The sequence below is a fragment of the Muntiacus reevesi genome, chromosome 10 (genome assembly GCF_963930625.1).
Source record: "Muntiacus reevesi chromosome 10, mMunRee1.1, whole genome shotgun sequence".
NCBI lineage: Eukaryota > Metazoa > Chordata > Mammalia > Artiodactyla > Cervidae > Muntiacus > Muntiacus reevesi.
In genome coordinates, this window is record NC_089258.1 from 43,981,809 (window position 1) to 44,053,897 (window position 72,089).

The following is a 72,089-nucleotide window of genomic DNA, read 5'->3' on the forward strand; positions in this document are numbered from 1 at the left end:
CTCATCCTCTGTCGCCCCCTTCTCCTCCTGCCTTCAATGTTTCCCAGCATCAGGATCTTTTCCAATAAGTCAGGTCTTCCTATGAGGTGGCTGAAGTATTGGAGCTTCAGCTTCAGCATCAGTCATTCCAGTGCATAGTCAGGGTTGATCTCTTTTAAGATGGATGGTTTGATCTGCTTGCTGCCCAAGGGACTCTTAAGAGTCTTCTCCAACACCATAGTTCAAAAGCATCAGTTGTTTGGCGCTCAGCCTTCTTTATGGTCCAACTGTCACATCCATACATGACTACTGGAAAAACCATAGCTTTGAATATACAGACCTTTGTCGGCAAAATGATGTCTCTGCTTTTTAATATGCTGTCTAGATTTGTCATAGTTTTCCATCCAAGGAGCAAGCACCTTTTAATTTCATGGCTGCAGTCACCATCTGCAGTGATTTTGGAGTCCAAGAAAATAAAATCTGTCACTACTTCCACTTTTTCCCCTTCAATTTGCCATGGAGTGATGGGACCAGATGCCATGATCTTAGTTTTTTGAATGTTGAGTTCCAAGCCAGGTTTTTTCACTCTCCTCTTTGACCTTCATCCAGAGGCTCTTTAGATCCTCTTCCTTTGTGCCATTATAGTGATATCATCTGCATATTTGAGGTTGTTGATATTTTCTACCAGCAATCTTGGTTCCAGCTTGTGGTTAATCCAGCCTGGCATTTCACATGGTGTTCTCTGTATATAAGTTAAATAAGAAGGGTGACAGAATACAGCCTAGTCACAGTCCTTACCCAAATTTGAACCATGCGGTTGTTTCATATCTGGTTCCAACTGTTGCTTTTTGACTCACATACAGGTTTCTCAGGAGACAGGTAAGGTGGTCTGGTAATCCCATCTCTTTTAAGAATTTTCCACTACTCAGCGTCATTTCTGATTTGGCCCAGATGCTGCATTTCTTCTGGAGCTGTTTGTAATTGCCTTCCACTCTTCCCCAGTAGTGTATTGTACACCTTCTGATTTGAGGGGCTCACCCTCTGGTGTCATATCCTTTTGCCATTTCATATGGTTTATGGCCCCTTCAAGGTGAAGGGGCTTGTGTAACTCAGTGAAGCTATGAGCCACGTTGTGCAGGGCTATAGATGGATAAGTCATAGCAGAGAGTTCTGACAAAACATGATCCACTGGAGAAGGGAATGGCAAACCACCCCAGTATAATTGCTGTGAGAACCTCACAAACTGTATAAAAGGCCAGAAAGATATGATACCAAAAGATGAGTCCCCCAGGTCTGAAGGTGTCCAATATGCTGCTGGGGAAGAGTGGAGGAGAATTACTAATAGTCCCAGAATGAATGAAGTAACTGGGCCAAAGTGTACACAATGCACAGTTGTGAATGTGTCTGGTGATGAAAGTAAAATCCAGTGCTGCAAAGAACAGTATTGTATAGGAACCTGGAATGTTAGGTTCGTGAATCAAGGAAAATTAGACGTGGTCAAGCAGGAGATGGTAAGAATAGACATTGACATTCTAGGAATCAGTGAACTAAAATGTACAGGAATGGGCAGATTTAACTCAGATGACCATCATATCTACTACTGTGCACAAGAATCCCATAGAAGAAACAGAGTAGCTCTCGGAATCAGCAAAAGAGTCTGAAATGCAGTACTTGGGTGCAGCCTCAAAAATGACAGAATGATCTCAGTTTGTTTCCAAGGCAAACCATTCAACATCACAGTAATCCAAGCCTGTGCCCCCATCACCGATGCCAAGGAAGCTGAAGTTGATCAGTTCTATGAAGACCTAGAAGACCTCCTAGAACTAACACCTAAAAAAGATGTTCTGTTCATCATTGGGGATAGGAATGCAAAAGTAGGAAGTCAGGGTATACCTAGAGTAACAGGCAAGTTTGGCCTTGGAGAACAAAATGAAGTAGGGTAAAGACTAACTGAATTCTGCCAGGAGAATGCACTAGTCATAACAAAGACCCTTTTCAACAACACAAGAGACAACGTGGACAAGAGACATGGACATCACCAGATGTCCATACTGAAATCAAATTGATTGCATTCTTTGTAGCCAAAGATGGAGAAGCTGTATACAGTCAACAAAAACAAGACCTGGAGTTGACTGTGGCTCAGGTCATCTGCTCCTCATGGCAAAATTCAGGCTTAAACTAAAGAAAACCAGGAAAAACACTAGGCCAGCCAGGTATGACTTAAATCAAATCCTGTATGAATTCATAGTGAAGTCACTCAGTCGTGTCTGACTCTTTGTGACCCCATGGACTGTAGCCTATCAGGCTCCTCCGTCCCTGGGATTTTCCAGGCAAGAATACTGGAGTGGGTTGCCATTTCCTTCTTCAGGGATCTTCCCAACCCAGGGATCAAACCGAGGTCTTCCGCATTGTAGGCAGATGCTTTTACCATCTGAGCCACCAGGGAAGTCTGGTAGAGATAATGAATAGATTCAAGGGACTAGATCTACTTAGCAGTATGCCTGAAGAACTATGGACAAAGGTCTGTAATGTACAGGAGGCAACAAACAAAACCATCCCCCAAAAAGAGCGGGAAGGATACCTCCAATTAAACTCAGAGTTTCAAAGAATAGCTAGAAGAGATAAGAAAGCCTTCATCAATGAACAGTGCTTAATAATAGAAGAAAACAACAAAGGGGGAAAAACTAGAGATCTCTACAGGAAAATTGGAAACATCAACGGAGCATTCTGCCCAAAGGTGGGCACAGTAAAGGATAAAAATAGTAGAGACCTAGTAGATGCTGAAGAGATCAAAATGAGATGGAAAGAATACATTGAAGAGCTGTACAAAACAGATCTTAATGAACCGGATTACTATGATGGTGTGCCTAGTCACCCAGAGCCAGACATTCTGGAGTGCGAAGTCAAGTGGGCCTTAAGAAGCACTGCTATTAATAAAGCTACTGGATGTGATGAAATTCCAGCAGAACTATTCACATCCCTAAAGAAGGATGCCATCAGAGTTTTGCATTCATTATATCAGCAACTCTGGAAGACCCATCAGTGGCCACAAGACTGGAACAGGTCAATCCTCATCCCAATTCCCAAGAAGGGTAGTACCAAAGAATGTGCTAACCATCGGACCATCACACTCATCTCCCATGCTAGTGAGGTCATGCTTAAAGTCTTGTATGCCAGGCTTCAGCATTATGTGAACCAAGAACTTCCAGATGCCCAAGCTGGGTTTAGAAAAGGAAGAGGAACTAGACATCAAATTACAGACATTCAACAGATTATAGAAAAAGCAAGGGAATTTTAGAAAAACAGCTATTTCTGTTTCATTAACCATGCTTAAAGCCTTTGACTGTGTGGGTCATAACAAACTGTGTAAAGCTCTTAGAGAGATGGAAATATCAGACCATCTTACTTGTCTCCTGAGAAACCTGTGTGCAGGTCAAGAAGCAACAGTTAGAACCTTGTATGACACAGCTGATTGGTTTAAGATTGAGAAAGGTGTATGGCAGGGCTGTCTGCTGTAACCCTGTTTGTTTAACCTATACACTGAGCACATCATGAGAAAGGCCAGGCTGAATGAGTTACAAGCTGGAATCAAGACAGGCGGGAGAAACATCAACAACCTCAGATATGTGGATGATACCACTCTAATGGCAGAAAGCAAAGAGGAACTAAAGAGTCTCTTTCTTGATGAGGGTGAAGGAGGAGAGTGAAAGAGCTGGCTTAAGACTAAATGTTACAAAGACTAAGATCATGGCATCTTCCCCCATTACTGCATTTCAGATAGAAGGAGAAGAGGTGGAAATAGTGACAGATTTCCTCTTCTTGGGCTCCAAAACCACTCTGGATGGTGACTGCAACCATACAGTCAGAAGACGACTGCTTCTTGGCAGGAAAGCGATGATAAACCTAGACAATATGCTGAAAAGCAGAGACATTACTCTGCCAACAAAGGTGTATATAGTCAGGGCTATGGTCGTCTTCCCAGTGGTCATGTATGGTTGTGAGAGCTGGACCGTAAAGAAGGCAAAGTGCCAAAGAATTGATGCCTTTGAACTGTGGTGCTGGAGAAGACTCCTGAAAGTCCCTTGGACAGCAGAGAGATCATACCAGTCCATCTTAAGGGAGATCAGCCCTGACTATTCACTGGAAGGACTGATACTGAAGTTGAAGCTCCAGTATTTTGGTCATCTAATGCAAACAGACGTCTCATTGGAAAAGTCCCTGATGCTGGGAAAGACTGAGGGCAGAAGGAGAAGAGGGCATCAGGGGATGAGATGGCTGGATGGCATCACCGATGCAACAAACATGAACTTGGGAAAACTCTGGGAGATGGTGAGGGACAGTTCATGGGGTCACAGAGTCATACACAACTGGGCAACTGAATGAAGGAACGAGCAAATGAACTGTTTATGGGGTTCTTGTGGCAAGAATACTGGAAAGTGAAAGTGTGAAAGTGAAAGTCATTCAGTTGTGTCCAACTCTTTGTGAACCCATGGATTACACAGTCCATGGAATTCTCCAGGCCAGAATACTGGAGTGTGTAGCCTTTCCTTTCTTCAGGATATCTTCCCTACGCTGGGATTGAACCTGTGTCTCCCACTCTGCAGGCAGATTCTATACTAGCTGAGCTGCAAAGGAAGCCCAGGATACTGGAGTGGGTAGCCTATCCCTTCTCCAGGGAATCTTCCTGACCCAGGAATTGAACTGGGGTCTCTTGCATTGCAGGTGGATTCTTTACCAACTGAGCTATCAGGGAAGCCAATACTTGAGTGGTTTGCTGTTCCTTCCTCCAGTGGATCACATTTTGTCAGAACTGTTCCCTGTGACCCATCTGTCTTGAGTGGCCCTGCCCAGCATGGCTCATGACTTCACTGAGTTACGTGAACCCCTTCACCATGACAAGGCTGTGATCCATGAAGGGGAGGAGTCACTTATGTGAAATAAAATGGGCGGATTTAAGTACTCAGTTAAGTGACTTCTGACAGTTGTACGTGACCAACGTGACAGTTGTACGTAAACACCCTCCACACAAGATAGAGAGCAGGGCCCTAGAACCTCCTTTATGCCCGTTTCTGGGAAGTTTCCCTCCTTAGGTCCCCAGAGGCGGTTACTTTCTGACTCTGTCACCTTAGAGTGGTTCTACCTCTTCTTTTAAACAGAGTGGATCCACATGGAATGCACATGACAGATTTCTTTCACTCAAAATAATGTCTTTAAAGACTTACTCATGTTGTTGACAGGTCAGTCTGTAGCTATCTCCTGTTATTACTGGTCAGGACGCCACCGTATGACTGTGAACAGACCATGGCCATGTTTATACCTTCTCCATGGGCTATTACCAGCGTTTGGCTGTCATGAACGAGATAAACCATCTGTGGATGGAGGTTTTCATTTCTCTTGGGTAAATTCTGGGAGTGGAGCTGCTGGTCCATGCTTGTGTGTTTAACTTTGAAAGGATATGCACAGTCATCCTTGCGTTATGCTTCTTTATATCCATCCAACGACACCGCGAGGTCCGGGCATGTCCCACCCTCTCTGACACTTGGTGTCTCGGGGGCCCTGCCACGTTTTCCTGTTATGGTTTCTGTGTCAGGTTCTCGTCTATCACCTCCACAGCCTTCCTGTCAGGAACTGGGTCCCTGACTCTGGCCCTGATCTGTTCAGGGCCTGGCAAGAGGTGTACCTGTGAAAAACAGATACTTTTCCCATTGACACCAGAAGTAAATGTTTACTAATGGGCTTCCCACTGGATATTTTTCTGAGTCTCTTGAGGTTGGTTGTGTGTTTTGACCTGGAATTTCAAGAGACTGGAGGCAGCTTGATGTGTGTTGGGTTGAGGGGTCCCTGGAGGACCCCACCATGGTCCTTGTCTGGAGTAAGCTGCTTCCTCCCTGGAGATTGACACAGAACCTTCTCTGGATGTCTCACCTCATCCTGGGCTCCTTCCCCTGGGAGCTGGTTGCTGTTTCCAACCTGAGATGAGTGAATGGGACCGCGGGGGTGCCCGACTCTGGAGGGCGTGAGTTTGGTGGGGCAGGTAGGGTGGGGGGAGCAGTGATGTGACAAAGGGGCTTAGTTAGTGAGCAGCAGGAGGGAAGGATGAGGCCTGTCTGACGTTGGCTGAGCTGGGAGTTGGAAGATAGGTCAGAAACTGGCACATTCAGCTTGTGTGACACCTATTGCTGCTTGGCTCCATGTTTCTAACAAAGTCATCAGGAGGATGAGGAGTCTTCTGCAAAAATGCATTTTGTTAATGATGCATATCAAACAGTTGCTATTAACTGTGAACTCACTCTGGATTATTAAAAGGGCTTAAATACTGTGAATTAATGTTATAATTACTGTAATTGGATAAGCATTGCTACTTGCTTTAATTGAAGCTTCTGCAGTGCTTACACAGAAGAAGCACATTGATAAGACCATGCCGTGGGATGACATTTAAAAAAACTTTTAAAATGGGGCCACTTTTTAAAGGAAGCCACCTTACCCTATTCCTGGTGCCTACTTGTTAATCTCCTGTGCCTCACACACTGACTGCCGTCTGAAGATCTCTGTGGTGTTAGATGCTCTGAGGCCCCCTCCCGTGTGAGGACTTTTGTGGGCCAGTGTCCTGAAAGGTTTCTGAGTTGTTGAAGTTGTTCAGGATTGTTGTGCAGGGGGAGCGTTTCTTTAGAGACAAGAAGGCGATTTGTTGGAGGGGTAACATTGTGTAATGTCTGTTTATTCCTGATCCCCTGAGTCTGGTGACTCTCTATGACCACATAGCTGCTGCCTGGGGACCTGCCGACCCGCCCCGACCTTCTGATGCTCCCAGGGATGGAGCTGGTCCCCTCCCCACCCCCCGTTTGGCAGGGCATCGTCCTGCTGCCCGTGGGAGGAGAGACAGAGATTCACTCGACAGGACTCTTGCTCTGGTGCCCACCACAGGAAGGCCTGTGTGTGCCTCTGTGTGCCTGCATGTGTGTGCGTGGATTGGGTGCCTGTCTGTGTGTGAGCACGTGTGTTTCTCAGTCTAGGTTTGCTGCAGCGTTGGTAATGTTTGTTGAGAGTCAAGTGCGTGGTCCTTCCCCTTGTGGGTGGGATTCTTTTCCTCCCTGGTGGCTGGGAACTGTTCCTGTCTTCTCATGGGCTTGCCCACCTTCTCTTGCTGGGTGACCCTCCCGCCTCTTGTCACCCACTGACGTGAAGCCTCCCTAAAGTCACGGTTTGTGGGCTCCCTGTGCCCTTTCCTGTTAGCCCCTCTCCCCGTGTGCCTCAGCTTTCCCACAGATCACGGCTCTCAAACAGACGACCGACAGCCTGGCCTCGTGCACAGTCTCCTCTGGGCATTTTCCTCTCACTTCACAGAATTCTGGGCACAGGTTTGGTGGTGAACATGTATAGTTCTGATCCGTAGTAAGCAGCCATTAAGTTACATTATTACTAATATATCTTTATTAAATTGGAAATACTGATCATTTGAATAATTTGACAAGGAATCTTATTATCTAGATAACTTCTGGATGCACATTATCTCCTTTTTAAAGAGAAACTGAGGACTGTAGTGTTTTCAGGAGACACCATGGGTCTTGGTAGCGGTGGTTTAGTCACTAAGTTGTGTCCGACTCTTGTGACCCCATGGACTGTAACCTGCCAGGCTCCTCTGTCCATGGGGTTCTGCCATTTCCTTCTCCAGGGGATCTTCCTGACCTAGGAATTGAACCCAGGTTTTTCGACATTGCAGGCAGATTCTTTACTGACTGAGCTACAAGGGAAGCCCTGCCATGAGTCTCAGTTCCCTGCAGAGCTCTGCAGGCAGCCTTCTTGCCTTAGGTAGAGCGGAACACAGATGCCTTTGGAGGGCTGTGTTTGCTGTTGGGTGCCCTTTCCTGGAGCCTCAGTGGGAAACCAGGGTTTGAGCACTCTTCTGCATGTCAGGGCCCACATGGTGGCTGGCTGTTGGGGGCCCTCATGGGAGCCCTGCGGTGCAGGGGTTTGTCCATCAGACACAGTTGTCCTGCGCTGACAGACGGAGGCTGGTGTCTGCCACAGTGGTGTCTGCGTCTCTCTGGCTCTGGGGCCACACATGTCCCTCTGCTTCTCCACCTCGACCGTGTGGTCGTGAGGTCACATGTTTGTGTGGTCCTGTGGTCACGTGGTCTCCTGGTGGTGCCAGGGCAGGAAAGAGAACCGTCTGTTTGTTGTCAGCCCATACCCTGGGTCCAGCTTGGGGCTAAACACTGAGGTCGCCTGTGAGAGTGAGATTCACTGTGGGGGGAGCTCACGGCTGATGGAAGATCGTTTCTCCATCTTTTTTTCTATGCACCCCCCACCCCTCGCCCCAGTCTAAGGAAATTTTCCCCTGGTCCGCCGCACCTGCTCAGACAGTCTGGATGTTGGCTTCTGTGCTTCGGCCTCTGGGGGGCGGTCACGAGCCATTGTAGCACCTAAGGTTGACTCAACCCTCTAGAGCCCATGGTCACCCTGGGGCTGACCCTTCCCCTTGGAGAGATGTGAACAGAGAACAAGGTTGTCCACAGCTGCAAGCAGGGGCGAGTGGTCGTGTGTCTAGGGCTTGTTAAAGTTGTAAACTCGGACCTTCGAAACGTGTGGCGTTGAAAGAGACAGAGAACAGGCTCGAGTGGCCGTCAGGTGAGGGGTGAGCAGACGAGGGGCATGGAGCAGAGTGGCTGTTGGATCGGTGCTGGGAGCGGGGGTCCTGGAGGGTAGGGACCGACCGGATGGGGGTGACGGCCTTGTGGCCTGGCGCACCCTGCTGTCTGGTCTGTGCGGGGCTCAGCCTGGACCCTGAAATAGTCCCTCTGGAACTGTGGCCTGAGGGCTGGAGGGCCCTGCCCTGCCCCAGCCTTAGCGAGCACAGCCCAGCGGATGTCCTGCTCCGCCCTGGTCCCCAGGAGGGAACGCCCATGCGAGAGGTGCCTCCTGTGGCTCACTGTCGCACGGCAGCCGCGGGCGGCGGTATTTTGCCTCTGAGACCCCTCGGGAGCTGACCCCCCCTTCCCGTTTGGTGTCCGTTGTCCCCTGATCCAGCTTGCCTGGCTACTTCCCTGTCATGCCCTGACCCCAGCACGTTCAGAAGCCCTGGAGACCCTTCCCAGAGGGGTTCGGTCCAGCCTTTCCCTGCATGTAAAGGCTTCCGGCTTTGGGGCCTGCAACCTCGATGCTGCACCACCAAGGCCGATCCAGTCACTCTTGTTTTTCTGTTCACTTTCTCACACCAGGTGCTGCTGTGAAGGTGAGCACTAACTGTCCCTCTGACACGCTTGTCCTCTGCAGCCAGGGACCCCACCCCCAACTGCGCCTTCCAGTCCCTGCAGGTCCAGCCTGGATGCCCTCACCTTCTCGTCAAGAGTCACTCTGTTGTCCTAAAGCCGCCCCACATCTCACCCCATCTCACCTCTTAGAATGAGTGTTTTCCTTATATTGTAGTTGATTTGTACTCACAGTCTGTCTGCCTGCTATTTGTGTAAACAGTATGAAAAATAATGTCCTTATGTGATTTGTTTTTTTTTTAAACTTTTTATTTTGTATTGGGGTATAGCAGATTAACAATGTTGTGATGGTTTCAGATGAACAAGGGGACTCAGCCAGTACATATACATGTATCCATTCTCCCCCACACTCTGCTCCCATCCAGCTGGTGACATCACATTGAGCAGAGTTCCCTGAACTTTACAAAACTTATGCACTGATGCGTAATCTTTCATCCAGTATTTCTTGACTGAAAGTGAGAGCAGCTCTGAGACCCCTCAGTCAACTCTTGCAGGTGAGGAAGCCGGGCTGGAGGCTGAGTGACCGGGCGGCGGGGGTGGGGCTTGCCTGAGGGGAGGATTCTGTAAGACACTCAGAACTTGTTAGTTGTCCATTCTGTCTTTGATGAAACTCAAGCGCCAGATGTAATTAGTATGGAGAGGCTGTGCCCTCAGCTCCCTGGGAAGTGGGAGCTCATGAAGCATTGCACAGCTCTCAGCTTCAGGAGAGGAGGGTGTCTCCCCGGGGGCCTCGTGTTCCCACTTTGCAGCCCTTATGCTGAGAAGGTGCGTGTAATGCATGAGTGAATTACACTTTCGTTGACTGTAGATTGCAGATTAGCATTTTGCTGGTACTGGGAAGAAGTGCAAGTCAAGGGCTTTCAGGGGAAGTTTGATTTCAGTTATGGATGGAAAGATGGGTCTACCGTAGACACACAGCCTGCGGCTCTGGTGCGAGTGCTCACTGCACGTCTCCCTGGGCTGGGAGGGTGCCGGCGGTGAGTCTGGCGGGCAGCAAAGCCTGTGTTACAGGAGAGGACGTGCCAGAGCGGCTCACGCGGCTCCGCAGCGTCTCCAGCGGCAGGAGAGGACTGTGTGTGTGTTAATCCAGGGCGTTGAGTTCAGTTTGGGGAGGCCTCGTGGAACTCTCTTCCTTGTGATTCTGGGACTTCCAGGGAGGCCTGTGCTCCTCAGCTTCTTAGTGCTGTGTGTCCAGTTCTCAGAGCCTCACGTGTGTGGGCAAGAAGGTGAGCCGTCATGGGCCCTGCGTGTTTGGAAGGGGATCTCGGGTCCCCGCGGGCCTTGCAAGTTCATAGGAGCTCCTGTTCTCAGCTTTGCCTGTCAGTCGTGCTCAGAGTGACGGTCCTCAGATAGCACTGCCCTGCCTGTGTCTCATCAAGGATGTAGCGACAAAGGACAGGTGGATGTATTAGAACCCGCTTCATGTTCTGCAATTTCCAGTTTGTTTATTTTTGCCTCGAAAACTCTAATTTGAAAATGTTTGAAGGTGCAAAAGTTAATTATTTCCTCGCTCATCCCTTGAGACGTTGGAAACTTTTCTTATGCTCTCTTCACTTTAGTTCAGCCTGAGTCGTCCAGAAAGGGCACTGGTTGCCATCACAGGTTCATGTCAGCTCGTCTTCCCTCTGGAAGCCCCAGATCCTCACTGGAGCAGTTTTAGTGGGAGTGACCTGCCCTAAGGAAACGGCAGTTGCCCGCAGTTATTTTTCCACCTCTTATGCCCTAGAGTGGGGTTTCTGTGAAGTTGTATCAGTGGTGTGGGTCTGAGAAGGGAAGGTTAGCTTTTCCTCCCTGCCCCTCCCCCCACCCTGCTATCTTCCTCCCAAATTCTCACTCCTTCTGAGCAGTTGCTGAGCTCCAGGGAGGCTGTTTCTGTGACCAGCGACAGAACCATTTTGGCCTGCTGAGGAGGTGTCTGGATTAGAGCTGCTGTCACCAGCTGCCTTCATCTTATTTCTTACATCTTCTTCAACTTGCTCCTTCTCTACTGATCTTCTCTGAAACATAATCCAGACCCAGAGTCAGGGGTCTGGCTTATAGGAGGGTGGTCTTGTGTCCATGGTCTTGAACTCCCAAAACACCTGGAATTTCTACGATTGTGGAGGTGTCTGTACTGTGAGTTTACGCTGAAGTTTCCAGGGTCCTGCGTACCGCTGTGGGCTAGTTTTTCTTGTTTGTTTGGATGGGAGCCAGTCTGGGAATCTTACCAACACTTATATTCATGTGTCTGTGGGAAACTGTGCAGATTCCATCCCGCTCTGTTAGTTCCTGCTGGGTTTTCCCAGCTAGGTCTTCCATTTTGAAGAAGAAGAAGAAGAATGCTGTCTGTTGCTGATTTCCTTTGCATATGATCATTGCTGAGAGTGTTTGTAAACCCCTTGGAAAACCAGGGATAAGGTATTGTCTTAGAAGATGCTAGACAACATTTTGCTGGGACAGAGTGGTAGCTCAGTCCATAGTTACAAGTGCCAGGTGCTCAGCTCACAGTGGGTCACGGATTCTCTAGGACCTTTGGGATCCAGTCATTGAAGCAGGATTGAAGGGCTCCTGTGAGGGCCTTGGGGCTGGCTCTCTCTCCAGCTCCGACTCTGTTCCGGATTGCCGTGGTCTTGCCAGTAGCCTTCTCCATGGGCAGCCCGTGGCCTGCAGCCTTCCCTCATCACATGCAGCTGCTCCAGGAAAACTGTGACTGTCGTTTGGTCAGTGAGTAGCAGGCACACCCTGACCTGACCGGGGGTGGACTGGCTGACTGAGCAGGTCTGGATTGTGCCCACCCTGAGCGTGGCAGAGTCCTTTGTGATGGGGGGGGGTCCCAAAGGAGGATGAAGGCAAGACCCCGAGGCAGAGGACTTCCTGCTCTATAGACAGAGATACACTTATAACTTCTGCCCTAGAAGTTGTTTTTAACGCCTTAGTTGTTTACCCTGTGCGATATATGCTGCAATGTTAGAGGCACTTTTTTGCAGAGAGGTCATGATTGATCAAACAGCTCTGCTTTCTGTACCTGCCATTAAGTGAGACAGCAAAGCATTCCTGTTCAGTAACGGTTTTATGCTCATCATTCTTCTTGTTAAAGAGGGTCTGTAAATTAGATAGCAATATATAAATGAAAATTATCCTCTCTATGAGATGACCCGGACACACAGAGCAAGACCAGGAGGAATGACAGGCCCCAATACTGACTAGCTTTGACTGTGACTTGGGGTCGTGTGAACTCTGGTGTCCCAAGGATGGAGGGTCTCACTGTGGTCATAACAGACACAGGCTTGAGTCCTGCATCTCCTGCTTGGGCAGAGAACCTTAGTCATTCTTGACTCAGAGAATTTCAGCAGGTTCTGCAAATGCTGGATTCTTCATATGCTTTTGGGGTTTTTATTTTCTTTTTGAGAAGCTTTGCTTACTGCAGGTTTGCCCGGCAGGCTAGTAGCATGAAGCATTCGTGTTTGGTCCCTGAACCCAAACTCTCCTCTGGTCTGGTGTCAGGGGACAGATTCTCAGCCATATGCTTGCACTTGTGCTCTGTCTTCCGTCTCTGCCTTTCACTGTTGTTTTATGCTCCTCCAAGCCCGAGGAGTGGGATAGCATCCGTAACTGGTTTATCTGTTTCCTGCACGACCTCTGGTTGTTTTTACCCTGTAACCAAAAAGCAGTTTTCTTTCTTTCCCTTTTTACTGTTGCCTGATTTCCTTTTGATCTTGATGCTGCTTTTGAAACAAGAGGACAGTGGCTAAAAGGACTTTAAGGAGGGACTGGGGGATGAGTGAAGAGCAGAGGGGGAGACCTGTGGGATGGGGTGCACCGGGTCTGGTTGTCACCCAGGTGCAGAGTGGATTGGGGGCTTCCCGGGGCCCAGGGCACCAGAAGGTCCCTGTTCCTGACATCAAGGGCCCGAGTCAGGGTCCTGGCTATGGCTCCTGTGAGCGTAGTGTTTCCTACCCGCTTCTCAACTTATCCTGTTTGGTCGTGGGTGTGGTTCCCGCCCTTGGTTGTTGTGAAGGTCAGAGAAGGTTACAGGCTTTCAGTGTTGCTGTGCTGTCTCCACCTCTGGCCAAAGTCTGTTAATTCCTCCAGTATCACTTATTCTTGCAATGCTTGGTAAGTTAATATGGTTGAAAGAGCATTTTGTTCTGAAATGCTGTCTATGTTTTTTCTAGTATTAATTAACATATGAAGCAAATGTATAGGAAAGTGTCTGGTGCACACGTTACAGATCTTGTGCTAACAGCAGCATAGTGATTGTAAAGCAGTTGCAAATACAAAGCCACAAGTGCCGGGTGTGCAAATAATTGGATCTCACACTTAGCACTTTACCACCTATCGTTTTTGAAGCACATTCTGTAAGTGAATCTTCATTACACTGTAAGTTGTTTTTCTGTAATCCTCATTTATGACATAATGCTACATCATGATTTCCTATATTTTTTGTTTATAAAGCATATTTATTACTATTTTCAACATGATAATCAACTCTAAAAAGTTTAAATTGAGTTTTATTGTCCAGTTGTTTTATTCCTGATTTTTAGAAACTGGGGACAGAGGCTGAAGAACATTTCCCTTGATTTGTGGATCAGCCTCCAGTGTTACTGTGTGGCTGGTCGTCTCCCTGAGGCTGGTTCTCTCATTTCTAGTGTTTCTGTTACTGAGGGATGTGAGTTTAGATGCAGCAGTGGAACTCGCTAAGATGAACTTGTTAGTAGTGGATCTGGAGGTTGCTGCGCTGCTGGGGCTCCTGCTGCAGAGCCCGTAGGAAAGGAAGGGCTGCTCAGGGCAGGTGAACGTGAAGCTATCAGCTTCAGGATGGCAGGACACACGACCTGGGGTCCCCACCCGCTTTGTCTTCTCTGCTTTCTGTCACAGCCTGGCTGGAGTGTCCACAGCATCACCACCACCTGGTCCCACGGCCGTGCAGCCCGGGCCCCGGGGAGGAAACCGCTTGCTCGTCTCTGGCCTGGCTCTGAGAGCGTGTGCAGGAAGCTGCCTAGCCTTTGGGGCTGGAGGATGGGTTTCTGAGAGAGAGGCTTCCTCTCTCCTGTGAAGCAGCTTTCAGAAGGTCCACTCTTTCCCTGGAAGCGAGCACGATGTCTCTGGAGGACCGGGCGGCTCTGCTGCCTCCCTGGAATGCGACTGATCAGCTGGCAGATGAGACTCTGACCGTGGGACACCAGGCGGAGAGGTGGACAGGAGCCAGTGCTGGGCGCATAGAGCTGCGGGATTGTCCTGGCCCTGAGGCTGGGCCTGTGTACCCGTGCCAATGGGGACCGTCACCGTTACACAAGCGCACGGTGATAGACACGAAGTGAGCTTCACAGAGGAAATGCAGCGTGGGGTCCCAGACTTCTGCCAGAGCGTGTAATATCTGGAACTGCAGGCTGTGCATCCACTGCATGTGAGCTGTGGCGGAGGTTGGGGATAGCGAGTGTCGAGGGGCTGTAGGTCTGAAGGCCAAGCCTCAGCTCCTGAGCATGACTCAGTGCAGAGGGCAGTGATGCTGGTCCCAGGTGTGTCATTCAGTAACGGAGGTGGGGACCGCCTGCCCTGAGGGATGCACAGTGGTCTGTCGGCTTTCTTCCCAGGGAGGAAGGAGACAGCAGAGGGTAACCAAGTTGGTGGGAGGAAGAATCAGGTGCAGGAGAGATGAGGAAAACCAGTTTGTGACAAAGAAAATGTAGTGTCATTGGAGAAGGCAGTTTAGAACCCAATTTGCTGGTAATGAGATGCCTATGACATTTCAATTAAATCTATAATTATAGGGTAATATGTTATAAATGAATGAATAGAAACAGACGGAATTAAACCAACTCCGTGCCCTTGCACTTGATGCTAAAGAGATTCCATCAAAGTGGTGATAAAGATGAGCATAAGAGATTATCTGTCAGATGCCATGCAAGACCTAAACTTCTAAACTGGGCTGAGAAATCAGATTGAAGTCATACCACTCAGCTTTGGAGTACGTGAACAACTGAATCTATGACACAGTTCTGATTGCACTAACAAGTGTGTGCGAATCCACCTGCCAATGCAGGAGACCTGGGTTCAATCGCTGGGTCGGGAAGATTCCCCTGGAGCAGGGAATGGTAACCCACTCCAATATTCTTGCCTGGAGAATCCCATGGACAGAGCAGCCTAACGGGCTGTGGTCCATGAGGTTGCAAAGAGTCAAACACGACTGAGACACTGACACTAACTTATATTCTTAAACCTTTATTAGATGGTCTCATTCTCTAAACGTGGGCGCTCACTGTTAAATGAGCACCTCCGATGTGATGCCCAGAGGAAAAATGTTAAATTCTGATTGGAATTGATAATATGTATACTGAATCTTTTTCACCTCAGTGTGTGATATTTAAAAGAATACCCCTCTGGGAACAAGCTCTGCTTCCTCACCTTTTCTGTGGATATGAGGAAGGCGATTGGTTAATTGAGGTTTTTGGAAAATGGGGAAGATGCCAACTTGGCTGCAGGGATTCAGTGAGGATTGGCTGATCCCTCTGTGTTTTATCAGGGATGAGATAAAAGAAGGAGAACGTGTGTGTCATCTCTCTGTTCCGTTGTGCTTTGCCACGACCTCTTCTTAGTTATCATAGAAGATGCCCTTATTTTAGTGCTATTTTGAATCAAGATTGTCTTGGGACTTCCCAGAAGTCCAGTGGTTAGGACTCTGCACTTCCGTTGCCGGGACGAGAGTTCAGTCCCTGGGTGGAGAACTAAGATCCCACAGTCCACGCAACCTGGCCAAAAAAGAAAAAAAAAGACCTTTTAACCAACTAAATAGAGTTTGAAATTTATACAGTTTTATCATCTTATTAAAGGATCAAGAGCACAAACACATATGATCTGCTGTTCCAATTATCACATATGTATCTTGGTAGTTTATAGTCCTTTTTAGAAAGCAAAAAAGAACTGAGGTATTTTGGGATGGTCAGTTGAAACTACTTGGATACCATCAATTAGGTAAAGAATAACTAGTGTAATGTTTATACTTATGTGCATATGATGTAATTAAGCAAATGTTATTTTGTGATTTAGAAAGTAGATTCTTATAATTTCATCTGTTTCTTTCTTAGGGAAAATATATAAAGTATAAACATGAACCATGCTCTGCTTTCCAATCTTGAAGTGCGCAAGAGTTCTTAAAACATTCTTTTCAACACTAAAGAATAAAAATGGAAAATTTTTACATTAAAATTATACAGTGTCATTTTAAAGAAGGTTTAGGGCATAAAAAACCTACTGATGCTGCTGGTTGGACCCTCCTCTGGTGCCTGCTCTGCAACCTGAACCTTTTCCCTCTGGGACTCAGGACCCAGTTGGGGGGATCCTCTGCCCCCCAGCTCTGAGCACTCAGAAGAACCAGGCCTCTGAGGATCCTTCCCACACCCACCAAGGTATCCACACTTTTCTGGCCAACCCAGCCCAGGATGCCTCTTGTCCTTCTTGGGGGCTGCCTGCCTGTCCACCTTCTGGAACCCAGAGGCTAGACTTGGGGTGCTTGGAGTGTGAAGGATGAGGGGAGCAAGTGGTTAAAAAAAGGCCATTTGAAGGCAGTCATCACTTGAAAGACGAAGCACATTGAATTATGAATGGTGACCTCTTGTTAAAATCAATCTAGAGGAGAAACCAGAAGAGAACTTAGAAAAAACTCTGGTACGTCTTTGAAGGGAGATTTCACATTTCATCTGTAAGGTAAAGCATATGCCATGAAAAAGGAATTTCAGAATAGAATTTAGTTTTGTTTCCCATTAGAATCAGTAGAGGCAGTGAAAAGTCGGGTGGATGGAATTAATATGACTGAAGTAGTTACAGGCTCAGAGGCATGGCACACAGGCTGAGTACATGCTTTGGCCCCGGAGACCACGCTTGTTTTTTGTCATTTCTTGAAGTTTAAGATGTTTCTGTCAACGTTCTGAAGCCTTTACATGGATAATAAGGGCTTAGTCTTTATAACCACCTCAAGGGTAAGTCCTGCTATTATCTCCAGTTTACTGATAAGCAAACAAGTGCACAGAGGATGTGTTACTAGTAAAGAACGGATCCTGGGTTCGGACCTCTGCTTCAGATCCTGTGTTTTTAACAAATGTACCATGTGGGACACCTATAAAATAAGGATACATAGTTATGTAAAAGCACCAATTAGAAATATTACAATAGCCCTGGAGATAAAAACTTGGTAGATAGTCACAGATCAAGCATAGCTGAAAAAAATTAGTGCACTGCAAGATCAAGCTGAAGAAATTTCCTAGAGTTAAGCACAAAAACAGAGAACATGAGAAAACAGTTTCGCAGTTGCTGCTAAGTTGCTTCAGTTGTGTCTGACTCTGTGTGACCCCATAAGACAGCAGCCCACCAGACTCTGCTGTCCCTGGGATTCTCCAGGTAAGAACACTGGAGTGGGTTGATATTTCCTTCTCCAGTGCATGAAAGTGAAAAGTGAAAGTGAAGTCGCCCAGTCGTGTCCGACTCTTTGCGACCCAATGGACTGCAGCCTACCAGGCTCCTCCGTCCATGGGATTTTCCAGGCAAGAGTACTAGAGTGGGTTGCCACTGCTTTCTCCCAGTTTCGCAGTAGACAGATCCAAAAGACAAAAATGCATCTAATGGAAAAGCTGAAGAAGGGAATTAATTACAGGAAAAAAGTGGTTAATCGATATTTCTGATCAAATGGCTGATACTTCTCCAAACTGAGGAAAATTGTTTTCAGAGAGAAAAATTGAACCACCTGTGAGGTAGGAATAAAGGCAAACAAAATCTGTCATTGTGAAACACCACAGACTCTGGGATCAAGACAGAATCTCAAGAGACATGGTCAAGGAAACAAATTGCTTAAAGATTGACAGGATATGTCTCAACAGCAATACAGGTGTCTGGAGATGTCTGTTAAACTTTGAATTCCACGATCAGTATTGACAGTGAAATAAAGATGTTTTCAGGCATACAAGGACTTGTAAAGTTGACCACGTTGAGAGGAAAACAGGGGCATGTTTTTGAGAGTGAGGAAAAAAGAACCCAGAAAGATGCAAGCAAAAACACCAAAGACACATTTATGAGTATTGATTTTAGAGTAAGGGGTGCATTTTCTCTGTTTTATAAGCAGCCTTATTTGGTATTCACGTAACACCAAACACCAGGTGGTATCAGAGAAGGTGTGGTCTGGAGGGAGAAGGCAACACTTGGAGGAAGGTGAGGGCATATGAAAGGTCTTTTTTTTGTTCAAGAGGATGTTAGAGGTACTGATTCATTGATAGTTTTGCTAGAAAAATATGTGTATAATTACATGCATTAGAACTTTAAGGGAGAAATAAAATATATAGGTACAAAAAAGTAGAATGAAAGTTCTATATCCAATAATAATGCAGAAAAAAAAAGTACAAAGGAAAACATAACATGAACTATCAGAACAAAATAAGTCCCAGTTTGTCAGTAATCACAATAAATATGAATGGAAAAAACTCAAGCATTAAAAATAAGAAGTTTCCTGGTGACCCAGTTAGTGGTTAAGATTCTGGGCTTTCACTGCCATAGCTTGAGTTCAGTCCTGGTTGGGGAACTGAGATCCTGAAAGATACATGGCATGACCAAAGAGAAAAACCAGACTCTAAGAGTAGATTAAATACAACACACAGTTCTGTGATGTGTACAAGAACATGCAAAAAGTGTACTGAGAATAAATATACTTGTGGCAAGATTATTAGAGAATATAAGGAAGTTCAAGAATACAAAGAGTTAGGGATGAAAAGAGAACCATATGATAATTTGTAGGAAGTTTTGCAGAGAAGTTAGAAAATCAAGATGAAATGTTTGGTTTTCTTGGTGAATATAAGTCTTATAAATTGACTCAATGAAAATTAGAAAGTGTGACTGGAACAGTAACCATGGGAAAATTAGTTTTTGATAAATGTATTTTTATGAAGGACTTCCCAGGTGGCACAGTGTTAAAGAATCTGCCTGCAGTGCAGGAGACAAAGGAGGCGTGGGTTTGATACCTGGGTCAGGAAGATCTCCTGGAGAAGGAAATGGCAACCCACTCCAGTATTCTTGCTTGGGAAATCCCAAGGACAGAGGAGCCTGGTGAGCTACAGTCCATGGGGTTGCAGAGTCAAACACAACTTAGTGACTGAGCATACATACATGCACTTTTATAAAAGGCACTGACTCAACTTCAAAGGTAAATTCTACAAAAACTTTTTGGAAGTGATAATTCTATGTTATCTAAACTATTTCAGAAAAATGAGTATCACCCTTTTTAATGAATAATTCCATAATTTAGTAATGAATCAGAAAAGGGCTAATTTCAATTGAGACTAAATATAAATTTCATAAACATACTATTAGCACATTGAAATAACTGTTTATTAAATATGACCAGGCTTTGTTCCATAAATGTAAGATTATTTCAATAATAGAATCTCTGCTGTAGGAATGCATGAGATGAACATGTAAAAAGAGAGAAAATACAGTTATATCAGTAGATACTGAAAGACCTTGAAATAATACAGCAGTCATTTATGACAAATTCTAGGTGAAGGAGTGATGGGAGGGACTTTTTCAATAGTAATGAGAGTATGATTAGAAACCACAGCAAACATGGTTGTCCCAAGGAAATATTAAATATAGAACAAAGTAACATTGCCACAATGATCTGTTAGTCCATAGTCCCCAACTAGAAACTGGGGTTTCTAGTTAAGTTTATATGGGAAAATAAAATTGGTAAAATATTAGAAATCAAGACTTAATTTCAGTGAAAAAGGGAAGACGTTATACAAAATCTATTTTATATTATTATACAAAGTATTATACTTTGTATAAGGGAAGATATTTGTATATTTTATATAAGGGAAGATATTATACAAAATTTGAGCATACAAAACTTGTATAAAAGTCCTTGTACTGTATGTGATAAAATGTTGTTTTTAATAGCACTTTACCCATAGAAATTCTTTCAGAATTGAAGTTAATAAACAACAAGGTCCTATAGCATCAGAAACTATATTCAATATCCTATAATAAACCAATAATGGAAAGGAATATGAAAAAGATTTTTTTAAAGCAACATTAAAGAAATTTAAAGTCAGTCCTCTTAAGCCCTGCTGTTGTTTTATCAACTAAGTTTAAGAAATAGTCTAAATCCTTTTATCGTTTCAACCACCTTCACAGCATCTTCACCAGGAGTAGATTCCATCTCAAGAAGCCGCCCTCTTTGCTCATTCCTAAGAAGCAACTCCTCATCCTTCAGGTTTCATCATGAGATGCAGCACTTCAGTCCCATCTTCAGACTCCACTTCTGATTCTAGTTCTCTTGCTTTTTCCACCGCATCTGCAGTTCCTTCCTCCCACTGAGGTCTTGAACCTCCGCAAAGTCATCTATGAGGGTTGGAACCAACTTCTTCCAAACTCTTGTTAGTGTTGATATGCTGTCCCCTTCCCATGAACCACGACTGTTCTTAATGGCACTGAGAATCGTGAATTCTTTCCAGTAGCTTTATAGTGGGCTTGATTTGATTGCCCAGGCTCATCAGAGAAATCAGGGCCTATGGCATACAGTTTTAGCCTTTAATGAAATGTGTTTCTTAAATAATAAGACTTGAAAGTAGTAATTCCTCCTTGATCCATGGACTGCAGAATGGATATTGTGTCAACAGCCATGAAAACAACATTCATCTCATTGTTCCTCTCCATCAGAGCTCCTGGGTGACCAGGGACATTGTCAGTGAGTGGAATAATTTGAAAGGAATATTTTTTTCTGAGCAATAGGTCTTAATGCATTCGTGTATGCTTAGTCGCTCAGTCATGTCCAACTCTTTCTGATCCCATGGGCCATAATCCGCCAGGCTCCTCTGGCCATAGGATTCTCCAGACAAAAATACTGGAGTGGGTTGCCATTTCCTACTCCAATAGGTTTCAATGGTGGGCTGCAAATATTCAGCTAACCATGTTGTAAACAGATGTGCTGTCATCCTGGCTTCGTTGTTCCATTTGCAGAGTACAGACAGAGTAGATTTAGCATTATCCTAAAAACCCTAGGATTTTCAGATGGTCAAGGAGCACTGGCTTCAACTGAAGAGTCATCAGCTGCATTAGCTCCCAACAAGAGGGTCTGTCTGTCTTGTGAAGCATTGAACCCAGGCATTGATTTCTCCTCTCTTGCTCTGAAGGTCCTAGATGGTATCTTCCTCCAATAGAAGGCTGTCTCATCTACGCTGAAAGTCTGTTGTTAGTGTAGCACTTTCATTTATGATCGTAGCTAGGCTTTCAGGATAACACTGAAACTTCTGCGTCAGCACTTGCTACTTCGGTTTGTGCTTTTATGTCATGGGAACGGCTTCTTTCCTTAAACCTAACCTCCCTCTGGGAGCTTCAGACTTTTCTCCTACAGCTTCCTTGTCTGTCTCAACCTTCATGGAGTTGAAGAGTCAGGGGCTTGCTCTGGATGAGGCTTTGGCTTGAGGGAATGTTGTGACTGCTTTGATCTTCTAACCAGACACTAAAACTTTCTCCACATAAGCAATAAGGCTCTTTTGCTTTCTTACCATGTGTGTGTTCACTGGAAGAGGACTTGTAATTTCCTTATAGAATTTTGCCTTCGCATCTTGGCCAAATGTTTGGTACTTTCAGCCTCTCTCAGCTTTTGACCTGCCTTCCTCTCTAAACTTGGCCATTTTTTAGCTTTTGATTTAAAATGAGAGATGTACAACTCTTCCTTTCACTTGAATGCTTAGTGGACCTTGTAGAGTTATTAAGTGGTTTTGGTTCATCTTGCTACATCTTGGGTGACAGGGAGCTGAGGATAGGGAGAGCTGGGGTGGCTGGTCAGTGAAGCTGTCAGAACACACATTTTACAGTCAAGTTCCTGTGTTATATACAGGGACAGTTCGTGCATGGCCCCCATGCCCCCAATTGCAATTGTAACATCAAAGGTCACCAGTCACAGATCACCATAACAAATACCATAATAATGAAAAAGCATGAAATATTGTTAGAATCACCAAAATGTGACACAGACACAGAGTGAGCAAATGCTATTGGGAAAATGTTACCCACAGACTCACTTGATGCAGTGTTGTCACAAGCCTTCAATTTGTAGAAAACACAGTGTCTGTGAAATTCAGTTAAGTGCATTAACAGGAGGTCTGCCTAACTCTGGACTGAGATGGAGAACTCTTAATGATACAGTGAGTGAATACAAGGACAGAATGTCAATTCTGGAAAGATAGGGCATTTTACCATTAAATAACTTGAAATTAAAATATACTATGTAGATTGACAGTCATAAGTGTGTTAACTGGTTACCACGAACCAGGGCTGGATTTGAACCAGTTTGTGTGTTGTAATTAGGGTTTGCGGAGAGTGTTTGCTAAAGTGAGCAAATGGCTCATTGTCTCACCTTTTTAGGACTGTACTTTTGAAAATCAGTATATGACATTAGTAGCATGTGCTCAGACTGACGGTTAATCAGAGGTTTTGCTGACAAGACACGATTTTCAGCAGACGGTACAGCGTTCAGTTCTCCTGGATTTGTGGAAACTAACCTGATGTGCCTTGTGGGCCAGCGTTTGTGATCCTACGAGCTCAGCATGAAAAAGACACAGCACACTTTTATGTGATGTTATAAACAAGTCTCCTCAAAGTCTCCTCAGATGTTCCTCTTTCATCTGATTCATTTTGGGGAAACAGTAAAGCCATGTATTGGTAAATGCAGTGAAGAAAGGAGCAGAGGTTTTATAATTTATCAAGGTGCATGAACTAGCACCTGTTTAAAATATGCAGTGCTCAGATTTATCTGGGGATAGCATTTTTTTTCCTGGAAATAAAATGATCAGTTATTAGTATTCCCTGGGACTGTCCTTTTGTTTCTTGGAATCTGCCTGGTTCTTTGCAGAATCAGTCTAAGTTCAAAAATGTTGCTTTTGTCCTCAGGTTATATGACGAATCATCACTCCTGATTTAAAGTATGACTTTATTATTTCTCTTTGGTTGAATATTTTGAAGTTGGGAAAGCTATTCATCATAACCTCAAACCCAGTTTGGGAATAGAAATACTTGCATAATGTCCACGTGCTGTGGGTGCCTGCAGGGTTCTCTGTTCCCTGGTTTTATTTAAAAATACCTGGTGTTATTTTTTATATACAGCATCTCTCCCTACTTAGTTCTTGCCATACTGCTGTTCTAGATGGATTTAATTACTGCTCAGTGTCATTTTTTTAATGTACTTTCCATATGTTTCTTTTTCCATGGGGAGGTTATTTACCCCCTTTTTTTATCATGTTTTCCCCATTTCTATCCATTCCTCATCATAGGCCTTCCCACCATCCGAGGCCCGGCCGTAGCAGCCCAGGTTCCCAGCAGCTGCCCTCGATCGCCCGGCCTGCGCCGGCTCTGCCGCCATGGGGACCGCTCAGGTACTGTGTGCCCGTCTGTGCTCTGGCCGTGTGGGCATCGGGGGGTGGGTGCCAGGGGTAGTGTTGCTGGAGGTGATCGAGGGATGGAGGTGATGCAGGGCATGCAGGGGTTGGAATTGAGGGGAGTAAGGACCCAGGGGGTGAGTGCAGGTCCTGCGGCAGCCTCCCAGCTCCCAGTGGAGAATTTTCTGGCTCAGATGGAGGCGGGTCTGTAAGCGACTCACAAATGCGGCACTTGTATGCTTGGTTGGGAAGCTGGGAGGGGCCGCTGGAGACCTAGGGGACGAGCATGAGATGAGGTCCGGGCTCTGGTCCTCCCAGCATCACCTGTCACGTGAGCTGTCACACGTGAGCTGGGAGAAGGGTCTGTGGACACATGCACAAGGGCTTCTCTGGGGGACTGAGTGACCTTCCCGGGCTTGTCAAGTGCTTTCACGTGCTTTTGGCGGTGGCCGTGCTTGTGGGGAGGGGGGCAGGAAGTCCCTCAGCTGATGATGAGCCAGGTGCACAGTCAGGGGCCTTCTGCCGCTGCTCACTCCTAAAACCCCTCCTAAAACCCCCAGGGCCCTGTGTGCTCAGGACACCCCAGGAGGGCCACACCCGCTCACCCGTCTCCGCTCACATTTGGAGGGTATTCGGGAGCAGAGATGTGGCCTTTCACCTTCCCTGATGCCAATAAATAAAGTACTCAGTTGAAGCCTTTATAGAGAGTGACTTCATTCGATTTTTCAAGGCAAGATGCGGCAATTTACAGTGTATGATTCTTTACTGCAGGGGAGATTTAAGCTGTGAAATACGGTCAGATTTCCGGTGGGCCCTTGTCCCTGCCCCCTGATGACCTTCTCCCACCCCTTGTCTCCCATCTGGGGTCTCACCTGGTGACACCCCACAAGTCTGCACCTTGTGCGTAACACTTTCTTTTATCATTCCAATAATCTCAGGAGACGATGCTGATGTGGAGTGTCAGGCTCCATAGCCAGGACGCGGTTGCTTTTTATTGGGGGTTTCATGTAACAGCCTTGAGGAGACCAAGCCGTTTCATTCTCTCTTTTTAAAAAACTACTTCCCCCTCTGGTTTAGCAAAGACAAGGCATGATGCTTCTTCAGTGCTCTCATCAACTCTTCAGTCAAACACCCTGCAGCCCATGAGACGCAACTGCACATTTTCCCCGTAGATTGGGTAGGGTGCTTAACTGCAAAGAAGAGAATTCACTCTGGCTCATGTGAACAAAATGACTTCATTAAAAGAGATGCTTGGCACGTCATTGGCCTCTAGACGGGCCTGGACAGAGAGGATCTGCACGAGGCCACCAGGGGACGCTGGGGGGACCCGTACAGGAGCCCCTTCTTGGGGTGTTCATCTCACTTCGGGGCAGGGCCTGGGCCCGGACATGGGGTCCTGCCTGCATCTCACTGCGGGGAAGGCTGGAAAGCCCCTTTGTTGTTGTCTGTGCTCCTCTTGCCCTTGGAGAGGGGTTGAACCCCAGAGACGACAGTATCAGTGGTGTAGGAAGTGCTTTCCGGGTGCCGGGCCCCAGTCCACTCCATGGTCCCTCTGCTTGTCCCCATGCAGCTATAGTACTTGCTGTTTTCAATGCACTGTCCTGTATGAAATGGAAACACACTTGCTTTTGTCCCCCAACGGGGTCCCCTGGTCTCACTCGTCGCACGGTCTCACTCCTGGTCAACGGTCTGGGGACAGAGTTCAGCCTGACCCACCTGCTGTGTGATGACTGCAGCCAACACAGCCTTGCAGACACTGGTACGGGTTGCTCAGATTGTTTTAGTTCTCATTATAAATATGTACGTGACAAGAAAAACTGGGGGAAGGGATGATGGGTGCTCTGGTCTCTGGGGAGCTCCTGTCCCCCTCCCTGCTCCACGCTCCCTTGGTCCCAGGGCTAGCAACTCTGCTTGCCTGAGACCGTGACCTTCCCAGCACCGGTGAGTGATACTCTCCATCCTTCAGAGGCCTGAGCTTGGGTGGTTCTGCCCATGTTGGTCTTTGTAGGCCCCAGGAGCTCTTCCAGTGGATGCATGGTGCCAGTGGGGGACTCAGAGGACCTCTGGTCTGACCCTCTTCTTTCTCTCGTGGTAGGAGCTCCACTGTGCCCTGAGACTGCAGGTCCACAGGCATCCTTGCTGCCCGTCAGTCAGCAGCTGAGTCTCTCCCAACTTCACCACCCGACCCAGTCTCCAGGGGCATCCCCGGGCCTCCACGGAGAGCTCACTCCCTGCTGGATGGTCCTCTCTGGGGACCCGGATGCCTAACACCGCAGACTGCAGCGTCCTAGGGACAGGAGCAGACCTGCAGGGAGCTGGGCTCCTCTGGCCACAGAGGGGTGTCATGCCTGGCCATGGTCCATGGCAGGTCCAAATCCTGGAGGAACAGGCTTCCTGGGACAAATTCCAGCCGGCACATGGCCTGGGAGGGGCTGCACAGCCCCTTCCCCCCAGGGTGACCCCAGAGTGACTTGTGACCACTCTCTGCTGCCTCTGCCATTAGCGTGGGGGTTCCCACCCGCACCCCTGGGAGAGCAGCGGCCATGCCTTGGATTTACGTGCAGAATCGCTGAGAAGGGCAGTTTTTGTCAGATTCTGCCTTTAAGCAAAATTCTGAATTGTAGGGCTAATGTTTAAAAGGAAAGGAAATGTAGGGCTAATGTTTAAAAGGAGCTCATCACTGTTATCGCTGTTTGGGTCAGATAATTCTCGGGGCGGGGCTGTCCTGTTTGCCGCGGGAGGCAGGCAGCGTCCTGCACCCACCACCACCCCTCACTGCTGCCAGGACCCTTCCTGCTTCGCCAGAGGCGGCATCAGACACAGCTGGACACTGCCAGATACCCAGGGAAAGAGAGCCCCAAGCCTGCTAGAACACCTTAGGCATTATTAGGTTCAGTGGCCTCGAGCTATTGTCTACAAGACCTTTATCATCCACAGAATCAGAGATGGTGTCATCTCTCTCATCTGCATGTTGTTAACTTCAGTCTTCTCTCCTTCCTCAGTCTCAGGTTTGTCAATTTTATTGATCTTACTGAACCAGATTCTGGTTTTTAATGGTTTTTGTTGTTGTTTTTTATCCTGTTTACTGATGACTTTCTCTATTTTTCTTTTTATTTCATTTATATTTATATTGGTTTTCAGTTGCTCTCTTTCAGTTTGTTTAAAGGTCAGAACTGAAGTCAATGTCTTCAGACTTTCCCCTTTCCTGATAGAGGCACTGAGATATACCCGTCCTGGGTGTGGGACGGTTTCATCTTTCTATAAATAGTCTCAACAAATGTTTAAGTTACTTAGACACATGTGTTTTTTTGCTGGGTAGGATGTCATAACCCCACTATCTGGACCTGTTTGCGGCGGTGACGCCCACCTGCTGCCTGGATGCTGCCCCGCCACTCACTCTGATTCCATCCGTCTTCCTCGTTCAATTTAGTCGCTCAGTCATGTCCAATTCTTTGTGACCGCATGAACTGCAACACGCCAGGCCTCCCTGTTCATCACCAACTCCCGGAGCTTGCTCACACTCATGTCCATTGAGTTGGTGATGCCATTCAACCATCTTAGCCTCTGTCATCCCCTTCTCCTCCTGCCTTCAATCTTTGCCAGCATCAGGGTCGTTTCCAGTCAGTCAGTTCTTCACATCAGGTGGCCAAAGTACTGGAGCTTCAGTTTCAGCATTAGTCCTTCCAATGAAAGACTGATTCCCTTTAGGATTGCCTGGTTTGATATCCTTGCAGTCCAAGGGACTCTCAAGAGTCTTCTCCAACACCACAGTTCAAAAGCATCAATTCTCTGGCACTCAGCCTTCTTTATGGTCTAACTCTTAGATTTGTACATGACCACTGGAAAAACCAGAGACTTCCCTGGTGGTCCAGTGATTAAGCTTCTGCTCTCCAAATGCAGGGGGTAGGGGTTCAATCCCTGGGTGGGAACTAAGAGTTATTTATTGGACTTCCCTGGTGGCTCAGATGGTAAAGCATCTACCTACAATGCTGGAGACCCAGGTTCAATCCCTTGGTTGGGAAGATACCCTGGAGAAGGAAATGGCAACCCACTCCAGTACTCTTGCCTGGAAAATCCCATAGACAGAGGATCCTGGTAGGCCCCAGTTCATGGGGTCGCAGAGTTGGACACAACTGAGCGACTTCACTTTCACTGGAAAAACCATAACTTTGACCACATGGACCTTTGTTGGCAAAGTAATATATCTGCTTTTTAATATGCAATCTATGTTTGTCATAGCTTTTCTTCCAAGGAGCCAGCGTATTTTAATTTCAAGGCTGCAGTCACCATCTGCAGTGATTTTGGAGCCCAAAAGAACAAAGTCTCTCACTGTTTACATTGTTTCCGCATCTATTTGCCATCAAGTGATGGGACCGGATGCCATGATCTTAGTTTTTTGAATGTTGAGTTTTAAGTCAGCTTTTTCACACTTTGTCTTTTACCTTCATCAGGAGGCTTTTTAGTTCCTCTTCGCTTTCTGCCATAAGGATAGTATCATCTGCATATCTGAGGTTATTGATATTTCTCTCAGAAATCTTGATTCCAGCTTGTGCTTCCTCCAGCCCGGCATTTCTTATGATGTACTCTGCATATAAGTTAAATAAGCAGGGTGACAATATACAGCCTTGACGTACTCCTTTCCTGATTTGGGACCAGTCTGTTGTTCCATGTCTGGTTCTAACTGTTGCTTCTTGACTGGCATACAGATTTCTCAGGAGGCAGGTCCGGTGGTCTGGTATTTCTATCTTTTGAAAAATTTTCCACAGTTTGTTGTGATCCACACAATCAAAGGCTTTGGCATAGTCAATAAAGCAGAGGTAGATGTTTTTTTGGAACTCTCTTGCTTTTTGGATGATCCAATGGATATTGGCAGTTTGATCTGTGCTTCCTCTATCTTTTCTAAATCCAGCTTGAACATTTGGAAGCTCATGGATCAGATACTATTGAAGCCTGACTTGGAGAATTTTGAGCATTATTTGCTAGCATGTGAGATGAGTGCAATTGTGTGGTAGTTTGAGTATTCTTTGGCATTGCCTTTCTTTGGGATTGGAATGAAAACTGACCTTTTTCAGTCCTGTGCGCACTGCTAGGTTTTCCAAATTTGCTGGCATATTGAGTGCGGCACTTTCACAGCATCATCTTGTAGGATTTGAAATAGCTCAACTGGAATTCCATCACATCCACTAGCTTTGTTCGTAGCGATGCTTCCTAAGGCCCACTTGATTTCACATTCCAGGATGTCTGGCTCTAGGTGAGTGATCACACCATCGTGGTTATCTGAGTCATGAAGATATTTTTTGTATAGTTCTTCTGTGTACTCTTGCCACCTCTTAATATTTTCTGCTTCTATTAGGCCCATACCATTTCTGTCGTTTATTGTGCCCATCTTTGCATGAAATGTTCCTTTGGTATCTCTAATTTTCTTGAAGAGAGCTCTCATCTTTCACATTCTATCGTTTTCCTCTATTTCTTTGCATTGATCACTGAGGAAGGCTTTCTTATCTCTCCTTGCTGTTCTTTAGAACTCTGCATTCAGATGGGTATATCTTTCATTTTCTCCTTTGCTTTTCACATCTCTTCCTTTCATAGTTATTTGTAAGGCCTCCTCAGACAACCATTTTGCCTTTTTGCATTTCTTTTTTTGGGGATGGCCTTGCTCCCTGTCTCCTGTACAATGTCATGAACCTCTGTCCATAGTTCTTCAGGCACTCTGTCTATCAGATCTAATCCCTTGAATCTATGTGTCACTTCCACTTCAGGATCCCCTTGTTTTTGTTGTCTGGTAGTATAGTTTTGTTTTCCAGTGATGTTTAGGATATGTTCCTAGTTTTCTGCTGCTGTTATCTACATGGCTTTGGGGAAGGAGAGAGACTCGTGTACCCTCACCCCCCACCCCCACCTCTGCTCCATATTTCTCATGCCTTCTTTGTTCTCTCTCATTAGAGACCTGGGGAGGCTGTTCCAACCCAGTGAGGCGGGGGCCTCAGTCTCCCCTTATGTCTGTGATTCTCAAACGGGTCACCTTTGCCCCCATGGGACGTTGGCAATGTCCAGATGGAACTTTTGTTTTTATAGCTGGGGGGAGGGTGCTAGTGGCATTGAGGGGGTTGAGGCCACGATGCTGTGAACTGTCTTGCAGTGCCCCCCAAGAAAAATGACCTGTGTGGATACCAGCAGGCAAGGCAGTCAAACCCTGCTTCACTTTCATGGCCTAGCCTGTGGTACTTAGGCATCCTCAAGGGTTTGAATCAGAAGCCTAAGGGAATCATATCCTAATGTGTAACTGTTTCTCTTCGGTGTGCGAATTTTGCATGGGGGATCTCAGAACGCTAAATGGTGGCAGATTTGCATGCAAACTCATTCAAGTGTACCATATTGAAAATACACATTTGCACTTTTCGGGATGACTGTAAACTGTCTGAAGCAATCTGCTGAAATTATTCAGATGGCTATTATTTCATGGGTATAGTGGTTCAGTGTGAGCAGTTGTACCTGTGGTCCTCACGTGGGTAATTACTATGATTGCATCCCTCACACCAAGATTCAAACAGTATTTACATGGGGCTTCCCGGGTGGCTCACATGGTAAAGAACCTGCCTGCAGTGCAGGAGACCTGGCTTTGATTCCTGGGTCAGGATGATCTGCTGGACAAGGGAATGGCAACTCATCCCAGTATTCTCGCCTGGATAGTTCCATGGACAGAACCTGGGGGTTATAGTCCACGAGGGTCTCAAAGAGTCAGACATGACTGAGTGACTAACATATAGTGTATTCAAAGAAGGAAACAAACAGGCTACATTTTGATATTCTGTGTCATTTAGAATGAGATAAATTATAGAGTTAGCCCTGCTTCCAGTCAAGCCACAATAATTACAAATTCAGACCCCTAGTTTATTTTGCAGAAGAAAATTCACTGTCCTAAGGATAACTACAAATAGATCTGTGTTTCTCAGAGACAAAGGTGTATAGAAAGAGAAACAAAATAGTACCCATTTATGTCCTACGTGTCTATGTATGATAGATTTGTGCTTTGAGAAGCAGCCATCTAGTAAGTGTTACTTATTGTCACAAGGTGAAGAGTCACCGGTTTTTAGAAAGCCCTTTGATTTCTTAAAATGCCTTATTTTGACAAAGCTAGTTTTTACCTTATCAAACTCAGGAGACCACTTTGGTTTTGTTGTTTGTGGGGCTGAACCCAGTAGTGGGTTTTCCCACTTGTTTCTCCCTCAGCAGCAGGAAGACCGGGAGGCCACTGGTGTCACCTGTTGTGTAGCTGGAGAATCCCACATCTCATGCTGCAGAATGAAATGCAGGTGGAGTGTGCAAAAGTAATGAGATTTCCCTGGCTCAGAGGCAAGAGTGACTCCTCCTTGACTGTGGCCAGGCTCCTTTCCCCACTTCCTTTCAGCCCCTGAGTGAGGGGCCTCAGTCTCCTCATGTCTGCAGTTAGGTAACACTTCTCTGTGAGGAGTCCTGAGCATAGCATGGCGAGTGTCCATTGCTTTAATAAGTAAATACTTTTAACTGTTTTAGTTCACTTTATATTAAAAATAAACCACACAAATTATTTGTGAAAATACCTTCTCTCTGGCTAGTTCAGAGATTCACTTGTAAACATTGTAATTTTAAGTTTTGTTAAATTAGTTGTCTCTTCTCTTTTTAAAAATCCTACAAGCACTCTATCTTACCATGGAGAGATTAGCATGAATAAAACAAGATTAAAAAGATGGTCATTGTAGATGTGTTCATGTTCTATGCCCTCACACATGTGTATATCCATAGTATAGACTAAAAAAATTATGTCAGTTGTTTTAATAATAGTTTAACAAATTAATATAGTATATTATGGCAACTCTCCTAGTCAATAAAAATTTTAAAATATTTATTTTTATTGAGTCATAATTAACATACAATATTATATTAGTTTCAAGTGTATAGTATAGTGATATAGCATCATTACATATCTTGAAATGATCACCATGACAAAACCAATTCTTACCGTACAAAGTTGTTACAATATTATTGACTGTGTTCCCTATGCTGAACCTCCTAACCCTGTGACTGAGTTTATAACTGGAATTTTGTATCTTTTAATCTCCTTTTCCTATTCTGTTCATCCTCCCATCCTGTCCCTTCTGGCAACTACCAGTTTTTTCACTTTATCTATAAATGTTTCTGTTTTATGTTTGTCTTCATTTTTAGATTCCACGTGTAAGTCAGATCATGGGCTTCCCAGGTGGTGCTAGTGGTAAAGAACCTGCCTGGCAGTGCAGGAGACGAGAGAGACACAGGTTGAATCCCTCGATCAGGAAGATCCCCTGGAGAAGGGCACAGCAACCCACTCCAGTATTCATGCCTGGAGACTCCCATGAACTGAGGAGCCTGGCAGGCTATGGTCCACAGAGTCGCAAAGAGTCTGACACAACTGAAGTGACTTAGCACGTATGCATAAGTCAGATCATAGGCATTTGTCTTTCTCTATCTGACTTATTTCACTTAGCATAATACCTCCAGGTCCATCCTTACTGCCATAAAGGGCAGGATTTCTTTCTTTTTCATGACTGAGTAATATTCTTTTGTATATGTCATTTTCAGTTGGGTGGGCTGGTTATGTCCGCTGAGGTCTTCACATACATGGTGCACTTTGTAGCTATTAAAATGTTTTTATCCACAGATGAATACCATTAAATTGGCACACCTCAACTGATGTAGCCAGTCTGTCAACTTGAAAATGATATCTAATCATCTGGTAATATAAATAAAGATTGGACTAATTACCTCTATTCAGTTACTTATTTCCTTAGAATAAATTTTTGGTCTTAGCATGTTTCAAAAGATATGAACATTTTAAACATTTTCAGTGTCTATTTCAGAAAAGTACACCTATTTGCCTTCCCACTAAAATTATATACAATAGTATTTGCTTTTAAAATCCTCTTTATAATTGCTGATTTGACAGATGACAGTTGTAATTGACAATTTCATTTATTACTTAGGTTAGTGGTTCTGTTGAATATGTTTTTTCCTTTCCCCTCTTTTCTGTGTGTGAATTGCATGGTTGGGTATTTAACTCTTTTCATGTATTTATGATGGTGAAGGACAGGGAATCCTGGCGTGCTGCAGTCCATGGGGTCACAACGAGGTGCACGTGACTTAGCAACTGAACAGCAACAAATGATCCAAATATTGTTTGCTTCTCAGATTGCTATGTGAGTTTCAATTTTTATAGTTTATAATTGAAGCATAGTTGATTTACAATATTGTGTTAATTTCAGGTATAGCAAAATGATTCAGTTACGTGTGTATATATATATATATATATATATATAATAAATTTTAGATTATTTTCTATTCTCGGTAGTTATAAGGTACTGAATATAGTTCTCTGTACTTTACAGTATGTCTTTGTTGTCTGTCTTTTTAAAAATGGTAGTGTTCATCTGTTAATCCCAAATTCCTAGTGTACCTCTCCCCCTCCCTTTCCCTTTTGGTAACCACGAGTTTGTTTTTTATGTCTGTGAGCCTATTTCTGTTCTGTATGTAGATTTATTTTTATTAATTTTTAGATTCTACATATAAGGGATATCATGTGATATTTGTCTGTCTTTGTCTGACTTACTTCAGTTAGTATGACAATCTCTAAGTCCATTCATGTTGCTGCAAATGGCATTATTTCATTTTTTTATACTTGAGTGGTATTCAGCTGTATATATACCACATATTTTTTTGTCTTGATGAAAGTGAAAGAGGAGAGTGAAAAAGTTGGCTTAAAGCTCAGCATTCAGGAAACTAAGATCATGGCATCCAGTCCCATCACTTCATGGACGATAGATGGGGAAACAGTGGCTGACTTTATTTTTCTGGGCTCCAAAGTCACTGCAGATGGTGGTTGAAACAATGAAATTAAAAGATGCTTACTCCTTCGAAGGAAAGTTATGACCAACCTAGACAGCATATTAAAAAGCAGAGACATTACTTTGCCAACAAAGGTCCATCTAGTCAAGGCTGTGGTTTTTCCAGTGGTTATGTATGGATGTGAGAGTTGGAGCATAAAGAAAGCTGAGTGCCGAACAATTGATGTTTTTGAACTGTGCTGTTGGAGACTTGTGAGAGTCCCTTGGTCTCCAAGGAGATCCAACAAGTCCATCCTAAAGATCAGTCCTGGGTGTTCATTGGAAGGACTGATGTTGACGCTGAAACTCCAATACTTTGGCTACCTGATGCGAAGAGCTGACTCATTTGAAAAGCCCCTGATGCTTGGAAAGATTGAGGGCAGGAGGAGAAGGGTTCGACAGAGGATGAGATGGTTGGATAGCATCATTGACTCGATGGACATGGGTTTGGGTGGACTCTGGGAGTTGGTGATGGACAAGGAGGCCTGGCGTGCTGCGGTTCATGGGGTCACAAAGAGTCAGATACAATTGAGCGACTAAACTGAACTGATTCTTTTGTCTGTTGATGGTTGAGTTTATAATTGTTTTATATGCAAGAAGTGAATTTTTTCACAGTCATATCTAGGAATGTATTTCTTTATGATTTCAGACTTTGCTGTCATGCTTAAAAAGCCTTCCTTTGCCAAAATTTGCATAAATATTCAGCTATATTTTACTTTAATATTTTTGTTTCATGTTTTTGCATTCAGATCTTTAATTCTGAATTTATTGCAGCTTATGTATTAGTAAAGGCTGCACTCGTTTCTGGCACTCATTGGCCAGTGAGTTGCTGTGCTGTCATTCGCTGAGAAGCAGTACTGTTGCTTTTTCCAGGGTTGGGTTATCTCTGTATTTTGGTAAAATGCTAACTGGGGTCATGCTTGGTCTCTGTTACTCCTCCTTCCCCCTTACTTCTGATGGTAAACCTTTGTGTTAAAGCTTTTTTTTCTTTTATTTTTGAAGTGTCTGTTGGAGTAGTAAGAGCTCCGTGTTGTGTAAGCATGCAGGCTAGAGTGCCTGCAACGTCTCTGTTGATGCATATATATGGACTCTGAAAAATGATCCTGATGAACGAATTTGCTGGGCTACATTGAGACACAGGCTTAGAGAGCAGATTTGTGGACACAGTGGGATGGGGGGAAGGATAGAGAGTGGGACGAATTGAGAGAGTAGCATGGAAATATACACTTTACCATATGTAAAATTGATAGCCAGTGGGAGTTTGCAGTATGACCTGGTGCTCGTTGTTGTCCTAGAGGGGTGGGATGGGGTGGCAGGTGGGAGGGGGCTTCAAGAGGGAGGACACACACACACACACACACACACACACACACACACCTGATTCACACACACACACACACACCCCTACACACACACACACACACACACCTGATTCACACACACACACACACACACCCCTACCTGATTCACGTTGATGTATTGCAGAACGGGATGGGGTGGCAGGTGGGAGGGGGCTTCAAGAAGGAGGACACACACACACACACACACACACACACACACACACACACCTGATTCACGTTGATGTATGGCAGAAACCAGTGCAACATTGTAAATCAGCTATCCTCCAACTGAAAATTAAGAAAAAATAAGTCTCTGTCCCTAAATGAAGTGTTTTTTGAAAAACACTGTGGAATTGGGACAAAAGAAATGGCCCAGAAGGAGCAATGGAGAGGGGGCTCTGGGCCTGAGTCAGTTCCTTGGGGGTGAAATGCCATCTTCAGGGCACCTGTTTCCTCAGACTCTGCATATTAGCACTTCATCCAACTTTGAGGTTTATGGAAACACAGCGGCAAACCCAGTAAGAATCTCTGAGGGCACTTTGCCATCCGAGGAGCAGGACTGGGAAGTAGATTTGTTAGCTGGTTCTTCCTGCTACATTCATAGGGCATTTTGTTTTTCTAGTGGTACCTGTGTACAGTGTGTAGGTATTTGCAAGTGATATCAGGTAGCAGTGACATTGCTCAGGTATCCATGGAATTGTGGAGTTGACATAGTGCCCTTATCCTGAGAGATTCAGATGACCTCAAACTTGTTGGCTTAAACAGTACACATTCATCACTACAGATTCTGTAGATTGGGGATCTGGCATTGTCTCTCTGGACTAACACCAGGGCATCCACAGAGTAGGTTCTCGGAATCTTTTAGTGGACAGTCCAGACCTCACATCTCCAGCTTCCAGAGGTGCCATGCAGTTCTGGGTTCTTGTTCCCCCTCAAATCCAGAAACACTGGGGAGTCTCCCTGTGGATCCCTGTCTCTGTCCACTGCTCTTAGGGATACATTTGATGATTTGGGATTATCTGTTTATCCCAGCATATTACTTAGCTCTGTCTGCTAAGTCCCTTTTCTGTGCCAGGCACATATACAAGAGTTCTGGAGACCAGGGCATAGGTTTCTTTGGGGCCATAATTATGCTGTCATGATGCTTATTTCTAATTTAAATTTATATTTATCTTTAGGGATTTTATTTTTACCATGAATTTGAGCAGAATTCCTACATTTCCTGGAAAAAAATAGTTGGAAAATAAGTTTCTCATCTTCTATTTGTATGTCAGAGCATGACAAGTAAGAATGAGCTCCTTCACCATTTGTAAAGCAGTGAAAAAATTTTTCACTGAGGCTGCAGTCCCTCAGCAGGACCCGGGTTTGTGACTTCACCACCAGTGCAGAGGACTTGCCCTCTTATTTGATGTGTATAACTGTAATTAAGATGTTGCCTTGATTAAACATGAACTAACGCAGTGAGTCTCTCCCATCTGGACGCTTCCACAAACCTCCTATCCTTATGCATCAGAGAGCAGACAGAATGAAAACCACAATCACAGAAAACTAACCAAACTGAACACATGGATCACAGCCTTGTCTAACTCAATGAAACTATGAGCCATGCTGTGTAGGGCTACCCAAGACAGATGGGTCATGGTGGTGAGTTCTGGTGAAACGTAGTGCAGTGGAGAAGGGAATGGTGAACTACTTCAGGATTCTTGCCTTGAGAACCCCATGAAGAGTATCAAAATGCAAAAAGATATGGCACTGAAAGAGGAGCTCCCTGGGTCGGTAGGTGCCCCACATGCTACTGGAGCAGAGTGGAGAAATAACTCCAGAAAGAATGAAGAGATGGAGCCAAAGCAAAAACAACACCCAGTTGTGAGTGTGACTGGTGATGGAAGCAAAGTCCAATGCTATAAAGAAAAATATTGCATAGGAACCTGAAATGTTAGGTCCATGAATCAAGGCAAATTGGAAGTGGTCAAACAGGAGATGGTGAGAGTGAACTTCAATATTTTAGGAATCTTTGAACTAAAATGGACTGGAATGTGCAAATTTAATTCAGATAACCATTATATCAACAAAGGTCCATCTGGTCAAAACTATGGTTTTTCCAGTAGTCATGTATGGATGTGAGAGTTAGACTATAAAGAAAGCTGAGTGCCAAAGAATTGATGCTGTCAAACTGTGATGTTAGAGAAGACTTTTAAGAGTCCCTTGGACTGTAGGGATATCAAACCAGTCAGTCCTAAAGGAAATCAGTCCTGAATATTCATTGGAAGGGCTGATGCTGAAGCTCCAATACTTTGACCACCTGATGTGAAGAACTGACTGACTGGAAACGACCCTGATGCTGGCAAAGATTGAAGGCAGGAGGAGAAGGAGATGACAAGGGATGAGATGGTTGGGTGGCATCACTGATTCAATGGACATGAGTTTGAGCAAGCCCCGGGAGTTGGTGATGAACGGGGGAAGCCTGGAGTGCTGCAGTCCATGGGGTCGCAAAGAACTGGACATGACTAAGCAACTAAAATGAACTACTTCTGTGGGCAAGAATCCCTTAGGAGAAATGGAGTAGCCCTCATAGTCAACAAGAGAGTCTGAAATGCAGTACTTGGATGCAATCTTAAAAATGACGGAATGATCTCTATTTGTTTCCAAGGTAAACCATTCAATATCACAGTAATTCAAGTCTGTTCGCCCAAGCACTAATGCTGAAGGAGCTGAAGTTGAATGGTTCTCTGATGACCTACAAGACCTTTAAGAACTAACACCAAAAAAGATGTCCTTTTCATCATCGGGGACTGGAATGCAAAAGTAGGAAGTGAAGAGATACGTGGAGTAATGGGCAAGTTTGGCCTTGGAGTACAAAATGAAGCAGGGTAAGGCTAACAGAGTTTTGCCAAGAGAACACAGTGGTCATAGCAAACACCCTCTTGCAATAACACAAGAGACAATTCTACACATGGATATCACCAGATGGTCAGTACCGAAATCAGATTGATTATATTCTTTACAGCCAAAAGTGGAGAAGCTCTATACAGTCAGCAAAAACAAGACTGGGAGCTGACTGTGGCTCAGATCATGAAGTCCTTATTGCCAAATTCAGACTTAAACTGAAGGAAGTAAGGAAAACTGCTAGACCACTCAGGACTGACCTAAATCAAATCCCTTATACGGTGGAGGTTAAAAATAGCTGATAGACAGAATGCCTGATGAACTATGGACGAGATTTGTGACATTGTACAGGAGGCAGTTATCAAGACCATCCCCAAGAAAAAGAAATGCAAAAAGGCAAAATGGTTGTCTGAGGAGGCCTTATAAATAGCTGAGAAAAGAAGAGAAACTAAGGGCAAAGGAGAAAAGGAAAGATATACCCATCTGAGCACAGAGTTCCAAAGAATAGCAAGGAGAGATAAGAAAGCCTTCCTCAGTGATCAATGCAAAGAAATAGAGGAACACAATAGAATGAGAAAGACTAGAGATCTCTTCAAGAAAATTACAGATACCAAGGGAATACTTCTTGCAAAGATGGGCACAATAAAGGACAGAAATGATATGGACCTAACAGAAGCAGAAGATATTAAGAAGAGGTGGCAAGAATTCACTGAAGAACTATACAAAAAAGATCTTCATGACCCAGATAACCACGATGGTGTGATCATTTACCTAGAACCAGACATCCTCGAGTGTAAAGTCAAGTGGGCCTCAGGAAGCATCACTACAAACAAAGCTAGTGGAGGTTATGGAATTCCAGTTGAGCCATTTCAAATCCTACAAGATGATGCTGTGAAAGTGCCGCACTCAGTATGCCAACAAATTTGGAAATCTTAGCAGTGGCCACAGGACTGAAAAAGGTCAGTTTTCATTCCAATCCCTAAGAATTACAATGCCAAAGAGTGTTCAAACTACTGCACAATTACACTCATCATACACACTGACAAAGTAATGCTCAAAATTCTCGAAGTCAGGCTTCAACAGTACGTAAACCGTGAAATTCTAAGTGTTCAAGCTGGATTGGAAAAGATAGAGGAAGCACAGATCAAATTGCCAACATCTGTTGAATCATAGAAAAAGCAAGAGAATTCCAGAAAAACATCTGCTTTATTTATTACGCTAAAGCCTTTGACTGTGTGGACCACAACAAACTGTGGAACATTCTTCAGGAGTTGGGAATATCAGAACACCTGACCTGCCTCCTGAGAAATCTGTATGCAGGTCAAGAAGCAACAATTAGAATTGGACATGGACCAATGGAGTGGTTCCAGATCAGGAAAGGAGTACCTCAAGGCTGTATATTGCCACCTTGCTTATTTAACTTATATGCAGAGTACATCATGCAAAATACCAGGCTGGATGTAGCACAAACTGGAATCAATATTGCTGGCAGAAATATCAGTAACCTCAGCTCGCAGATGACACTACTCTTATGGCAGAAAGCTAAGGGGAACGAAAAAGCCTCTTGATGAAAGTGAAAGAGAAGAGTGAAAAGGTGGGGAGGGAGGTGGGAGGGGGGATCGGGATGGGGAATACGTGTAACTATATGGCTGATTCATGTCAATGTATGACAAAACCCACTGAAATGTTGTAAAGTGATTGGCCTCCAACTAATAAAATAATATTTAAAAAAATAAAATAAAATAAAATAAAATTCAACATTCAGAAAACAAAACTCATGGCGTCCGGTCCCATCACTTGATGGCAAACAGATGAGGAAGCAGTGGATACAGTGACAAACTTTATTTTCCTGGACTTTAAAATCGCTGCTGATGGTGACTGCAGGCATGAAATTAAAAGATGCTTGCTCCTTGGAAGAAAAGCTGTGACCAACCTCAGTTTGGTTCAGTCATGTCCGACTGCGACCCCATGAACTGCAGCACTCCAGGCCTCCCTGTCCATCACCAACTCCTGGAGTTTACCCAAACTCACATCCATTGAGTTGGCGATGCCATCCAACCGTCTCATCCTCTTGTCATCCCCTTCTTCTGCCCTCATTTTTTCCCAGCATCAGAGTCTTTTCAAATTAGTTGGCTTTTCACATGAGGTGGCCAAAGTATTAAGAGTTTCAGCTTCAGCACCAGTCCTTCCAATGAACACCCCGGACTGATCTCCTTTAGGATGGACTGGTTGGATTTCCTTGCAGTCCAACGGACTCTCAAGAGTCTTCTCCAACACCACAGTTCAAAAGCAACAATTCTTTGGAACTCAGCTTTTTTATGGTCCAACTCTCAGATTTGTACATGACTACTGGAAAAACCATAGCTTTGACTAGATGGACTTTTGTTGGCAAAATAATGTCTCTGCTTTTTAAGCTCTCTAGAAAAGGCAGAGGAATCAGAGATCAAATTGCTAACATCCGCTGGATCATCAAAAAAGCAAGAGAGTTCCAGAAAAACATCATTTTCTGCTTTATTTACTATGCCAAAGCTTTTGACTGTGTGGACCACAATAAACTGGAAAATTCTGAAAGAGTTTCAAAAGCATCAGCTCAAAAGCACAATTCAAAAGCATCAATTCTTTGGCACTCACCTTTCTTTACAGTCCAACTCTCACATCCATACATAACTACTGGAAAAACCATAGCCTTGACTAGATGGACCTTTGTTGGCAAAGTAATGTCTCTGCTTTTTAATAGACTGTCTAGGTTAGTCATAACTTCCCTTCGAAGGAGTAACCATCTTTTAATTTCATGGCTGCAGCCACTATCTGCAGTGATTTTGGAGCCCAAAAAAATAAAGTCAGCCACTGTTTCCACTGTTTCCCTGTCTATTTGCCATGAAGTGATGGGACCGGATACCATGATCTTAGCTTTTTGAATGGTGCTTTGAGCCAACTTTTTCACTCTCCTCTCTCACTTTCATCAAGAGGCTCTTTAGTTCTTTTTCACTTTCTGCCATAAGGATGGTGTCATCTGCATATCTGAGGTTATTGATATTTCTCCCGGCAATCTGGATTCCAGTTTGTGCTTCCTCCAGCCCAGCATTTCTCATGATGTACTCTGCATATAAGTTAAATAAGCAGGGTGACAATATACAGCCTTGATGTACTCCTTTTCCTATTTGGAACCAGTCTGTTGTTGCATGTCCAATTCTAACTGTTGCTTTCTGATGTGCATACAGGTTTCTCAAGAGGCAGGTCAGCTGGTCTGGTATTCCCATCTCTTTCAGAATTTTCCACAATTTATTGTGGTCCACACAGTCAAAAGCTTTGGCATAGTAAATAAAGCAAAAATAGATGTTTTTCTGGAATTCTCTTGCTTTTTCGATGATCCAGCAGATGTTAGCAATTTGATCTCTGGTTCCTCTGCCTTTTCTAAAGAGCATATTAAAAAGCAGAGACATTATTTTGCCGACAAAAGTCCATCTAGTCAAAGCTGTGATTTTTCCAGTAGTCATGTACAAATCTGAGATTTGGACCATAAAAAAGCTGAGTTCCAAGGAATTGATGTTTTTGAACTGTGGTGTTGGAGAAGGCTCTTGAGAGTCTCTTGGACTACAGGGAGATCAAACCAGTAAATCCTAAAGGAAATAAATCCGGAATAGTAATTGGAAGGACTGATGCAGAAGCTCTAATACTTTGGCCACCTGATGTGAAGACCTGAGTCATTGGAAAAGACCCTGATGCTGGGAAAGGTTGAAGACGGGAGGAGAAGGGGGTGACAGAGGATGAGATGGTTGGGTGGCATCAACAACTCAATAGACATTAGTTAGAGGATGCTCTGGGAGTTGGTGATGGACAGGGAAACATGGTATGACTGAACTAAACCCAACACAGGATTCGTTCCTGAGAACGGGGAAACCAGTTTGAATTTCTGGCCTCCAGTAAATCAGCGTTGGTGAATGTGGTAAGATCTGTTCAGGATGTACATATCATACACATACCATAGTATTGACTCATTTTGTGACCCTGCACCCACAGAGAAAAGCCCCTGCCTAAGGCCAGAGCCCAGCTGTGTGTGCAGGATGCTGGCTGCTGGACGGTGATGGGTTAGGGTTTCAGAGGCCTGGTGACCAGGTTCAGAGATGTGCCTGGATACATTGTTTTCATTCGTGGGCTTTACAGTGAAAAAATGTGAGTGCCTGGGGTGTTGTACAGGTTGTTCAAGGGCCTCCAACAGATCCTGAGGAGATACAGGGTGACCACAGCTTCTCTTGTCTTGAACTGTTGTCAGTACCTTTTTGTTGAATGGAAAAAATGATTTCTAGTTAAAACCACTGAAGCTTTCATCACTGTGTGCACTTCTCTGTATTTTAGTTTGTGTTTCTTTAGAGCAGTTGGATCTTTTTTACCTTACGAAAGGTAAAAGGTTCCTCTAAGGAACAAATGTAAAGAAAAGCTGCTCACAAACACAGCTTTTGGGTCACATCCTTGTCATTGTCTGAGTTTCCTGCCAGCATGGCTTAGAAAGCAATTATCGTGATGGTTTCACTTGTAGATTCTTCCCAAAAATGCTTTGCTTTACTTCTCAAAAAATCATTTACTATAAATTAAAAACTTCTTACACTGAGACTTTGTTACATCAGGTAGATCTGTCCTGTTCAGTGTTATGTGTGTTATCTTTGTGTGTCTATGCTTATGTGTGTCTGGGGGTGTCTCTCTCTCTGTGCCTATCTGTGCATATGTGTGCCTATGCATGTGTGTGTCTGTGTATGAGAACTTAGACCTGCTAGAACACTTCATAAACTTCGGGTATGAACTGAATTACAATTCTCTTCTCAGTGCTGGGCTGATCTTCAGATTCTTGAAGCTCTTAGAAAAGGATGGGACCATGGTCCTCTTTTTGTCTGGGACTATCTCCAGCCTCATCTGTAATTTCTCCTGTGTCTGCCTGGCCAGTGGATTCATGAATACTTGGCAGGTTATGTTAGACTCACTCTTGGGTTGGTCCTGATGCTCTGACACTTACATGCTTATTTCAGGGCTGAACTCAGGCCTTCCCCATCATGTTTGAGACCTTGGACTCTGGTCCGAGAATGTTTCCTCTGAAGACTGTCTCTGGGTGGGTGGCGGACCTGTCCTTACATAACAGATAAATGCCTGGCTTGCAGAACCATCTGTGAGAGCCGGACACCCCGTAACACAGCAGCTGCGTGATTCTGAAGAATTTCTTCTCTGTCTTAAATTTAGACCCATCTGTCCTTCAGACACTCGCTGGGGAACCAGAGCTCAGAGCAAGAGGCCTGGATGGGCCGGTATGAGGTAGACAGAGGGATGGGCTTAGATGCCGTTCTTTCCTGTGAAACTGCTGATGTGCAGTGCTTGTTTCCCTTGAAAAGTCACCTATCTTTTTGTCTAAATGCCAAAGGACTTCAATTTTCTTTAATGTTCAGTAATTGCATTATAATATAATATGTCATGGCATTAGTTCTGAGTCAGTTTCTCTTACATGGTGTCTCCTTTCAATATGTAGTCAAACCTTTTTGTTGCTGTTGTTACATTCACTGGATTTTTCATAAATTATATCTGTGAGTATCGTTCTATTCTACCACTTTAATTTACATTTTTAGTGACTTTTATTATCTGTTTTTTGTATCTTTGCCTGCCTTTAATATTTGCACTTCTTTTATTTTAAAATTTCCTTCCTTTCCCCTGCTTCTCTTAATGTGTCATTTATTGAAAGTGAAAGTCGCTCAGGCGTGTCTGACTCTGTGACCCCATGGACTGTATAGTCCAAGAAATTTTCCAGGCCAGAGTACTGGCCTTCTCCAAGGGATCTTTCCAACCAGGGGTCGAACCCAGGTCTCCCACATTGCAGGGAGACTCTTTACCAGCTGAGCCACTAGGGAAGCCCAAGAATACTGGAGTAGCTGGCTTATCCCTTCTCCAGTGGATCTTCCCGACCCAGGAATTGAACCAAGGTCTCCTGCATTACAGGTGGATTCTTTACCAGCTGAGCTATCATTTCTGAAATGAAGTACCGTTTATGTCTAGTTTTTTCCCTGAGTTTTGGTCCTTCATTTCTCAATTTTCCTAATTCTAATTTACATGGTTATTTCATGTCTGATATCATTTTCTTTATGTCTTATAACTTAGAGAAGCAGGTGGTATTTTTGATTTATTTTGTGGATGTATTTTTCTAGTGGGTTTTCATTGTGTGCAGGGATGTTAATCTGCTCATTTGATTCTTTTTTCTTTTTCTTCTTAATTTTTCTCAGCTTTATTGAAATACTGCTTCTTTGTTTCTTGTAATAACTTTATGTCAGACTTGACCCTGACCTTTGTCTGTTGCTCATTTTTATGTGAACTGAATGTGGATGAACTTAGAGGAAAGCTGGAAAATCCAATGGACGGAGGAGCCTGGTAGACTGCAGACCATGGGGTCTCTGAGAGTTGGAAATGACTGAGCGACTTCAGTTTCACTTTTCACTTTCATGCATTGGAGAAGGAAATGGCAGCCTACTCCAGTATTCTTGCCTGGAGAATCCCAGGGACGGCGGAGCCTGGTGGGCTGCTGTCTGTGGGATCGCAGAGTCGGACATGATTGAAGCGACGCAGCAGCAGCAGCAGCAGAGAAAAATGGGGCCAGGACAGCTTCCCAATTGCTTCTCTCTCCCCTCCTGCTGTTTGCCTGGAGAGTTATCCTGGGGTAGCTAGATTTCTGAGGCTTTCTGGCTCTGTCCCCTCCAGAGTTTTGTCCAGTTTCCTTCCTCGTCCCATCATCCCTATCTTGCTCAGTTCTGACCAGCCCGAGCTGGACCCTGCCCTGGATTCGAGGTCCAGCTGGCCGGTCTCAAGTCCGCAGGGGCCCTATTGAATTCACCAGGGCTGATGGATTGGGTAAAGCCCTATGAGGCTCCAGTCCCTTCAGCTGCTCAGAGGCTGGGGGCAGTGAACACACTCCTCAGCCCTGGGGTAGGGAGGGGGAGGGGCTGATTGTTTCCTTGTATTTTGTATTTCATGCTGAGGTGGGGGGTAGGAGGCTCCTCACCTAGAAATAGCATTCATGAGCTTTTGTCTCTTGCTAGCTTGTTACTTTGTATGTTTTGATGTGAGATTTGGGGAGATTAAAAACTGTGCTGCTGTTTTTACAATATTCACCATATTATATATATATTACTTTAAAGATTAAAATAAAATTTTCATATAGAACTTAAAAAACAAAATCTTGTGAATTTTTGGTCCCCTATATAATGTATTTGTATTTATTTCACATATATTCTTTTAAAAATAAATGTTTTCAGTATTTGTAACTTTATTTAAAATATATGTTTAAATTGTTGATATTTACCTGGGTTGCTTTTTCAGTTCAGTTCAGTTGCTCAGTCGTGCCCAACTCTTTGCGACCCCATGGACTGCAGCATGCCAGGCCTCCCTGTCTATCACCAACTCCCGGAGTTTGCCCAAACTGATGTCCATTGAGTCGGTGATGCCATCCAACCATCTCATCCTCTGTCCTCCCCTTCTCCTCCCTCCTTCAATCTTTCCCAGCATCAAGGTCTTTTCAAATGAGTCAGCTGTTTGCATCAGGTGGCCAAAGTACTGGAGTTTCAGCTTCAACATCAGTCCTTCCAATGAACACCCAGGACTGGTCTCCTTTAGGATGGACTGGTTAGATCTCCTTGCAGTTCAAGGGACTCTCACGAGTCTTCTCCAACACCACAGTTCAAAAGCATCAATTCTTCAGCACCCAAATTTCTTTATAGTCCAACTCTCTCATCCATACATGACCAATGGAAAAACCATAGCCTTGACTAGAGGGACCATTGTTGGCAAAGTAATGTCCCTGCCTTTTAATATGCTGTCTAGGTTGGTCATAGCTTTTCTTTGAAGGAGCAAGCGTCTTTTAATTTCATGGCTGTAGTCCCTATCTGCAGTGATTTTGGAGCCCCCAAAAATAAAGTCAGCCACTCTTTCCACTGTTTCTCCATCTATTTGCCATGAAGTGATGGGACCAGATACCATGATCTTAGTTTTCTGAATGTTGAGCTTTCAGCCAACTTTTTGCTTTTTAGACTTATGTTAATCTCTTTTTTAGTAGATAAAATATTTTAAAGTACTACTAATGTTTTGGTTTGTCAGATGCAAATGGTTTTGAAGATGATTTTGACATTTAATGGTATCTATTGACATAAGAATTTTTTGATACTGAGTACTCTTCTAAATTTCTCATTTATGTAAAATATTTTGTTACTTTGTGGGTATAGCACAAATGCTAATATTTCCTCAGCATTTCCATAGAAATAAATGAAGTAGAAGGAAAGTGTGTTTGTAGGTTGAAGAGATCAGTAATTTTTGTCAGAAAGTGGAATTGGATAGAAATAATAGGTGGTTCATGTGTAAATCAATTTAAGTTTTTAAAAAGGAACTACTTATTGAACTATAACATACCCACAGAAAGAGTGCAGTTGCTGAGTTGACAACTCCCTGCATTTTCATGGAGGGAATGTACCCAGGTCAGTAGGTGAAACCCTGCCAGATTCCCGGAGGGTCCCTGTGCCCCTCCCCACGTCAACGTTCCTCTACCTCCAGGGTCATCACTAGTCACACTCATAACGACTTAGATTAGTTTTGCTTTTATTTGCTTATATTTGAACTGCATATAAATATGAGCTATTTTATCCAGATATAATTCACAATTAACCTGTTTAAAGTTTGTAATTCAGCAACTTTTAGTATGTTATTTTGTGTGTTCATGGAGATGTGCTGCCATCACCCCAATCTATTTTGTAACATTTTTATTACTAAAAGAAACTGCACATCCCTCAGCCATCACCTTCCAGCCCTTCTGCCCCTGCTCCAGCCCTAGGCCACCCCCACCATCCTTCTTTGATCTTCTTTTTCCTGGGTCCTTTATTCTATTCTGTGGCATTTTATATTTGTTTAATTCTGGATATTGAAACCAGCCTTACATTTCTTGGATTTGTGTATTGGATTTGGAAATCTGATGTGTATTTCCTTTGCTTTCTCTCCCTCAACATTTGTTTGTGGATTTACCTATGTTGCATTAATTGTATATTGGATTTGGAAATCTGATGTGTATTTCCTTTGCTTTTCCTTTGCTATTTCCTTTGGAAATCCGATGTGTATTTCCTTTGCTTTTCCTTTGTATTTCTCTCCCTCAACATTTGTTTGTGAATTTACCTATGTTGCATTAATTCATGTATTGGATTTGGAAATCTGATGTGTATTTCCTTTGCTTTCTCTCCCTCAACATTTGTCTGTGGATTTACCTATGTTGCATTAATTGTGTATTGTTCCTTATTTATTCTCAGTTTGATTGTTATTTCTCTTGTTGGTGGACACTTGGGGGGCCCAGAGAGTTTGCTTGTTAGGAATAGTGATGCTTTGAAAGTTCTTTTGTTTGTCCTTTAGTGAAAATATGTTTGCATTTTTTTGGTGTAGACTTGGATTTAGAAGTTACAGTCAATGTGGTTGCCTGTCTTCAGGTTGAATAGATACCTCAGAACAGTTTTCCAAAGTGGATTTTACCAGTATATACTTCTATCAACAGTGTGGGCGGTTCCTGTGAATCTGTCTTTTAGCCACCACTTGGATTGTCTATGCTTTTTCCTTTAGTTATCCTGGGGGGTTTGTAATGGTGTCCTATGATAGTTTTAATGTGCATAATCTGATGACTAATGAAGTTAAGCACCTTTATATATATTTTGGGGGGTTTGGCTCATTTTCAAGGGGTTATACAGTGTTCTGCCCATTTTTTCTAATGAGTTATTGCCCTTATATTTTATTTCTATAGTAATAGTTTATATATTCTGGGTATACATCTTTGATTTCAATTACTTTTTCTGTGATTGAATTTACTTTCTTAATGGTATATTTTGATTAGCCGATGTTCTCAGTTTAATTATTATGTTTTCCTGTGTGTTAGCATTATTTTTTTATGTTATTTAATTGCTCTCTTCTTATGCAGAGGTCACAAGATGATCTCCTAGGTTTTCTTCTTAAATGTTTTTTTACTTTTCTCATTTATATTTGTTATCTATCTGAAATTGTCTCTGTGTATGATATGTGAACTTACTTGAAAAGTAGCACTTTCAAATTAGAAGCATTGTTTTAAGTAGCAGATAAACTCAACAGTGATTGCAACTGCATGTACTGCTCCATTGCACCGTGGTGAGGCATCAGACGTGTGACTTGGGCAACATTTCCCCAGTTTTACAGATCAGGAAATTAATAGTGAGGTGAAATAAGCAAATTGATGTGAGTCTCCGTGTTGGATCTGTCATTTGCCTGTAGTTCTTAGAGGTTACTAAAGCAGCCTGTGATGGTGGTGTGGTGCTGCCAGGGGACAGAGTAGGCCTGGGGCAGTCACAGAGGGCCTCGTGACTCACAGAACAGCGTGGATCCTGTGACCCTCTCCATCCCCTGGTGAGTGCTGCCGATGCAGGAGGTTTGAGTGTCAGCCGAGGGACACACAGCTTGGGGAATCCCAGGCAGTAAGGAGTCTGCTTGGTCCTGAGGGGAGCAGATTGCTGTCTGCAATCTCCATGCTATCTATTTTACATATGGTAATGTGAGATTCCATGTCTGCAATCTCCATGTCTGCAGTCTGCATGCCCCAAGGAAAGAGTGTGGGTGCCTTGCATTCTGTCACCCAGCAGCACTGGGGTTACCTCTCTGAGTACATGGCTCCCTGGTCCTGAGGGACCTGACCTTATAATTCTTATTTCTGCTGCACCAGCGTGAATAATGGATATTTTTATATGTGTTTAACCTATACCTTTTGTTAAGAACACGTGAAAAAATGTGTTTGTAAAAATGCCAGTGAACAAAATTAGTCATCCAGGTTGTATCTTGGCAAGTCTGGCCATTAGGGGAGAGACAAAGGTCACTGGGAGAGCCTTGAAGATGAGGAGCATGGTGGCCAGTCACTGGAACTTGACAGCGACCAATTGAGAGCAGTTATCGAAGCTGATCCTCTTTTTTTTTTTTTTTTTTTAAGAAACATTAAAACAAATTTTTTATTAACTATCAAGTACAAACATAAAATCAAACAGTTTAAATAAATTTAACCATAATAAATGATTTTTAAAATTGATTTTTTTCCTAAAAGAAGTGCATTTAGAATCATATTTGAACTATGACAGCTCTAATGTATATCATAAAAAGTAGCATTGTGTTTTGTTTTTATCCTAGATAAAACTCATAGTCCAAAAATACTTCTTACAACTTTAATAGGCAATTCTACTGAGAATTCAATTAGAGGCACAGTGTATCCAATCTCAGTATCTGATATTTCTGTTATAGACCTGAGACACAGAGTGGTTTATTTGATTTTATAGAACCAATAAGAGAATTTTATCTAATCCATTTACATATGTTTCCACATAAAATATTTTATAATTAATTTGCAAATACTAACAATTATGCCAACTTTCTAAGTTACTTTAGATTTCAATAGGAGAGAATGTTTATGTGAAAAAGTGAAATAGAATTCTCTTTGGAACAAAAAATTTTTTTTCTTTTATTTAAGATATTCATATGAAAAACTTGGCTACTTTCTCCTTAAATCTCATAATATTATATCATAGTTAGGTGTGGTTCTGAGAAATCACTTACTCTTAGCCAATTGTTTTTATTTTTATAATAAAAATCCATGTGAACCATTATTTTGAGATGACAGAAAAGCCATATGGTTATAATGCATGCTGTCAGATTCCTTTAGTGGAGTAAGAGAAAGCTGATAAAACTTAACCCAGCATTAAAAAAAAAAAAAAGAAACCAAAAAACCTAAGACATGTGTTTCAATGAATGCATTTCTCATGATCTGTAACAAAATATCAGGGATTAACATTATACATAGATGACTATTAAGCTTCACTTTCCTAGTGGTTAGTCAATAAACTTGAAGACAAATTTAGGGGACACTTCTAAGAAACATGTCTTCTTGTTGTATTTTTTTATATTTAAATAAAATTATTAAAAATAAGTGAAAAAATTAGAACCATCTTGTGTCAGGTCCATTTTGAACTTAACTCTATCCTCAGATAGATTTGATCAGTGGTTCTTTGAAACCCTTGGATACCTTACACACTTCTGTTTTTACACTGATATATCTACATTTCTTTTTTTTTTTTTTCAGTGGATTTTGTCATACATTGACATGAATCAGCCATGGAGTTACACGTATTCCCCATCCCGGTCCCCCATCCCACCTCCCTCTCCACCCGATTCCTCTGGGTCTTCCCAGCCCACCAGGCCTGAGCACTTGACTCATGCATCCCACCTGGGCTGGTGGTCTGTTTCACCACAGATAATATACATGAAGCTGATCCTCTTATAACACAAGAAGGTGCTGAAGAACTCAGTGTCGGCCGCTCTATGGTCATTTGTCATTTGAAGCAAGTTGGAAAGGTGAAGAAGTCTGATAAGTGGGTGCCTCATGAACTGACCAAAAATCAAAAAATCGTTCTGAAATGCTGTCTTCTCTTGTTTTATGCAACAATGAACCATTTTTTTGATTGGATTATGATGTGTGACAAAAGTGGATTTGATATGGCAACTGGTAATGATTAGTTCATTGGTTGGACCAAAAAGAAGCTCCAAAGCACTTCCCAAACTTGCCGAAATTTGCACCAGAAAAAGGTCATGGTCAGTCTCTGTTGGTCTGCTGCCGGTCTGATCCATTACAGCTTTCTGAATCTTGATGAAGCCATTATGTCTGAGAAGTATGCTCAGTAGGTCAGTGAGATGCGCTGAAAACTGCAATGCCAACAGTTGTTTTTTAGTTGCTAAGTTGTGTCTGACTCTTTGTGACCCAAAGGACTGCAGGGTGCCAGGCTTCCTTGTCCTTCACTATGCACTCAGCCTTCTTTATGATCCAACTCTCACATTTGTCCATGACTACTGGAAAAATTGTATCTTTGACTGTACAGATCTTTGTTGGCAAAGTGACGTCTCTATATTTTAATATGCTATTTAGTTTTGTCATAGCTTTCCTTCCAAGGAGCAAGTGTCTTTTAATTTCATGGCAGCAGTCACCATCTGCAGTGATTTTGTAGCCCAAGAAAATAAAATCTGTCACTGTTTCCACTTTTCCCCCTTCTATTTAATCAACAGAAAGGGCCCAGTTCTTCTCCATGACAACGCCTGACCGCATGTCACACAACCAATGCTTCAAATGTTGAACAAACTGGACTATAAAGTTTTGCCTTATCTGCCATATTCATCTGACCTCTCACCAACTACCACTTCAAGCATCTCAACAACTTTTTGCAGGGAAAACACTTCCACAACCAGCAGGAGGCAGAAAATGCTTTCTACGAGTTCATTGAATCCCGAGGCACAGATTTTTATACTACAGGAATAAACAAACTTATTTCTTGTTGGCCAAAATGTGTCAGTTGTGATGGTTCCTATTTTGATTAGTAAAGGTATGTGTGAGCCTAGTTATAATGATTTACTTTTTTAATTTTTTATTTTTCTTAGTTATAATGATTTAAAATTCACAGTCTGAAATCACTGTTATGTTTGCACCAACCTAATAAATGTTGGCACATTTCATTCACAGCTGATATTAAAGGTAAGAGCTACATAAATGTATCTATGTTTAGAGAATCACTATAAATGCAGCTGTTTTAGCAACTCTTGTACCATCTTAGGGGCTTCCCTGGTGGCTCAGTTGGTAAAGAATCTGCCTGCAATGAGGGAGACGTGGGTTCATTCCCTGGGTTGGGAAGATCCTTGGAGAAGGGCATGGAAACCCACTCTAGCATTCTTGCCTGGAGAATCCCCATGGACAGAAGAGCCTGGTGGTCTATAGTCCATGCGGTCACAAACCTGGTGGCTACAGTCCATGGGATCACAAAAAGTTGGACGTGACTGAGCACATATACCATCTTTAACATTTGTCCTTCATGAAATGATTTTCCAAAATAGTGAAAAAAAGAAAAGCAAAACTTTGTAAAGCTTAAATAAAATAACCCCAAATACAGCCCGCTTTATATGTATGTGAGCCTGAGCATAACATATTAAGTATTTTTTCTTTTTAAATGACAGAGGTAAGTTCTCACTCAGATAACTGTCTGTGGACTGGCTGACCCGAGAGTATCTGGAGAACCATCTCAGGCTTAGGCCAGGCAGGACCAGGCTTCATTGTGCAGGGGTGTCCTGAGTCTTGCAGGGACTCTAGCATCTGGGGTTCTGTTCTTTAAATGCCGGCAATAACCCCAGTCATCATAAGCACCAAAAGTGCTCTCTCGGACCTGCCAGACGCCCCGAGGACAGTGTCCCCCGAGAACCCTGGTCCTAGGGTGCTGATCCTTTGCATGTTAAGTGCCTGCCTCATGGAGGACCATCCTGGACCAGCAGGTGGGCGGCACTTAGCTGTGGCATTTTCCAGAATCACCGAGATCAAACTATGCTCTCCAGCACACCTGCTGTATTTATTTTACCTCCTTTAAGTTGCCTGGACTCAGCTGTCTTTCAAAGTGTTTTTTCAGGAAATTAGTTTAGAATTATGCTTTGAATAGAAGCAAATGTTAAGGGATCATCCATTCAGATGCTAATAATGTTTCCTGTTTGTGATGAATGATAAAAGAAATTGAAATGGTGGAAACCTATTTTTCCCCTCTTATTGGTGGCTAACTATCATTTTGGGACTGACAAAAGGTTTTTGGGTCGTTAGACATGTTTTTGTGGTGGCAGTAGCATTCTTTTTCATTTAAAATAGTTTCATTAAATATTGTACAGATATGAAAATATTTCTTATATATATATATAAAGTATGAAAAAAGATAAGAACTCAGTTTAAAAAAAAATTGAGACCTCATGATCTTACAGAGTTCTCTGTGGGCTCCTCTTTGATTTTTGTTCCTCACAGAAGTAATCCCTTGCCTTTTACCAAAAACTTAGTTTTGCTAAAAATATTTCTATTCCCTAAACAAAATATTGCTTAGTTTCCTGAGTATATGAACTTTATATTAATGGAATCATGGTGTATTACTCCTCTCCGATTTACTCCTATGCCTTGTAGTTCAGTACTTTGAGATTCATCTCGTTTGCTTGTAGCCGAGCTTTGTTTGTTAAAAGTGAACATATCACAGTTGGTTTCTCCATTTTCAGCCATGTGAACATTTTCACTGTTTCTGGCTTTGTTGTCGCAGGGATTCTGTGCATATTCTTGTCCATGGCTCCTGACACCTGTGAACCCTTGTTGTGTGGAAGACCTGTTTCATTGTTACTAGGTGACGCTCAACTGCTTTCCAAAGTCGCTGTGGCCTTTCCTACTCCCACTAGGCCTGGTCAGGCCCTTGCTTTCTCTCAATTCTTGGCAGCACTTGTCATAATGAGATTAAAATTTTTTGCCTGTCCTTTGGATGTGACATGATATCTCATTTCATTTGTATTTTCTGATTTTTCATGAGGTTGACTATTTTTTGTTTGTTGGCCATATATATTTCCTATTGTGACAGGTGCTTATTGAAAAATTTTGTTGATTTTTCTACTTGATTATCTTTTTATTGCTGATTTTTAGGAATCAGTATTTTGGATATAAATCTTACATCATTTATTTTTTATCATTTATTTTAATACATATTTCAAATTTATCTTCCCAGTGTGTACTTGTCTTTCCATGTTTTTTATGGTTTCTTTTAATGAGGGCTCCCCTTGTAGCTCAGCTGGTAAAGAATTCACCTGCAGTGCAGGAGGCCCCAGTTTGATTCCTGGGTTGGGAAGATCCCCTGGAGAAGGGATGGGCTACCCGCTCTGGATTCTTGGGCTTCCCTTGTGGCTCAACTGGTAAAGAATCCATCTGCAGTGGGGGAAGCCTGGATTCGATCTTCCCAGTGTGTACTTGTTTTTCCATGTTTTTTATGCTTTCTTTTAAAGAATAGAAGTTCTTAAGTTTAGTCAAGTCCAGGCCTTAATCTTGTTCTGTGTAGCTAGTGGTTATGTCACCGAGCTGTGGGTGAGCAGACAGGCACTCTGAAATGGGCTCAGTCTGGTGAAGGAACTGGGGAAGTCACTGCCCTCTGAGTGGGAAGGGCAAGGTACAGCCATGGGGAGCTGCTTGCCTAGCTGTGGTGGTTAGTTTTTGAGCAACTGAAAATTTGTTTGGAACCTAGACATCACCGACCCCCTAACCATTGAAGAGGGCATTGGGCAGTGAAGGCCCCAGGCTCACTGTCTTCCTGCATGTGCCCATGTGTGCAGGGTGTCAGGGCATGCAGCTGCTTGCCGTGAACATAACACAGCTGAGGGTCCTCCCTGCCGCTGCTGCTGCACTGAGTTCAGCTGTAGCCTTGCGGAGCAGTGTTCCCTGGTATGACTGTGCTGGTTTCTTTATCGATTCCATTGTGGAAACGCATCAGAGCTGTTTGTAGCTTCCAGTGACAATGAGTGAGGCTGCACTGGATACCCTGTGAATGTTTTTATGTGACATCTGTCCTCATTTCTCCCGGAGGGTTTCATTTCAGGATCAAGATGGGGATGGTGACTTGAGGGGAAAGTATGTGTGAGCTTTTCTGAAACAGCCAACTTTCCTTATGTGCTGCCTCCCCCAGAGCACGAGGGGCCTGGTAGCCCAGGGTCCCCGTGGCTCTTTGTCCCTGTAGCTCTGTGTCCCCATGGGTCTGGTGCTTCTAAGTCTGGCTGGTTCTCCCAGCTCTTCTAACAGTGAGTGGTTACATTTCTGTTGAGGTTTTAATTGAATTTCCCCAGTAACTAATGACACTGAGCCTCTTTTCTTTTTTATTTTTTCAATTATTTTTATTAGTTGGAGGCTAATTACTTTACAGTACTGTAGTGGTTTTTGCCATACATTGACATGAACCAGCCATGGATTTACATGTGTTCCCCATCCCGATCCCCCCTCCTGTCTCCCTCTCCATCCCATCCCTCTGGGTCTTCCCAGTGCACCAGCCCTGAGCACTTGTCTCATGCATCCAACCTGGGCTGGTGACACATACACTATGGAATATTACTCAGCCATTAAAAAGAATTCATTTGAATCAGTTCTAATGAGATGGATGAAACTGGAGCCCGTTATACAGAGTGAAGTAAGCCAGAAAGATAAAGACCAATACAATATACTAATGCATATATATGAGCCTCTTTTCACATGCTTGCTTTTCATCTTTATTCTTTGATGAAGGGTCTGTTAATGTATTGTCCACTTTTAAAAAAATAGGTTGTTTGTATTTTAATGTGTTATTTTGAGATTTCCTCGTGTATTCTGGGCATAAGTCTTTTTTCATAATATACTTATAATTTAGAAATAGATTCCCCTAGTTGTGTGTTGTCTTTTTTTCTTAACAGTTTCTTTTCAACAGCAGAGTATTTTAATTTTAATAATGTTAAGTTTATAATTTTTTTTATGATTTGTGCTTTTGTAGTTGTGTCTAAGAACTCTTTGCCTGTCCCAAAGCCATAGAGAATTTGACCTATGACTTTTGCCAAAAATTGTTTAAAGTTTTATATTAAAGTCTCTTAGCTATTTTTGACTAATTTTTTGTGTAAGATATGAGGAATACTTTGAGGTTTATTTATTTATTGCATATGATTAGCATGCTTTTAAAACTTTTAAAATATATATTTTCAGCACAATCTTTTAAAAAGATTTTTGCAGCTATTCTGTTCTGAATGTCTGTGTCTGGTGTAGGTGTATTAAGAGTGTAAATAAGAGTGTAATAAGAGTGTAGGTGTAAAAGAGTGTCTAGCTTGCCACACTCTGGTCTTCATGGACTCTCTCATTTTGCAGGGAATTTTTGTGTGAGAGAAGACTATTGACCCAATTTTTATTTTGTTTAGCACTCAATTTTATGCATTTATAAAGCAGTTTTTATTTTAGCATTAAACTTGACCTTTCCTTATATATTTTACATGTTATATACATGATTAATTAATGCATTGTGAATTTAACAAGGAAAAGTTTTGTAAATTGTATTAAAAAACACCAATTTAAGAAGTGTTGAACCATTTATCCACAGTTAATATAATTCACTGTTCTCACAAAGCAGATTCTCATAATTACAGAGAAAAATACTGCAATGATTATAAAACTAGTAAAAAAAAAAAAAAAGAACCCTATATTATGAGATGTTGTAAATGTTTTATTTACAATTAGATGTTTTAAGAAAGTTCTTATACGTCTTAAGTATTCTAGTTTTGTAACTTGTTGTAATTTTGGAATTTGTGCCCTAGATCTTTCAGAACATTCGAGTTTTATTTACTGAAATACCAAAAATTGTTTTTTAAAATTATTTTGATTGAATTCAGAGAACTAAAATACCAAATGATTTGAGTTATATAGAAATATAACCTGAAGAAATATTGTTAAGAATCATAAGATATCTACCTCCCAGGCCTATATTGTTTTGCAGGTGACTTTTATCAAACATTTAAGGAGTGAATAATTCTTCCTTCAAATGGAAGGGAAGGAAAGATGCAGGAATAGCTAACTAATTTTGTGAGACTAATGAAATCCTATTACAAAACTAAACATAAGAAAAGAAAAAAGTTTATAGACTTAGGACTCCTGGTGTCCAGTCGGGCGTGCAAAGACCCTGTGAGTCACCACTTCATCCTGACAAGTAAAAACTGAGCAACGGTTCTGAGATTCACCAGAGAAGAGAGGCTACAGAACAAATCACTGACGCCCAACTTAGAGAGACAGAGAATCACAATTTCCTGGAGTAGAAATCCACGAGCAGAAGCCTCCCTGGGAAGGTTCAACTGCAATTGAGAAATTGCTGGAAGTTAAGTGTGGCCGAGTCTAAGAGATAAAAACTCGAAGGGGACCAAGTTAAAGCAGAACATTCGAGTTTTAGTTTCACTAGTCTTTGTAGACCCTGGAAAAAATGTTTGTTCCCCCCAGGCTCCTTTTTGGGTGTTGGCTTGTTGGTTTTTGGTTGAGTGGGGAATCAGGACAGTTCAGACGCAAACTGTTGTTACTCAGCAGCGTCCCTTCTGTATGATCAAATTATTTGTGTCTTTAGATCTTTATGTTCCTATTTTTATGTGGTTTTAGATTTTTGAAAACTTGGTTTTATTTCTAGGAATTTGTTATTTTTTAAAAGGTTTGTTCATCCTATATTCCTTACGGCATATTGACCTACTCTGTCATTATTTTTAAAAACGTATATGTTGCTTTAAAATCTTACATTATAAATAAGAGGACTGTTTACACAAGGGTTGAGTCTGTGTGGTTCCCTCTGCTCTTTGGAATTTTGGCTAATTTATCATTTTGGATTACACCTTCTTTTTGACAACTGGTGCCCAGTAAACTCTTGGGGCCTTTCTCCCTGTTGACGGTGTGTGACCCACTGCTGGTTGATCCTCTCTGTTCTTGTCTAGGCCTGCTTTTTCAGAATCTTATTTGTCTCACTCAAACTATTGTTTACTTTTCTGTTTTCAAAGAGGGATTAAGGAACTTAAGTATACTTTACGAACAGACCAGTGCTCAGTAGAGGAAACAAGTTATTATCACTTACATGTTTGTTTCTATGTATTAGAATCAACAAGTAGATATTTAGATCTTTTTCTTAATACTTTTGTGTATTTGTCTTCAGTTTAGTTCAGTTTAGTCACTCAGTTGTGTCCTACTCTTTGAGACCCCATGGACTGCAGTGCACCAGGCCTCCCTGTCCATCACCAACTCCCAGAGTTTACCCAAACTCATGTCCATTCAGTTGGTGACGCCATCCAACCATCTCATCCTCTGTCGTCCCCTTCTCCTCCTGCCCTCAATCTTTCCCAGCATCAGGGTCTTTTCCAATGAGTCGGCTTTTCACATCACGTGGCCAAAGTATTGGAGTTTCAGCTTCAACATCAATCCTTCCAATGAACACCCAGGACTGATCTCCTTTAGGGTGGACTAGTTGGATCTCCTTGCAGTCCAAGGGACTCTCAAGAGTCTTCTTCAACACCACAGTTCAAAAGCATCAGCTTTTGGTGCTCAGCTTTCTTTATAGTCCAACTCTCACATCCATACACGACCACTGGAAAAACCACAGCCTTGACTAGATGGACCTTTGTTGACAAACTAATGTCTCTGCTTTTTAATATGCTATCTATAGTTGGTCATAACTTCGCTTCCAAGGAATAAGTGCCTTTTAATTTCATGGCTGCAGTCACCATCTGCAGTGATTTTGGAGCCCAAAAAATTAAAGTCAGCCATTGTTTCCCTACCCATTTGCCATGAAGTGATGGGACCAGATACCATGATATTAGTTTTCTGAATGTTCAACTTTAAGCCAACTTTTTCCCTCTCCTCTTTCACTTTCATTAAGAGCCTCTTTAGTTCTTCACTTTCTGCCATAAGGGTGGTGTTATCTGCATATCTGAGGTTATTGATATTTCTCCTAGCAATCTTGAGTCCAGCTTATGCTTCATTCAGCCCAGTGTTTCTCATGTTGTACACTGCACAGAAGTTAAATAAGCAGGGTAACAATATACAGCCTTGATGTACTCCTTTTCCTATTTGGAACCAGTCTATTGTTCCATGTCCAGTTCTAACTGTTGCTTCCTGACCTGCATACAGATTTCTGAAGAGGCAGATCAGGTGGTCTGGTATGCCCATCTCCTTCAGAATTTTCCACAGTGTATTGTGATCCACACAGTCAAAGGCCTTGGCCTAGTCAATAAAGCAGAAGTAAATATTTTTCTGGAACTCTCTTGCTTTTTCAGTGATCCAGTGGATATTGGCGATTTGATCTCTGGTTCCACTGCCTTTTCTAAAACCAGCTTGAACACGTGGAAGTTCATGGATGACGTATTGCTGAAGCCTGGCTTGGAGAATTTTGAGCATTACTTTGCTAGTGTGTGAGATGAGTGCAATTGTGTGGTAGTTTGAGTATTCTTTGGCATTGCCTTTCTTTGGGACTGGAGTGAAAACTGACCTTTTCTAATCCCGTGGCCACTGCTGAGTTTTCCAGATTTGCTGACATATTGAGTGCAGCACTTTCACAGCATCAACTTTTAGGATTTGAAATAGCTCAACTGGAATTCCATCACCTTCACTTGCTTTGTTTGTAGTGATGCTTCCTGAGACCCACTTGACTTCACATTCCAGTTGTGTAGCTCTAGGTGAGTGATCACACCATCATGATTATCTGGGTCATGAAGATCTTTTTTGTACAGTTCTGTGTATTCTTGCCACCTCTTCTTAATATCTTTGGCTTCTATTAGGTCCATACCATTTCTGTCCTTTATTGAGCCTTTTCATGAAATGTTCCCTTGGTATCTGTAATTTTCTTGAAGATGTCCCTAGTCTTTCCCATTCTATTATTTTCCTCTATTTCTTTACACTGATCACTGAGGAAGGCTTTCTTATCTCTCCTTGCTATTCTTTGAAACTCTGCATTCAAATGGATATGTCTTTCCTTTTCTTCTTTGCTTTTTGCTTCTCTTCTTTTCACAGCTATTTGTAAGGCCTCCTTAGGCAGCCATTTTGCTTTTTTGCTTTTCTTTTTCTTGGGCATGGTCTTGCTCCCTGTCTCCTGTATAGTGTCGCAAACCTCCATCCATAGTTCATCAGGTAGTCTGTCTGTCAGATCTAGTCCTTTAAATCTGTTTCTTACTTCCACTGTATAGTCATAAGGGATTTGATTTAGGTCATACCTGAATGGTCTAGTGGTTTTCCCCACTTTCTTCAATTTAAGTCTGAATTTGGCAATAAGGAGTTCATGATCTGAGCCACAGTAAGCTCCCAGTCTTGTTTTTGCTTCCTGTCTAGAGCTTCTCCATTTTTGGCTACAAAGAATGTATAATCAATCTGATTTCGTGTTGGCCATCTGGTGATGTGCATGTATAGAGGCTTCTCTTATGTTGCTGGAATTTGTCTTGTATTTGTGTTGTAGTCAAAACACTTTATATTCATTCTTCTTACCTGCATTTTATTGTGAACTCAGACTTTTAGACCAATCTGACTCACTCCATTTCCCTTGCTACTAATATTATTATTACTATTACTGCTACTACTAACTGTGATGGTCACAACCTCTCCACTTCCTGCTGGCTGGCTGTCATTGTAGCACCTGGCATCTTTGAGGTTATTCTTACTTTTTGGTAAAAAACAAGATGTTTCAAGTGTATCAATTTTTTATTTGTCTCATCGTATGGAACCACTGTCTTCCAGTGAGTCTCAGTAGAGGTAGAGTCTGAGAGCCAGTGGGAGATGGGGGCAGGTCCGGGCCCCTTGCTACTGAGATGTCCTAGTGGAGAGCAGGTGGTCACCACATCCAGGTCTGCTGAATGCTTCCTGTTTCCCCCACACTGTCTGCTTCTACCCAGCTTCTCCTCATGCACATCATCCACATAAACTCGCCTGGGTTTTCCAGAACGATGCCAGCAGACTTTGCAGAGAGCCCAGGAAAATCCTGAGATCTGTGTCATTTTGTGGGAAAATGGGGTGATAGCCCTTGTCTGTCCCTTTCTGAGGTGGCTGGTCAAAGTTAAAATACTTTTTAGGAAAAAAGCCCCATACTTTACTTTTCAGGATTTTTACTGTCTCACAGATACCTTAAGATAAATATTTAATTAAAATGTTTTAGAATAGGGCAGCTAATGTTTTTATGATTTGACATAATACATGTGTTGTTGTTCAGTTGCTGTTGTGTCTGACTCTGCGACCCCATGGACTACAGCATACCAGGCTTCCCTGTACTTCACCATCTCTCCCAAAGTTTGCTCAAATTCATGTCCACTGAGTTGGTGATGCTTCCTAACCATCTTATCTTCTACTGCCCTCTTCTCCTTTTGCCTTCGATCTTTTCCAGCATCAGGGTGTTTTCCAGTGAATTGGCTCTTTGTACCAGATGGCCAAAGTATTGGAGCATCAGTTTCAGCAGCAGACTTTCCAATGAATATTCAGGGTTGATTTCCTTTAGGATTGACTGGTTTGATCTCCTTGCTGTCCATGGGACTCTCAAGAGTCTTTTCCAGCGCCACAATTTGAAAGCATCAATTCTCTGGTAGTTAGCCTTCTTTATGGTCCAATTCTCACATGGACCTGACTACTGGCAAAGCCATAGCCTTGACTGTACAGACCTTTGTTGGCAAAGTAATGTCTGCTTTTTAATACACTGTCAAAGTTTGTCAGAGCTTTTGGAGCAAGCGGCTTTTAATTTCATGGCTGCAGTCACCATCCACAATGATTTTAAAGCCCAAGAAAATAAAATCTATACTGCTTTCACTTTTCCCCCTTCTATTTTTCATGAAGTAATGGGACCAGATGCTGTGATCTTAGTTTTTATCATGTTGCATTTTAACCCAACTCTTCCATTCTCCTCTTTTACCGTCATCAAGAAGCTCTTTAGTTTGTCTTCACTTTCTGCCACTAGAGTGCTATCATGTGCATATCTGAAGTTGTTGGTATTTCTCCTGGCAGTCTTGATTCCAGCTTGTGATTCGTCCAGTCTGACTTTTCTCATGATATACTTTGCAGATACGTTAAATAAGCAGGGTAACAGTATACTGCCTTGTCATACTCCTTTCCCAGTTTTGAACCACAATTTTTCCATGTCTGGTTCTAACCCTTGCTTCTTGTCCTGTATATGGGTTTGTCAGGAGACAGGTAAGGTGGTCTGGAACTCCTGTCTCTTTTAAGAGATTTCCATAGTTTGTTGTGATCCATAGTCAGTGGCTTTTGCATAGTCAGTGAAGCAGAAGTAGATGTTTTTCTGGAATTCTCTTGCTTTCTCCATGACACAAGAATGTTGGCAATTTGATCTCTGATTCCTCCGTCTCTTTGAAACCCAGCTTGCACATCTGGAATTTCTTGGTTCATGTCCTGCTGAAACCTGTTTTGATGGATTTTGAGCATAACCTTACTAGCATGTGAAATGAGCGCCATTGTTTGGTAGTTTGAACATTCTTTGGCATTGCCCTTTTTGGGGGATTAAAATGAAAACTAAACTGACCTTTTCTAGTCCTGTGGCCCCTGCTGAGTTTTCCAATTTTGCTGACATATTGAGTGCTGCACTTACCAGGATCATCTTCTAGGATTTTAAATAGCCCTGCTGAATTTCTGTCCCGACCAGTAGCTTTGTTCATAGTAATGCTTCTTAAGGCTCACTTAACTTCACACTCCAGAGTGTCTGGCTCTAGGTAAATGACCACACCATCATGGTTATCTAGGTATTAAAACCTTTTTTTTACAGTTCTTCTGTGTATTCTTACCACCTCTTCTTAATCTCTTCTGCTTCTGTTAGGTCCTTACTGTTTCTGTCCTTTTTTGTGCCCACCTTTGCATGAAATGTTCTCTTGATATGTCCAATTTTCTTGAAGAGATCTCTGAGTCTTTCCCATTCTATTCTTGTCCTCTGTTTATTTGCCTTGTTCATAATGTGTATCTTGATGTGGATGCACATTTGTGTGTGAGTGTATATGAAGCATGTTCGCTGTGTTACCAGGTGACCGTTGGCGGGCTGAGGTTTCTGGTGAGCCCAGGGATGGCCAGTGTCCTCGGGACACCGGTGGAGCTCTGCCTGAGCACACGCTGACTGAGGGGCGGTCAGCAAGCGTCCTTCCATCCACCTCCAGTCCTCCCCTGTCAGTTTGTACTTAACCATTTTCTGTTTTATTTCTTTGCAAAAAATGAAAACATGGCAAGTGTGCATTTGTTCATTTATCCCACAAATGTTTCTTTGTTACTGGCGTGTCCCAGATATGTGTCTTGATGGATGCTCAGTGATCTAAAGTCTAGGTGTTGAACTTGGAGAAGGAACTTATGACTGCCAGAGGAAGGATGTGGAACAGATATTATACAAATGTGTAATTTCTGTGAAGAGCGGGAAGTCGGAGCAGGGGAGGAGGCTACTGGGCACATGACTGTGGGTGCAACAGCCGCCTCGTCGCCCGGAGGCCTGTGGGGGCAGGAGAGCTCCTGTCAGACAGAGTTGCCCACAGGGCCCTGTGGGACGCAGACGGGGAGCAGGGAGACAGGAGCGGGCCTGGGGCCTCCAGCCTCGGGAAGGACGCAGGGCCTGGTGTCCTGTTGGCGGCCTCTGGGTGCGGGCAGGGAGCACGGCTGGTGTATGGTCCGCAGCCTCCCTAGGCCATCTGTGTGCACTGGAGGCTGCAGCTTCTGCCTCTCCAGGGGAGCAGGGGTGGTTTGGGGCAGGGGTGGGCAGAGAGACCGGGGGAGGGGAGTACCTTCACAGCAGAGCAGCAGCTTAGCGATGAGTTCCTGGGTTTAAGAGGAAGAGTGTCGTCAGGGAACCTTGATCATTGGCCTGAGGAAGGGGGATGATGAGCCACTTAATGGACCCTCATCAGGCCTCGGTTTCTCCGGTTGCATGCCATTTTCTGCTCTCATGGCCCTGTGTCAGAACTTGGGCTCCAGGTGAACGACCCACCCTTTCCTGACCCCCTGGCACATGTGTCCCTCCTATAGGCAGTGACTGCTCCTCACTTCTTACCTGAGCGATCTCTCTTCTTCTTGAGATTCCCTAAAAACCCACACTTGTAAGTGCCCCCAGTCCTAGTTGACCCTCGTCTTCTCCCTCACGATGCAGCCAGTGGCCCTTATGGAGAGGGTCACTGGACTGCCTTTCCCTGAACTTACCTCTAAGCTCCTGGAGGGCCAGGTTCCCACGTGCCCCACAGATAATAGGTGCCCTCCTGACTGTGGACCACATCGGAGACTCAGTGGTTGAAAAGCCCCCTTAGCTGCAAAGCCACATGTTTGTGTCTGGACTTCAGATTTAATTTTGTTTACTAGGCGCAGTTGATTCTTAAACAGTTCATATTGAGATATGATTTTCTTCACTTTATTAAAAACTATTCCAAGTACACCCCTATGAATAGAGAACCACATGAACTCACCACCATCACTCTCAGGTTTATTGAATCTTAACATCAAGTTGAATGTGCTTCATACTTTCCACCTTCCAAAAGTGAAGCCTTACGGATGTGATTCCTCGAGGCTTCTGCATCCTCCCCTCACTTCTGGCACCCTGTCCCCAACCTGGACCAGCCTTCCCAGTGTGTGGCTCATAGCATCCCTGTTGTGTTTCTGTCACAGACTACTTCTCTGTTCCCACTGTAAATAATAACATGTAGAGTTGTTTGCAGGTATGTAGTGCAGTGTTGTGGAGGCCTGGTTTACCCTTCCTCGGGCTGGTGGGCTCCTGGGTTGTGTCCAGTTTTTGTTGTCAGGCCTTGGTTGTGGTGAATTCCCACATTTCCTTGGGTGCAAGAGCAGCAGTCCCTGTAGCAGTGGTTCTTAAAGTGGGATCCCAGGCCCAGCAGCTCAGCGCCACGTGGAAACTCGCTGGGAATGCAAATTCCTGGGCCCTGCCTCGGACCTCCTGGACAAGAAATTTTGGTTTTGAGGCCCAGAAATCTGGCTTTCTGAAAATACTCCCAAGGATTCTGATCCAAGCCAGAGTGTGAGAACCTGCTCTAGGATTTTCCCTGAAGTGGAATCTCTGAGTCATAGGGGAAGATGATCTTCAGCTTGACTTTATTTTCAGTTTGATGTAAAGCATGGTTTACTGCCATATCAGCCTGTGAAAATTCTGTCAGTTCCCCTTCTCATTCAGCAATCAATATTGTAAGACTTCTAGTTTTTGGCATTTGAAAGCTGTGTTTTTATGTTTTTATGTTTGTTTGCGAATCTTTGATCACTAATGACCCGGACTTTCCTAAGGTTTTCTGACTTTGAATGTTTCCTTTTCTGTTGATCATCTCTTTATATCCTTGGCTCATTTTTCCATTGGTTTATTTGTCTTTTCTGATTGATTTATGTTCTTCATATATTTGAGATACTAATCCTTTGAACTGTGGTGTTGGAGAAGACTCTTGAGAGTCCCTTGAACAGCAAGGAGATCAAACCAGTCAATCCTAAAGAAAATCAGTCCTGAATATTCATTGGAGGGACTGATGCTGAAGCTGAAACTCCAATACTTTGGCCACCTGATGTAAAGAACTGACTCATTGGAAAAGACCCTGATGCTGGGAAAGATTGAAGGCAGGAGGAAAAGGGGACAACAGAGGATGAGATGGCTGGATAGTATCACCATCTCGATGGACGTGCATTTGAGCAAGCTCAAGCTGGTGATAGACAGGGAGACCTGGCATGCTGCAGTTCAAAGAGTGTCGCAAAAAGTTGGACACGACTGAGCAACTGAACTGAACTGAATCCTTTGTCAACTGTGACTTCTTTTGTAATCTGTTTCTGGTGTCTAATTGTGCATATGTTTTAAAATGTTAATTTTAGTAAAGTTTTAAGTCTACTTTTTTCTGTTTTGCAACTTTTGTCTTTAAATTTTGTTTAGAATACCTTCTACATGTTACATATGATAAAGGATGCCAGTTATTTCTTCTCAAGGCTTTAAACTTTGCATTTTGCTGTTATATAATTTGCTCAGAGTTGGTGTAGGGTTTGGGGTGAGACAGGGATCTGATTTTAGTTTTCAGTAGGAATAGTTTGTTATTCCAGTTCAGTCAACTTCTTATCAATATGAACTGCATCGCTGTCACATGTCAAGTTCCCACATGAGTATGGGTCTACTCCAGGGCTTGCTGTTTTGTTTCTGTGGTCTATTTAGTAAGCCTTTTGGCAATCATTCATCTTCTTAACTGGTACGCCCTTAAAATATAAAATACTTGGTAGAGTAAGTCTACACATTTTAGAAAATTATTATTCTAGACCTCTTACTTTTTCCATGTGAAAACTACTTTCCAAGTTTCCCAAAACACTATTGAGATGTCAGTTCATATCAGTTTGAATTTATAGACTATTTGATGGAGAACTTATAGCTTTACTATATTTAATCTCCATTACATGTACAGTGTATGTTTCCATATATTCAGGATTTCTTTTATGTTCTAAATAATATTTGTTACTTTCCCTACTCAGATTTTGGACATCCTTGATTAAGATTTATACTTGAAAAAGCATCTGCAACTTCAAGTTCTGTTTTGAGTAGGATTTTAAAAACTTCCCTACCGATTCTGGCTGGTCTCCTCTAGGGTGCAGACACTGCTGGGTTTTCATTATTGACTTAGGATCCAGATGTCTCGGCCGCTGTCTTATTTGTCAGCAGAGTCTCAGCTCTTTCACATGGCTCCTTGTATTATCTGCAAAATGCATTTTATCTCTTGTTTCTATATTTTGTATTAACTATGTAGCTTGTTAATTTTTTTTTCTGTTTGAAGGTTTTATTTCTCATTTTAAGTTAATGTATAGATAATTAAGAAGAGAAAATAGGCCATCTGCTCTTACTTGTGTGGATGTGGACCAGAATTTCCACGATACTGAGGTCAACTTGTTCTCTTGGAGGCAACACTTCTAACCAGAGTGTTCTTTATGCTCAGAATTAATTTGTAAGAGAAAAGAAAAAACTTGAGCACTAATCCACAATTCATTTCTCTTACTTATTCTCTTACAGTTATAGCTTTGAACTTGAATTCTTCTCTGTTCACTTGTACAGTAGACATGCTGAGTACTTGTGTAAGAAGTTTGAAGCCTTAACTCTAAATCTGCTTTGGACACTTTTTTAAAAAAGCAAATATTTCTTGTGTTCACAGCTCCCAGAGCAGTTGTTGCTGCTTTGTGGGTATTGATAAAAGAGTAAGTTAACTAGTAGACTCACAGATAGTTGATCAACTTTGTTCTCAACAGGACTTCTGCAAACTAAATTAGAATTCCAAACAAGCTGGCGAGTTACTCGGAAAATTGCAGGACATGAATCTGACAGCCTGGATGCAGCAGCGCTTGTGGACATGCTGGCAGAGCTGGCCTGGTGAGCATGTGCTGCTCAGACCCGAGATGGAGCCGCTCCATCTGCTTATCCGTATCGTCCAGCGGCAGGATGCACTCCTCCAGGGCGAAGGGTGTTTGCTGGTCGATGCTTTGCTGTGTCAGCCCAGAGATTATTCTCTGAAGATAATTCGTGTGCTTTTTTATTCTCCAGATGATACTCTGTGGCTCTGGGTACATGAATGTCAGTTATCCTCTTTGAAATCTTTAGGGAAGTATTTCAAAAGGCAGTTAAGTATAAATTCACTTCCTACGGGCTGTTTAGATTAGCAGACTTTTTGAAAGAAATTCAACCTTCTGCATCAGTGTTTTCAACCATTTTCTGTAACTGCTCTGAAATGTACATAGAAACAGTTTCACAAAAGCCTCATGATTATGGCTTTTCTAAGTAGATCTGGATAGAATTGAATTAGAAATAAATGAAAACCTGTCTTGAGTACTGCTGGAACTGGGAGAACATGCGAAAGGCAGATGCCGAGGAGCTGAAGTGCTGAGACGTTAAGTAGCTCGTTTCCACCTATAGCTGGAGTGAACTGTGGAGGGCAGAGCACCACGCACGTTGTGGCAGCAGTTTCTGCCCCAGTCTTGGGGAGACGTGGCCGCGGGCTGAGCCGTCACCCTTGAGGTGCTCTCTGGCTGGGTGGGAAGCAGTGTCCCCATGGCTGATGGACCCTTTCCTAGGGATCCTGCAGGAACCTGGGTGTCCACAGTGATGGGAAGAGTAGCCGTGTGGCTTAGGGAAGTGAAAGTGAAAGTTGCTTAGTCGTGTCCGACTCTTTGCGACCCCGTGGACTGTACAGTCCATGGAATTCTCCAGGCCAGAATACTAGAGTGGGTAGTCTATCCCTTCTTCAGAGTATCTTCCTGACCCAAGGATCAAACCTGGTTTCGGGAAATTGACTCAATTCTTCCTCTTCCTCAGGTTCTACATCCATGAAATAAGTGGCTTAGAATAGACCATATCCAAGGGTTGCTTCTGAATTCACATTTTTAAAATCAAACATGGAAGTAATTTAATTTGAAGCCTCAGCTTTGGGAAATGGTGATTTTCCCTGTTCCTGGAAGCCTGGTGTTGACACATACACACGAGTAGACCCTGAATGGTTAGGGTCCTGGTGTTACTTCATATTTTACTCAGTAGCTTATAAAATTGATGGACAAGATTGAGGACATTAACCACAGTGCTTTTCCATTGTTGCAGAGAATGTGGGTCATTTGAGTGTGGATTTGTAGGCCTCTCAACAGGTGTATTGACGTAAAGTTGTCAGCTGAGCTGACTGTGAATATATGACCCCCAATTGTGTTTTGCTTTACTGTTTGTAAGTTGTTTCTGCATGCACTGCTGTGTGTGAGTGCGTGGCTTTGGTGGGGTGTATTTGGTGTGCTTTATTCCCTGCTGCTGACAGTATGTGGTGGGTGTAATTCAGAGTGGGATGGTCATGTCAATGTATGGCAAAAACCACTGCATATTGTAAAGTAGTTAGCCTCCAATTAAATAAACAATTTTTTTTTTAAAAGTAGGATGGTATTGGAATTGGAGTGGGAGTCAGGGTGTGCACTCACCCTCCACCCCTCGACCAGGCCTGGAACAACCAAGGATGCATTAATGCCAGTAGCATCATTTTCTCTCTGGCCCAAGGGGCCCAGCCCTAAACAGCAAATAATGGTTAAATCCCCAGTATTTAAGAGCTGACAATCTTAGGCCCACTAGGGTTAAATTTCAGGTCTGGGCTTCCCTGTGGCTCAGACAGTAAAGAATCTCTCTGCACTGAAGGAGATCACGGTTCAGTCCTTGGGTTGGGAAGATCCACAGGAAGAGGAAGTGACTACCCACTCCAGTGTTCTTGCCTGGAGAATCCCATGGACAGAGGAGCCTGGTGGGCTACAGTCCACGGGGCTGCAAAGAGCCAGACTTGACCGAACGACTAACACACACACTGGAGGCCCCTAAGAAGGGTCGTTTCTTAGTTCTTACTTCAGGCAGACAGATACGGCATCTCGTCACATTTCACTGTTTAATTATGTCCACACTTCTTGAAAATAAAATTTCAGTGTTCTGAAGTCTGTTTTGGCCAGAAACACACAGAAGGGGTGACCTCCTGGCTGCAGGAGGCCTTCTTTGATTGTTGTTGGGATGCTTTGATATAGTATTTTAATTTGCATTCAGTTAGATTAATATACATCCACTCATTGGGAGTTACAAGTTATAACATGTAGGATTTAAAGCTGGAAGTCAAAACAGTATTCTTGTCAATAAACATTTACAGCCATGAAATGATGAGTGTTATGTTTTGGGAGCTCATGGCACGACTGGTCAGGCCCTGTGTTAGCAGTGATAGTTTATTTTTTAGGAGGTAATTTGAAATAGTAAGACACTTTAAAATAAAAATTGATATTTATGTTACTCAGTGTTCTTGTCATTTATGAGGATAAGACAAAATATACACCTACTTTTCATATCTCTTTTCTTTGGAATTTAAGTGGTTTGTATTTGCAGATATAGAAAAACTGCAAAGTGGATTTAGGAATCTCAAACATAAACTTGCTGAAAATCTGAATGTTTTCTAGATGGAGGAGCCTGGAATGGGTCCTTAAATCTGGAGGTGGTAGGTGTTCAGTGTCCAGTTGGGGTGGTCCTGTACACATGTGGGCTGGAGCTGGACAGCAGACTGACTCCGTATGCCGCCTGGCCTCTGCTGCAGCTGCACTGGAGGGGGAGCCTCCCCCAGCGGCCTCCGTCTGTCCCTGATGGCGTCCGGCTCGTGAAGGAGGACATGGGCCCCCACTGGAACCTCTGAACGTGCAGCCCGGGCCCCTGGGCTCTGGCTGGGCAGCTTGTACTTTAGAGCAGCGCTCCCTGTCTGGGGGGCACCTCTGAGGCCCCGTCAGACTCCTCTCTGCCTCGCGCTTCTCCGTCCATGCAGCCGCACCCCCGGCCAGGCTTGGCGTGGCCACCACAGCTGTCATCCTGCATCCCCCGTCCTCTGCCTTCCCCACCGCCTCTCCTGCCAGGACACGGCTGCACGGGGTGGTTGCTTGTGGGAAGATCAAGTTTACCTCAAGTGTGAGGAGAAGGAGGCCCTAGCCCGCTGCTTTCCTGCCTTCTCCGAGAGGCTGCAGCTCAGCCTGGAGCACCTGCTGGGCAGGGGGCAGGCGTGGGAAGGCCCAGTTGTCTGAACTGTCCCTCACACAGGAGCCGCCTGTGCCATCCATTTGGAAGAAGGCTGTGTGTGTGTGCTCATTCAGTAGTGTCTGACTCTGTGACCCCATGGACTGTAGCGCACCAGGCTCCTCTATCCAGGGAGGATTTCCCAGTCAGGCGTGCTGAGTGAGTTGCCATTTCCTCCTCCAGGGAGTCTTCCCGACCCAGGAATCGAGCCTGTGCCCCCTGTGTCTCTTGCATTGGCAGGGGGTTACTGCTGAGCAGCCTGGGAAGCCCTGACTGCAGTAGGTTGAGGGGAAAGTGTTGTAATGAGGCTCATCATATTCTTCTCCACTGGCACGGGCTTCCTCCTTATGTTCATAGTGAAGGAAAATATCTTAGGGCCATATTTGGGGGCGTATGATCATTACTTAATTGCTGTAATTTAGGTGCAGGGCGGAACCCCGAAGTCTTTAGTATGCTCTATTTTTCTCAGCACGGGTCCATCAGCCCCTCTTTAAAAACTCCCAGAAACTGGAAACCAGGCCCTTGATTAGGCTTCCTGTCCGTGTGGTTCAGAATCTGACACTGTGGCCCCAGACCCCTCTCTCTGCAGCCTCATCTCGGCAGCGGGGGGTGCTGATTCTGGCCCCATTTCCTCTTACTCCCCCACATCCAGGAGACCTGGGAACCCATCTAGGGCAGCTGTAGATTGCTGGAGGCTTGAGAGGGTCTCCATCCATGCTCCCCGCCTGTCTCCAGGCCAAGCTGTGGCCCAGCCTCACTCAGTGCCGCTGCTGCTCACCGACTCTCTTCCCAGGTGTCCCAGGTGGGGTGGGCTGTCTGTCCTTGGCGAGGGAAGCAGACGTTACTGACAGGCTGGCCATGGGGACCAGCAGCCCGCAGTACCTGGGTCATAAGAGTCTCAAGGTCATGACTGTGGCTTCTAAGCATTACTCCCCAGCATTGGTACCTGTGGGCCTCACACGCATTACCCTATTCACACCTAGATTTGCCGTTTCTCCCTCCCTATGAATCACCTGTGATTTGCATTCCTAATCTTCTGGGTCTCTCAGTGTCCCATGTGACTTTTCAGGAATAGCTGCTCAGAGATGTTTTTTCCCTGTTTCCCATTCCACAGCGGAGAAGGAAATGGCAATCCACTCCAGTACTCTTGCCTGGAAAATCCCATGGATGGAAAAGCCTGGTGGGCTACAGTCCACGGGATCACGAAGAGTCGGACACCACTGAGCTACTTCACTTTGACTTTTCACTTTCACTTTTCACTTTCATGCATTGGAGAAGGAAATGGTAACCCACTCCAGTGTTCTTGCCTGGAGAATCCCAGGGACGGGGGAGCCTGATGGGCTGCCATCTATGGGGTCGCATGGAGTTGGACATGACTGAAGCGACTTAGCAGCAGCAGCATCCCACAGCACTGGGACCCCGGGTCTGCAGGCAGGCAGGTCTCTCTGGTTTTCATGGCTTCAGTGATCTTGTTCACATGTTGTCTTGTTTTCTCTGTACCACAAGGGCCGTCCTCCGTGCCAGGCCATAGGGATGGGCGCCAGGGTGGAATCAGGCATTTCTGCTACCCTGGCCTCGTCCATTGTGCGTTGTCTAAGTGCTGTTTACCTGCTGTCCCCACAGATTAAGCGACTATTGAAAGCTGGGCTCAGAGGCAGACTCTTCAAATCAAGTTTTGTCTCTGACTGCCAGGGTTTGCTCTGTGCAAGAGAAAGTCTGCCTTTCCTCTGTGTCTTTCCTGGGAGCAACCGGCTTTATTTATTTTCACAGTTTTATGTTGGAATGTTTTGAATTCCGCTGTGTTTAATCATCTGAACTTTGTGTCCCTGATCATTTTAATTAGCAAATACAAACCCCTTAAGCTTGATTTTTCCAATTTGGTGGAGAAGGGGAGGTGTCATTGAAGGGAGAAGATGTGATGTCAGGTTTATGCTTGTGGCAGTCGCTGGATCCTTATTATAGCATTGATTCATTGTGATATCAAGCTATTTGAGAGCTAAAGAAGGACGATTTTTATAGTTTCATTGTATGGATTTTTTTGCTTTGTATTCACACTGAGCCTGATGGCAGTAACCTTGGCAGTAAATGGAAGGATTTAGATTTGGGCTTTGATGATTATGAGCAAATCACACTGATACTGACTACATGTTAGAATCTATGTCATGTAAGACTTAACCTCGTCATCTATGCTTGAGGATTTCTCAGTCTCTAATCCCCGTTCATGTTTCTAACTGGGAAATGACTCTCTGAATAATTCTGTTTTGAGTAACATTCTAGGAAGTAAACCCAACACTTCCTAAGTGGTGTATTTTGCCTTCCACTCAAGTGTTTATTGAGAATGTATTTTCTCAACTTTCTTGTGACAATTGTACCAATTTTACAATCACTT